General features: G+C 30.7%; 3 protein-coding genes across 10 annotated transcripts; 2 read left to right on the top strand and 1 right to left on the bottom strand.

Moving 5' to 3' along the window:
* The first annotated feature begins 17679 nt into the window (after window positions 1-17679).
* On the top strand, window positions 17680-25904 carry LOC109797331 (RNA-binding KH domain-containing protein RCF3). 4 transcript variants are annotated; one of them, XR_002239691.3, is made up of 10 exons: window positions 17681-17830; window positions 18022-18725; window positions 19275-19697; window positions 19785-20039; window positions 21327-21635; window positions 22571-22650; window positions 22772-22880; window positions 23775-23930; window positions 25446-25583; window positions 25746-25904. XR_002239691.3 is itself a non-coding variant. In XM_020357340.3 (8 exons), exons 2-8 carry the CDS (start codon window positions 18027-18029, stop codon window positions 23916-23918), a joined length of 2019 nt encoding a protein of 672 aa, XP_020212929.1. In that variant the 5' UTR covers window positions 17681-17830; window positions 18022-18026; the 3' UTR covers window positions 23919-24103. The 4 variants fall into 4 exon arrangements, 1 of the variants encoding a protein (XP_020212929.1); XR_002239692.3 differs by having other exon boundaries at window positions 25446-25616; XR_002239693.3 differs by lacking the exon at window positions 21327-21635 and having other exon boundaries at window positions 17680-17830.
* On the bottom strand, window positions 25807-30411 carry LOC109797333 (amino acid permease 6). Its single transcript, XM_020357341.3, has 7 exons — window positions 30048-30411; window positions 29182-29415; window positions 28921-29014; window positions 28609-28823; window positions 28365-28510; window positions 26514-26741; window positions 25807-26426 (listed from the first exon to the last, which is right to left on the bottom strand). The coding sequence occupies exons 1-7, from the start codon at window positions 30151-30153 to the stop codon at window positions 26001-26003; spliced, it is 1449 nt and encodes a 482-aa protein (XP_020212930.1). The 5' UTR covers window positions 30154-30411; the 3' UTR covers window positions 25807-26000.
* A 15395-nt stretch (window positions 30412-45806) lies between these two features.
* Window positions 45807-55418, top strand: LOC109796636 (uncharacterized). 5 transcript variants are annotated; one of them, XM_029270889.2, is made up of 16 exons: window positions 45807-45987; window positions 46518-46867; window positions 46955-47040; window positions 47376-47530; window positions 48320-48384; window positions 48512-48691; window positions 48841-48895; window positions 49935-50180; window positions 50276-50409; window positions 50968-51160; window positions 51293-51352; window positions 51426-51674; window positions 53762-54020; window positions 54091-54296; window positions 54670-54717; window positions 54842-55418. In XM_029270889.2, the coding sequence occupies exons 2-16, from the start codon at window positions 46764-46766 to the stop codon at window positions 55130-55132; spliced, it is 2331 nt and encodes a 776-aa protein (XP_029126722.1). In that variant the 5' UTR covers window positions 45807-45987; window positions 46518-46763; the 3' UTR covers window positions 55133-55418. The 5 variants fall into 5 exon arrangements, with proteins under 5 accessions (XP_029126722.1, XP_020211944.1, XP_020211945.1 ...); XM_020356355.3 differs by having other exon boundaries at window positions 45808-45987; window positions 54667-54717; XM_020356356.3 differs by having other exon boundaries at window positions 45808-46343; window positions 54667-54717.
* Window positions 55419-59550: the final 4132 nt, after the last annotated feature.

Genomic DNA, 59550 nt, shown 5'->3' with positions numbered 1-59550 from the left:
AATACTCATCATTACCACCACCACCATAGTCCCACCACTACTATATTGTCACTATTGTTACTATTATCATTGTCACAATTACTAACACATACACTTGCATTACTACCACCGATATATACATCACTGCTATCATTAATACTACTACCATCTACATCACCTCCATCACATGAACATAGTCTTAAACTAGTTTTAATAAGATAACAAATTTTAAAAGTGAGTTTATTTTTAAACTAAAAAATAAAAGAAAACCAAAATCTAAAAACTTTATTGTAATTTTTTACTCCCATCATCACACAATGATTACAATTTTAATATTTGAAAAATGTTTTAAAATGAATGATGTTACACCAACTACCTCAAGCCAACATCAAGGTATTTAAACATAAACAATTGCATTAGTCTTTACATTTAATAATACTTTTAAAGTTCACAACCTATGTTAAAATGGAAGGATACTTAAAAGGTTTTCGCAACAAAAAAAGTCAAATGTCTAACATTAAGCATAACTTGAAATAACAAGAAAATTTTGTTCCGCTCATTGGTATCACATCCTATCCGAGCATACAAATCACCCCCACAAGGGTCATGCTTTGTCGCTTGCTTTGTCAACATGATAATCATTACTTACAACATACTCAACACAAAATAACAAAAAATATAGGGAAGTGAGAAACGTCTCACTCTAACATAATCAACATATGCTTAAATAAAGCAAGTAACAATTTATAAATCATATTAAAAACAATATTTTATTTTATAAAGTTAATTATCCACTATATTCATATTAACCCACTTGTACATCACATTTCCAAGCCATTAAGTCTCACTCCTCTAATGACACCTAAATAAATTATAAATAGCTCAAAATCTCAATAAACATATTCATGGTTCCATGACATATACTCAATCATATAACCCCCACATTACCCTTCTTACACGTGCAAACATAAGCTTAATAATCACAATATAAGTTCTCATTACTCCCACATCATGTACAACAATTCTCAAGTTCAATACAATTACACACACATAAGTCATTAATTTAATTGTCGCGCTCGACAATACTCATATTGGGTCTGGTGTTGATCTCATAAAGAGAACACTTTGCTCTTAGGAAGGATCACGCCAAGCGTGACTCAACTCACACTCGACAAATTTATCACAGAGGCACCTTTGGAGCTCGCATGTTTGACGTGGCTATAATTTTACCCCTCAGTCAAACCATGAATTTCTCCAAGGATTAGATACACTGATAGGAGGAAAACAAAAACCCCAATCCATGGATTGATAGATTCCTAAAAAAAAAAAAAAAGTCTTCAATCCCTCTTATCTCCACGAGCACTTATAGAAAGATGAAAATAATATAACGGTCAACCCCACTTTAACTCTTTGATTAAATTTTTTTATAACTCTAGTTATAAAACCCTTCCATCATGTGTATAATAAGAAAAAAAATTAACTTGTATGTATAATCCATAAATAAATTACTATCCTATTCCTTCATAAAACATTTTATTTATTTATAAAAATTTCATTAATTATTAAATACTTTATATAAAAAATATATAGAAAACTCAATGTGTTATAAATGTTCTCACTTTTTAATGTAATATTAATTATTTTTTTTCTAATATGCCACTTCATAATTTTATTCAACCACCAAAATTAAAGGCATTGTATTTATTAAGAGGTGAATTATTTTAATATAATTATATCAAAAAATGACATTTATTGATTGATTTATGCACAGAAACCTTAAATTGTAGTCATTATTGTGATGGGGAGAGTTAAATTTTGAAACTTAAAACTAAAAATCACTCGAAACCTAACCAGTTTAATAGGATTTTCTTGACACAAATAAAAGTTATATATAGGATTTTCTTGACACAAATAAAAGTTTTATATATATATATATATATATATATATATATATATATATATACTTTTTATTTAGTATTATCTATTTAGTAATAGCATACGTATGTACAATTCTTAGTATTAATAATCTCGTTCATAAATTAATACTAATATTATCATTATTAGAATATTATATTATAAACAAATAATTTAATAAATATAAATATAAATAAATTAGAATAAATTTAATTTAAAATACATTATATAAATATTGAATATCTAATTTTCATATTTTATTCACTAAAATCTATATTTCTAATTAAAAATTTTCTAATATGTTTATATCATATATAATATATTTATATTTATATAAAAATATATTAATATATTATAATATATATATATATATATATATATATTAAACTATCAATTTATCTAAAAATATATTTATATTATTATTAATGATAACTTATAATAGTATTATTAATACTAATAACATATACAATTTTTTTATCAATAGAAAATAGTATAACAGTGGGAGTGATATCAATCTTAATTAAATCCTTACTTTACAAAAAAAAAATGAATTTTACTAAAAAGAAATTTAAATCCTTGTGTTTCTACCTTTTTATTTCATTTAATATATTTTTAATTTTAATTTTTATATTAAATTTCAATTATTTTTAAATTATCAATAATTAAAATATTCTTATATTATAATATAATTTTTTATTAAATGTAAAATATAATTTTTATGTTAAAAGTATTTTATTCATTATGAAACTTAGTTATAATATATATACACATATTTAAAATTATTTATTTATCATAAATTATAGTTAAATAAAATAAACATAATGTGGGATAGAAAAACTAAAATAGAGTTGATTATAAAATATTTGTAATAAATTTCGCATAAAAAATGGTACAATTACTGTAGAACAATATAATGAAATATACAATAGACAGATTTTTTTAAAGATTGATAGCACACAGTTTGGAGGTAAGTGCATTATAATAAATGGAAGAAATTTTTTTTTGATATTTTTATGCATGTAAGGACACAAAGTTGTAGTGTTTTTCAATGGCCATCGCAGTCATATACAAAATGACCCTGCATCTAATTTTCCGTTGTTTGTTTGCGGTGGACCGTAGATAAGAACTTAAATAAATAATAGTCTTACTTGTTAGAAAAACCACCTCCATTGTTTAATGAATAATTAGAAGAAAAAAAAAATAAAAGCCATTGGGCCATTGCATAAAGAAACCTTAAGAAAAGAAGACCATACTTTTAATTAGTAAATAAAGTCGTTATTTTCTAAGAAGAAGATTCTAAAGCAGCTAGCAGAGCCCCTGCTGAAGGAGTGTGGCCATTTGCAAACGTGAGACTCGACGAACCACAAATCATAAATATTCAAAAGATTTTATATTATATGGATGCTTACACCCAACAGGATAAGCACTTCTCTTTGATAGCTTATAGATCGATTATTATATATATGAGCATTATGCAAGTAGTTAATACTATATATTATCTTCGACATTCTTTTTATATCGTGTTTTGATTTAGTTAATTACAATGTGTCTATCCGAAAACATATTCAGAGGATTTGGTACCCTTCGTACAGTTGGCAGATCCTAGTCAAATATTGTAAGCAACGAACTATACATATAATATATAAATGAAACAAAATTAGAAGCCAAAAGTTCAGACAGAGATATGCAAATATGGGTACAAAGATTTGTTTAGGGAAATTGGCCTTCAGAGTTGTCTTCAAAACGAGCATGAGAACATTGTTGAAAAATATGACACGGGGATGTTTGGTTGAAGCGTTAATTATATTGTGGTCTGCTGGGTTTCGTTAGTTTGGGACCACCAGTGGACGGTGGAACCAGGATTTAACAAATTAAATTATTAATTTAATATGTTGCTAAAAGAATTAAAATGAATAAGTAGTACTAAAGGTGCATTTAATACACATTAATGTATAAGAAAAAAGAACAGCACAAAATAAATGCTTAAATTATTGAACAAATTTTTGTTCATTATATTGTTTGGTGAATAATAAACAATAAAATAAGAGAAAATTGCTTTGAGTTCTTTCAAATCTATTTAAATGACACATATTTCTTCTCTAATTTTTTAAAATCACTTACATATTTTAAAATAATGTCATTAGTTAAAGTGAAAGAAAGATAAAAAAAATACAAAATTATGATTCATACTCTATCAATTATACATGTGTCTATTTTTTGTTTCTAAATTATGTATAATGTTTAGTTTTTTTTAATGAAAATTTTCATCATTTTTCAATTTTGAAAATAATATTTTCTCAACCCAATCTTTGAAATTATTTCTTAACGTTGATATATTTTTTAAATCATAATTACATGCATAATATTTAAGATACAATTAGAGAGTTAAAATTGAGTAAGAGATCAAGTCTCATTTAATTATTTGCATTAATAATTTGTTCTCACTTAAAAGTACACAAATGATGCTATCTAATATAAAGAGTTGTATGTATTACTTAGATAAATAAATAAGAAATGTATGTACATGTCATTTAAAAATATCTTAAGGGAGGTTGATGCAATTTTCTCATAAAATAATATTAAATTTGTTATAATATAATTTGTACTATTAATTCTCATAATAAATTATTATTATTTTAATAGTGATGATGGTGACAAAAATTATGATGAGAATAATAATTTAATGGTGATAATAATAATAGTAATGACAACAATAACAATGATAAAGACAAAATGACAATGATGATAATAATAATGGTGGTGATCAATGAATAATAATAAATAATAATAAATAGTGGTGTTAGACACCAATAATGATTGTGTTCGTATAATCGTTAGTAAACATTACAAAGTACTAGAATGGAGATATGTATTTTGATGGATTGAAAGGAACCAAGGTTTGTTTACTACAAATACAAATAGAAAAACAAACACACACAACATTAGAGTTGAGATGGTACTTGATACAACATCATAATAATGAATATTTTTGAACTCAATGACAAAAAGTCGTTTTATGATTTATTTAATAATAAAAAATACTTTTATTCTACCTTTCTTAATTTTTTTTGTCCTCTGTCATGACGCCAATTGTAAATCAAATGTTGCACAATTATATCCCTCTTATTCAACACTATAAATTTTAGTAAATCAAAAGTACCATAAATTAAAATATATGAAATTACAATTTAGTCTTGGCTTCTATGTTGATGGAATAACATCAAGAAGTATCGCGTTGGGGCATTTGGGATTTTGCAACAATGCCGTCATCATCAACGACGTGTGACAATGGCCACTCGAACAGCAATAACGATGGTGGCTGATGTTATTTGTGACATGAAACTCTCAATGGGGCACTTTCAAAGGGTTTGAAGAAAACCACCTCTCTTGTTGGAACTTCGAAAGTGTTAAACTATCGTTGAAGGCTCATCATAAGAAACAAAGTTTTATAATGAAAAATTGAATGGCAATTTATAAAACTTTCTAAATTTGATTACTCATTATATGTAATAGATCCAATCGTTCATTGAAATAATAAATGCTGCGTGAGATGAAGATGAAATGTGGGTGCTTTTTACCCCACTAACTCAATTTTAATGAGTATGAAACTTGGACGTTTGCTAATATCCTAATAGATGACATACGAAACACTATATAAAATTACTACCTGGTGAACGATTAAAATATTACGTGTTGAAATTAAAATTACCTTCATTAATATAGCATTATTATAATAAAAGTTAAGTTGTGTAGCACTGTATGTTTCTATTAATTATTGTTGATTTTATTAAATTTTGTATTATGTTGATTTGTTAAAGTGTTAATAAATTTTTGGAATTAAAGATTTTTTAAATTTTTAAACAATTGAATGTTTTACTTGATAGAGACCTAATTTGACTTCGAGGAATAATATATAAGGTTTTCTTTAAAATTTTAAGAAAAATTAGAGAGAAGCAAAATAGAAAATTTCTAGATAGAAAATCTTTTACTTCCTCTTTCTTTTATTAAAAATCATTCCTTACTCTTTTTATAGTTAATCCGAGGTGACCAGGTGATAGATTCAAAATTAGAATAATATTATAAATTTATTATGTATTAAGAAATTTTAATTTAACATTTAAAATATTAAATTTTGATGTAAAATGAATTATTGAAAGAATAAATGGATACACCTTCACTCTCACTATATATAAACAAATAATTATTATCTTTCCTTTTTTTATTAATTAGTTTAAGTCAAATAATTTATGTAAGGCTATTGAATTCTTTTCTTACTCGTTATCATTTACATTCACACAACTTAATTATATCCGAAACTTTATTTAAAAGAAACAAACTTTTTTTATTACTAAAATATTGATTTTTTTTTCAAATACAAGTTGAAGAATCGAACATTATATTTTAAAATTTAATAACCATCTCATATCAATTTTTTAAAAATTTATATATTAATTAAAAAATAAAATTACTCTAATTTTGAAACAAAGTCAGTATTAAATTGTACAAAATGCCTTAGGTGGTATAGATGTTTTATTGATTTTAACAAATACATGAAAAACTAATATATATATATATATATAACTAAGTGACATTAATTTATTGCTCGATTATTCTATTAGTGACATTCTCACAATCTAATAACGTGATGATATTTCGATATTCATGGTTCGAGTTTAATTTGATCGTATCAATGTGAATACTTTTAGTGATAAATGATTTGTAATTAAGTATATGAACAAATTTTCTTTGAGCTTTTAAGGTAGTATATCATCTTTAGTTTTACCAAAACTTTGATGTATAAAAAATACATTAAATTATTGTGAAACTTATTTTAAAAAATTAAGTAATGCTTCTTTATCCATATATTTATTCAGCTTTATACGTGGAGAGATGTGGATAAGCACGTTTTGCATAACAGGACACATTGTTAATAATTACTGAGAGACATAGCAAATGAAATGTTGAGAAAGTGGAAAAGTGAGCTAGATGCATGAAAAGTATGAGTTGTTCATGTGAGTAAAGCTTAAATAGAAGTCGTTCCAAATCAACAAAAATCACAAACTCGTGAAAGAAGTTTGTCGTTCTTTATGCAAACATTCATTCATTAAAGAAAAAGAAGTTTGACATTCCAAGATTTGTCGGCTTGTGTTTTCTATGAGCAAATGATCATTAAAAAATTGTATTTGGTAAATTTTGATCATACCTTTTATATGGTGCTTTTTAAAAGTTAGAACGGATAATCAAATACATAATTTAGAGATGTTTACGTCCGGGAGTATAAATTTAAATTCGAACAAATCATATATTACTCTGATTTGAGTTTTGAAATTTCTTTCGTTTTTTTATATAATATTATTAGTGTTGTTTTTCGATCTAAATTTATAATTTTATCTTAACAATGTATGTAAATATATATTATTAAAGTCTATATGAATATAAATGCATAATATCTAGATAAAGTTATAATTTTGATTGAATAACGGTGGATATCATACTTAAGATTCGTTCCTAACTTTTACTTTTAAATTTAATTAACATCTGGTTAATTACTTTAAGTATTTTCTAATTAACTTATACTAACTACCTAAAAGAAGGAATAATAATTACAAGTTGACGTGTTTAGTAAATGCACAATGATAATTATTAAACATGGACCTCTTGACCATGAGCGAATTCTTTAATTGTGATATGGTTAACTGTAACTCTTTTCTATTTTTTTTATTTAATTAAAGTTTTTATTTAATTAATTATTGTTAGTAGGAACTATTACTCATACTACTTTCGCTACATTCACATCCTTACTTGAAATCCTAAATGTTGTGTGTTTTTTTTTTTTGTTTATTCACTTTCAAATAATATTTCTTTTCATTTTTAATTAATAGTAGATTAAATTAATTAGTTGTTAAATAAATCTCTTTAAACTCATTACTTATACTTTGTTCATTCCTGCTCACAATAATTAGTACAAAAATCTAACACACAATATTAGTTCAATTCTGAAAGACATCTTTACTTAAAAAAAAAATGATGTTGTTAGAGCAAAATAAGGTAGCTCGAGAATACTCGAAGCTTAAGGGTACTCGAAACCCGAGACTGTGCGAAATCGTGGGAGATAGGAAAATAGTAAAAGGAAGTTCTAGAAACATGCGAAGTACAAGAAAAATCAGGGAAGTACTCGAATACATCTTTCGTGAAGCACTTGAAATCCTTGAAACTCTGCCACTCATAAAATGCTTCGAAACCTCTCAAAGTGAAGGAATTAGAAGAGACATAATTAGAAACGGCTTCTGAGTTTAAGAAGCACATGCGAAGTACAAGAAGAATCAGGAGACACTCGAATATATCTTTGCGAATCACTTGAAATCCCAGAAACCCGACCATTCATGAGCATGCTTCGCAACCTCTCGAAAGGAAGGAGTTAGAGGAGACACGATTAGAGACAGGTCGAAACAAATCGAAGGGATACGTATAAGAGACTACAGAGCGGTTTGGGGGTTTATAAACGGTTCCGGAAGTTATTAGAAGATGTGCATGAATGACCCATGATATGGAAGTTTAAAACGGTTATACATTCTTGGCACGACAAATACAGTTATTATAATCCCTCAAATCTCTATAAATTAATGAGTCGCGTTCATGGAAAGGGGTCGAAAATTGTGTACTCACGAAACCTCACAAACACTCTCTGTCTGGGCATATGACTCTCCTGTTCGAGACGGCTGAGTATGATTTCTTGACCACCTTTTATTTTTCTTTGTAGTTTAGGTCTAGTGTAGTTTAGTGTAGTTTGTTAATCACTCATTATTATCGTTATACATTGTAGTTCTATCATTGTTGAATGAAGGATATGATTTTTGCAATCAATATACATGTTGTTTATTCGATTCATATTAATGTTCATATGCATGAAATTGGTTGTATGATAAATATTGATGAACACCTAGAGATTCTGGTATGCTAAGAAAATATAATTGTATCCTAAATAACTAACTTTGTATGTTGTGTGTATGAAAATTGTAAGAACTTGTCACGTTATATATGCCTAAATTAAAATTTGCTAGTTCGAATAAAAAAAATCTACAAATAAAAATCACCACAAATAGATGTGATTCCGGACCAAAGTGAGTTGTTGGATGAAGATACTTTTACTATATTTATTTTTACTACGAGACACGTATATCTTCTTAATTAATCACAATTTGCTTTGGAACTAACTATGTCTTAGACTTATTAAAATGGGTTAATCAAAATTTACTGAGATGGCCACATGTTTAATTTAAAGGTAAGCGAATCCAGTTTAACTCAACCCAAACTCTGTAGACCAGCTAATGGGTATACTTATTAACTAAAACAAAGGGAAACTAGGGAGAATTCAAAACAGAAAAAAATAAAATAAAAATTATTGAATTAAAAATTTAGAAAAAGTTGAAATTATGATCAAAGAGTTATTGTGTACCCAAAAAGACACCGTCCAAACGAATATAAACCACTTTTAATTTATTTAATATTTTATAGATATTATGCATATGATATTAACTTTAAATCTATAGTGTTTTAAAATAAAATTATTTAATAAAAAAATTATGAATAAAATATAATTTTAATTTCTCAAAATATTGTGAACTTCACAATTTTAATTCCTATAAAACTTCAGTAAATTTTTGTCTAAAGGAGGGATTAAAACCATATCTTTGATAAATATAGAGATTAAAAATTTATAAAATTTTTATAGACACTGAAATCAAATCTTGAGTGAAGAAAATACCCCAAAATTACTGAATTGTATAGGAAAGAGTTTCTTTCATATTGACATCAACTATATGTATACAGTCACCTGCTTCTGTTGAACAAACGTAGTTAGTACGTCCACATTCATGAAAGCAAAATGCTATTAATTAGCCTAATTAATAAAAAAAATTATTGGCGAATTTGGACTTATTAAAGTCTTGATTCATAATAGTTTCATTGATTCTCAATCTTTTGACTATATATGGCATAGATAGTCAAAGCTATTTCTAATTGGGAATTGGGACATGATCATATGGGTAAGAGGGAATTTAAATCCGAATTTTCACCTAATGGCCTAATGCTCGTTTCCATTAATTTTTTTTATAATTACTTTTAATTATTAATTCATATCTATACTATTAATAAAGAATTATATGTCTTTTTGGGTTGATCATTTTGTCTCTTAAGTTTCAATATATTATTTCTCTTCTATATTCTTTTATTTAGTTTTTATTATCTTTTTCTCTACTTTTTTATAAATTTATTTTTCAAATTCACACCCTTTAAATAGTTATTCAATTTCGTTAACATTCTTTGATTAGTAACCACTTATACATATTTAATTTTAATTATTTTTATAATTTATTTTTTTTATTTTCATTTTTAAAATAAAATACATGAAAATACGAAATATCACTTTTATACTGGTATCAATAATTCTAATAGCACCATGATAGAATGGGATTACATAATTTAATAACCTAAATTTATTTTGTCAGATATTTGACCATTATAGTCTAACCATATCTCTTAATCTTGAGGAGGACAATCAAATATTCAGTTATGCTAGAATATAACTTTTAAGGGATTTTTATATGTTCACAAGCGTTGACTGCACGTGATGAAGAATATGTGCGATCGAATCCATCTTTTACTGTAATTTACAACTTCGATTTAAAATGGTTACGTCATTTTCTTCAAACGGATTGTAGCGTGACAGGAAGAAATGGAGACTTGGAAAGGAAAATTAACGGCTAGTAATGAATTTGTGGAAATTATATGAAACACCCTTTCGTCTCTACAGTTTTGTATTAATCTCCTTGTGTCATTAATGTTATATTGTGTTTGGATGAAAAATTTAAATAAAATAATTTATTTAGTTTGAAGAATTTTAAATTTTTTTGAAGTGAAATACTTTGTTTGCATGAAAAATTTATAAAAAATTTGAAATTCAAATATTTATGAAACTTCTTTAAATAGTAAAATTTTAAATTCTTCCAAAAAAAGTAAGTAAGAGTTTGAAATTTCTCATATTTTTTTTTCTTATTTCACTTATATATTTTTTATCTTATCTCTTATCTTTTCATGTTTTTAATTATTAAATATTTAAATATATTTTTAAAATTATTAAATATTATCTAATATTAATTTTTAAAATTATTAAATATTTAAAAATTAGCTAATATTTATTTTTATAAAATTTAATTTAAAAATCTCAACATATAAATATATTTTTAAAATTAATTTTATGATAGTAAAATCAAATTATCATATCAAACCTAACAATTTAAAATTTAAGAAATTTGAATTAACTTATCCAAATAAATATTTTAAGAATGATAGAAATTGAAATCAAAGTAATTTAAATATCAAGAATTTAAATTTTTTTGAATTTGTAAAATTTTTCATCCAAACACACCATTAAACTATCAGAGAAATGTAACAAGTTTGTTTAGTACTAATCTCCCATGTGGCAAGTGGCAACTACTTGTCACTAACAAAAAAGACGACTAAATACTTAGGCTCTTTGCATTCTCATACTTGAGCCTCTAGGTTCTGTATCGTCTTAGTCTCCTAATGACTAACTAGTTCAATCAATTGATCATCGACATTGGTTACTCATCCATAGCTTGAACTAGATATCATGTCTAGTATGGTGAGGTCAAGTTATATCTAACTTACTTTTCACCCAGTATAAGGAAAGTAGATTTTGTCCCGTCAATCGCAAAATCATGCCAAGAGCCCATCATAAATGAAAAGATTGGGGAGTTATAAATGTTAATAAAAGGGTAAAACGAAATTTAATGGATTATAGCAAGAAACAAATTAAAGGAGAAAGTCTGGAATCAAGGGATTTGTGTCAAAGATACGACATTAGTATATATAAGGACTCACATACCTCGAGAGAGGTAGATTGCACTTATCGAAATTCTGGGGCTGAATAGTAACTAGGGATTTCTAATGGTTGTCTTCCATACCATAACATGATTAAACATCATGTGCACAAATTTAGTGGCTCGTAAGCCATCTAAGGTCAAATTAATTTAATAAAATTAACATCTGGTTTAACATCATATGGGATCTGAATTACACTGACCCATGCTTGAGATATATATTCAACATGAGACATGCATGTAGGGATGACAATGGGACAAAGTGGGTATGGATTTCAATATTTATGTTCTCATCTCTGTCCCTGTTCTCATATCTTATACCTATTCCTATTTTTATATTTGATGAGTATGAAATTTGTGTCTCATTCTCGTTTCTATCGGATATTGAATACACTCGTACCTGTCTCATATTACAAAAAATATATATACAAATAAAAATAAAATATTTATTATAGAGTAACAATTACAAAATTATATTAATTAAATTTCATTTGAAATAAATTTAAAAATTGAGTAAGAATTACATAAATATTAAGTAAATTCTAAAATAAATAAATTAAGTTTTAAAAAATTTAAAGCAGATAAAGGTATGGGTACGAGACAAATATGTATATACTTATTCCCACCTCCATACCTGATTTAATAAACCAGGTATTACTCATACTCGTATCCATATTTAATCAAATAACATATTTTTTGTGAAAGTCAGGACGAATTTAAACATTATTGACATATACAAATTTACTTGCCATTTCTACATGCACGTTATGGTGTTTTTATGGAATGTTCAAGCCAAATGACAATTATAATCACTTATGAATTATAAAATAGGAGTTAAGAAATGAGCTACGTCTACCATTTCTTTTATTATGTGAAACAACATTGACTATTTCGATGTTATATTAATATTTATCTTAAGCTTGTTTTGTTTGATTTTATATTAATTTTTGTATGCTTTTTGTTTGATTTTATATTACATTTTTTAATGCTTCTTGATATATATTTGGCAAGTATACCAATTATTGTAGATAATAAATTATACGGAAGTCTACGTTATTGAATCTATAGGAACTTAAGTTATAATTATTTGATTTAGCTCTAATACTAATTAACAAATGGATTAATGAAATTTAAAATTATTTAACATGAAATACAAGAAATTTATAAAATAGTTTAACATGAAAATTTTGAATTTGGATAATAATAAGAACAATCATAGATTAATTTCACTAATCTTCCTCGTGTAAATCCTCCCAAATTTTATTTCAATATTATAAATTATATAATTACTTCAATATCCATCAAATATATTTAAACCCTAATTTTTTAGGCAAATTTTTTTAGGTTATTTAAGGAAAATATCAATTCTTTGATAATTTTTGTTAAGTGACATGCATTTTAGGTTAAGGACCTAAAATTTGACTAATAAGACTTATTCTTATTCTTAGAAATAATTGTTATCAACATTTTACTTAAATTATAATTTTAAATGAGCTTGCAAACCTCAGTTAAAATTATAAAATTGTGCACCGGCTAAAGCAAGCGTTAAATATAAAGTAAAAATGATTAACCCTAAAAAATAATGTATTGAATGAGAAAAAAAATTACATGAGTATAAACAGTTATACTAATCTCCAATAGTAGAGAATTTAGCTACTCATAACTAAGGATCACATAAAAGAAAGGAACTTTGATCAACCTACAATTACAAAAATGCTCTCACAATAATTATCTTTAATCTCTCTAAAATTGTACTCGGAAAAGTATTGATACAGAGACTCCTAGAGATCCTATTTTATAACATTTTTCTAATGAAATTTCAGGTTAAATTTGCTCACTCAAAGCGCCATGTAACTCGCTTTGAGCGAGTTTGTGTGATCCTTCAAAGGTATTTTATGACGGCACTACTCAAAGCTCTTTTGTGGTAGCTTTGAGCGAATTTTACTCACTTTGAATGAGTATTTTGCTTACTTTAAACAAGTTGATATCATCTTCAGGGGTTGCTTTTGGCTTAGCTCGCTCTAAGAGAATTGTTAGGTGCTTTAAGCAAATTTGCCTTGTTCAGAACATATTCAGTTGGTATTTTGAGCGGTGATTTTCCTTGGAGACTTGTAACTTTCAAATTATTTTCTTCTTGTGTTATATCTCAACAATGAAAAATATTAAAAATATATATCTAATATTTAAATAATTAAATTTTAAAATAAATTTAACTTTTAACTAAATATTTTGTAATAAAAAACAAGATTTAGAAGTATAAGATACATTAATAATTATTTAAGTCGAATAAAAATTGTATGCAATTTTTTTTTTACCATTATCACTTCTCTATATCACCACTTTATTTTTTTTTAATGAACAAAAATTTTAAAGTTAAAACTAAAAATGTGCTTATTGATGCGGTAGTATGTGTCACACTCCTCTAATTTTTTTTATTTAAGTTTTTTATTTTAAAAATATTTATGCAAAATAAAAATATCTATCATTGTGGTGTGATAGTCATTTACATTCAATGCTTTGTATGACTTAAAAACATCTATAATCATGGTGTAATAATTATTTACATAAATTTTTTTAGTAGGCATGTTAATTTTTTTATTCAATTAAATCATTTCACCATAATTATATATATATATATATATATATATATATATATATATATTATTTTATTTTATGTTGTGAGAATTAAATTTCTTTGATTAGATTAATATTTCAATATATTAGCATATGATTCTTTATTCTAAGACATTTTGAGTTAAAAAATGTTAATAATAAATCTTACCATCTCAAATTAACTAGATAATTTTATAATATAATATGTAACTGAAAAATATTTCTCATCTTATAAGTAAATTTTGTAAGATTAAGTTAGACTTAGATATATTTTTTAATATGATATAAAAACATATATGCTAATGATTATTAATGTTGTCAGACCTATTGTACCACTCGTTATGGTCACTATTTGGCTATCCATAAATATTTAATCTTATAAATTTTAAGTTCAAGATGTCAAATAATTAATAAGACGAGTGTATGTTATAGATTAAAAATAAGATTATAATAATATATATGAGTGAAAATAATTTTTTTAATTAATTTTATAAAATTGAATTACATCATAACTCACTTTTTAACACTCGTTTCAAATCGAAAAATTTTGTATTCATAATATATTTAGTTTCCTCACTAGACCAGACTGTTTTTTTTTTTGTTAAACTTGTTTTAGCCGTGTGAGAAGAAATTGCTCAAGTGATAATTTTTTAAAATTCTAAAACTCAAATTTCACTAGTTTTAGGATAAACCAAGGTTTAGATAGATCTCTCGTTTGAATTAAGACTCGTATGGTTGATCTTGTATTATATTCACAGCATTATGCTGAATTATGAGTTTTACATAGGATTAAGAATTACAAAGTTTGGCTTTGGTTAAAAAAAATAAAAAAGTAGAAAGTTCCAAATATTCTGGCGAGTAGCATGTGACCAAAATGGTGGGCTAGGCTGAGTGATATTGCGAGACAAAGTTCCAACTTTTTGGCGTATAATGGCAATGAATGAGAAACGTGCAATGATGTGAATGAGAAAAATTGATTTGATACACATATACTAGTGGACATGACTGCTTTTGGGTCACCTGGTTTGTTCTATCATTCTGATTCGACACTCCTCACAGTAGAAACGAAAGGATTAGGGTAAAGAATATTCATACCAATAAAACCCATAACCAAAGTCAACTGCAAGTACTCTACACAATTGCCTTAGTTTTATGCCTCCATGCTTTTCACTAATTCGATGCAATGCACTTACAACCACCAAGTTTAAGTGGCTTCAGCATCTTAAAATCCTATAATATTTTGACATTCGCGTTTTATATAAAATGTCCTCCCAGACATGCCATTATCTCATCAACAGTGACCAGTTACATGACAAACAACTTTTAATTTGCAGAAAATTGAACTTACGGTTTTGTAGAATTATTAACACTGCCACAAGGTTGTATCCACCTGATGAGATTGAAATGAAATATTAATTGTATACAGCTGTATATATTGGTGGTTTGGTTTCTGATCTAACGCCTGCAAACTAGGCATATGTGTCAATAATGGTGAATTTTAATTAAGAATCTGGACTGAAAGATTGTTTGATATGCTTGAAGCATATCGGGAAAAACCCAAGTCCCACATCGACTAGAGATTAGGCAATTAAATAGTATATAAGTGGAAAGCAACCCTTACCTTACAAGCCGGTTTTGTAGGGTTGAGTTAGGCTTTAATCCACTATTCTAACATGGTATCAAAGCCATTTAGATCCACTTTAAAAATGGGCCACCCACCATTGATGCATGCCTCACAAGCATGAGGGGGTGTGATCATTAAAAAGGGCCACCCACCATTTATTCACGTACCAAGCTTAATAGTGCTGGACGTGAGGGGGTGTATTGGGAAAAACCCAAGTCCCACATCGACTAGAGATTAGGCAATTAAATAGTATATAAGTGGAAAGCAACCCTTACCTTACAAGCCGATTTTGTAGGGTTGAGTTAGGCTTCAATCCACTATTCTAAGAAAGCATCAAACAAAACGATTGTTTGAACATGCCAAATGCAATAAAACAAAAAAGTGGCAAGAAACAAGACACTCTGCCATAATTATTTTTATGGTTTCAAAGATGTTCCCTATGGAACATTTATAAATCACTTTTGTGACAGATGCTTTCGTTGTCATTTGTGGCCAAAAGGTTGTAATAAATATCTACTTGATCTTGTAAGATTTGATATCTCACCTTAATGTTTTCTAGGATAATGAAAGATTTTTAGAAGAATGAAGTCCATTAGTGAGAAGCTGGAGAAAAGAGATGATGAATGAGAAGTGAATATATTTCTAAGAGAGAAAAAAATATTAACAAAGTATATTTAGTTAATAAGAAACACACTCATATCCCAAAAAGATGTAAATTTATTAATGTAAAACTCTTGCTTGTAAATATCTCTTTTAAGTTTTCAAAGAGTTTTAGATCTGCTTTAATCTTGATGGGTTTCAAGACTTAATTCATTTAAACTTTTTAGTTCAGTAAAAAAAAGAAGTAGATTATTGTTAAGAGAGTCATAATTTTTTTTTGGCAAGTTTTACTACAAAATCTCTCGTACGGTTGAGATTTTTATTTTTTAATTATGAGTCGCACAATTTTTTTTCCTTCTCTACTCTCTCGTCCATCATTTTACAACCAAGAAAATTATTCCATCTTATACAATTTTCTTCTTAAAATCATTTAAAACAAACATCGTGTAAGTGTACTATGATTTTATTTGGATATGTTATCAGTTGCAGTCTTGCACTATGTTTTCGAATTGTGAGATGTAAAATAGTGTATTATAATTATAGTTATACATGTGTGTGAATTAACACGAGTCAAGATAGTTGGTATTTGGTAGATTACCTAGTTTTTTAAAGTATGGATAAGAGTATGATTCCTTAATCATTGACTTTTTTTATTAAATTTATTTTAAATTATATATATTATTCAATTAAATTTTAAATTAATATTTTAGTTTATGCACTATACAAGATAATTATTTGTTTTATAAGATATATAATAATAAATATTCATGACTATATGATGCATTAGAATTTGTAATAAATAAATAATTTTGAATATAAATTATATTTTAAATTTATGATAAATATTTTATGTTGTAATACAAAATTATTTTTAATTATAGGTAATATTTTTAAGGAATATTGAAATAAATATGAGAAATTATATATTTGAATAGATAAGAGATTAAAGAATATTAAAATAAATATAAATGATATGTTAGGCTGAATGTATGTAGCAAGTAAAAGTGGGGGCCCAATTAATGATTTTGGGCTGGACGAGTAGAAGTGGCCCGTTGGCACTTCTAACTTCTGTTCTGAGAGCTTACTGCTTAGGTCACACTGCAAGGGTGGAGAAAGAATTCTTCTCCAACGTCTTCCGTCGTTCTCTGCTCTTCATCGTCGAGGCCGTCGCTGTTTTGTCTCCGCGTGAATCTCCAAGGTATGGAACATACGCAGATCTCGACACTAAAACTTTCATTCTTCTTCGTTTATTTCTCTATTTAAATTGTATAACCTCACATACTCGCATGATTGAATAAGGTCACACGATTTGTTACTTCGTAGTTACATTACTTGATTCTATCGATGAGTTGCGTTAAACTGATATATTAGTCTCGTCGTTTGTGCCAGTTGCAATGGCGTCTTCTAAGAGGCCAAATGCGGAGTCGAATGGGAAAGGGAAACGCCAAAAATCTTCAGGCGGTTTTTCGCCGTTGGATGTTTCTCCGGGGAGCGTGGTGTTCCGTTTGCTCTGTCCCGTTTCTAGAATAGGTGGTGTTATTGGCAAAGGTGGTGCTATCATATCGCAAATTCGCCAAGAGACCGGTGTGAAGGTGAAGATTGAGGAAGCTGTGTCTGGGTGCGATGAAAGGGTTATTACTATATCAGGTTCTGATAAAGAGGCTGAAGAAGATACTGCTGGGAAGGGAAGGGAGGTTAATGAGGATGAGGCTGGGAATGAGGGGAAGGATGAGGAGGAGAAGGATGGTGGCAATGGGGATGGTAATGAAGTTAAAGGTTCTGTTCCAGTGGAAGATTCGCAGAGTGACAAGGGTAATTCCGAGAAGGGTAATTCGGCTATTCGGAAGGCTATCTCACTGGTTTTTGAGAGGATAGTCGAGGGAGTAGAGGAGGCAACTGAGGGGGATGAAGAAAACAATAAATCTTCTTGCATTGTTCTTAGGTTACTTGTTCTTACTACTCAAGTTGGTTGCCTCCTAGGAAAGGGTGGCAGTGTGATAAAGAGAATGGCAGCTGAGAGCGGGGCACAGATTCGGATCCTTCCTAAGGACAAACTTCCGGCGTGTGCAACGGCTTCTGATGAGACAGTGCAGGTAAATGTTTGTGACACTGAACCGAAAGGGGACAAGGGGAATACTGTTATCTCTTTTTGGTCCAGTGTGATTTAATCAACTGGCTGGGAGCTCTATTTAGTTAAATTACCGTTGGGACTTTTGTTGGAAGTAGAAAATGTCATGCTGAAATGTTTGCTTTTGACAAATGTTATTTATAGTGTGTTTGGGGTGGCGATAAACAACATTGATTATGTTTTAATTTATTGTGTTTGGGGTGGCCTTACGCTAAAGGATATTGATTATGTTTTCATGTTCTAATTGAAGCAAAATTTTGTTGCTTTATGCATTATGGACACTCCACCACATATCCAAACATGTGGTTAATTAGCTGTTGAAATCCAGGAGTTAATTTCATTGCTACTGTATGTGTGTTTTGCATCTATGCATTTTAGTGACATATAATTCTTGGCTGATGTGCAGAAAAGGGGTTCTATAGCTGCTATGTTGGTGCTTATTAGTTACTCATTTTAAGACCTGTTCATGCTTTTTACCTTTAAACATTAATTACATATGTGTGCTATGATGTAGATCACAGGGGGTGTAGAAGTTGTCAGGAAAGCTCTTCAATCTGTTTCTCAACAGCTCTTGGAAAATCCACCTCGGGATCACGAGTCCATGTCTGCAAATTTTACAGGGCCATCAACTCATTCATTTGGGCAATTCCCATCACACAACCGTTCTTTTCCTGCTGGGCCTCATGATATTTCTTCTTTTCATTCTGCCCCCCCTTTGATTACCAAATTTCATGAAGCTGCCATCCATGGTCGCACAAGGCCTGTACAGGAAATGCTTACTTTTCGTTTATTGTGTCCTGCGGATAGGGTAGGAAATATAATTGGTAAAGGTGGGGCAATCATAAGGTCAGTTCAGCAAGAGACAGCAAGTGAAATCAAGGTTGTAGAAGGCCCTCCAGATTCAGAAGACTGTGTTGTTGTTATATCTGGTCCAGCGGTATGGTGCCAAGTTTTCCATTTTCCCATCTTGCTATTGTTATAGAACCACATTTGTTTTCAATTGATGTTAGATTAATATTTGCAGCACCCAGATGATAGAGTATCCCCGGTGCAAGAGGCTGTATTTCGTGTGCAAACTAGAATAGCCAAGGCTATACCTGATGGCAAAGAGCATACTATATTAGCAAGGTTTCTGGTTTCTTCCAATCAAATAGGTTGTCTCCTTGGCAAGGGTGGTTCCATCATAACTGAAATGAGGAAGAAATCAGGGGCCCATATTCGTATATTAGGAAAGGATAAGGTTCCTAAGTGTGCTTCTGAAGATGAAGAAGTAATTCAGGTGCAGTTTTTATTGACTTTGATATTTTTGTAAATTTAAAATCTTCCGTTTAATCCCATATGGTTATTATTTACATAATAATGCTGATATCATCTAATTATTTAGATCAAATTAAACTCTTCTCCATGGATTCCTAAATTTATGACAGAATAATTTTGTTTTCTCAGGGTTTGTTTAGTTCAAAGAATGGGAAGAGAGGATTACTAAAGGGGCTAGAAGTTTTATTTGGTTTAGAGGAGGGGAGGGGAGGAATGATTGGTCTTTTTTTATTTGGTCCTAATCCTGCAATATTGGAGGGGGAGCTAAAATTAGACGAGGAGGGGTTTTGCTCCCCCCTCCTAAAAGTAGAACTAAACAACAAAAGTTTATAAAAATCTATCCCCTCCCTCTATTTTCCTCCAATCAACCACTATATTATGGAAAACCAGGGATAGATCTACACAAAATTTCACTCTTCTCACCATTATATATACTATTATATTTTCATTGTCCTTAATATATCTAATTTATTATATATTAATATGTATTCGCATTTTATTCTACTGAACTATTGCCCCCTCTTTTTGGCAAAATTGCCTTTATTTATTTTCTTTATGTTTTAATATACTGTATTTTTTTGACTGAAAAATCTATTACTTCTATACTTGTTAAAGATGTCATAACTTATTTTATTAAAATAGGTTGTTTTTAATTTTTATTAATTTTAATTTTTGTTTTTTAACCCTTTTGGTCTTGTATGCTATAGTGTGTGTTGGCATATCCGTTACATTCAACTTCAACTCTTTCTCTCCTTTTACATTTTGCATTGAAATATGAAAAAGGTAATGGGTTTCCAAACATTCTCATAGTCATTCATGCATTTGATTTTATTATTTTACAGAATTGTCAAACTAATTGTTACATAACATGTATTATATTGGTTATAATCTTCATTGGATATAACTTCAAATGTAATAAGTAATGCATATTATAATTAGACCACATAAAAAAATTAATAATTAGAAAACATTAAGAAAAAATAATTGAGAAACCACATGGATCATGCTTCATTGTGTTTAATGTTTTTGAAAGAAGTTTTTTTCTTATGAATATCATATAAAAATTTGATGTTAAACTATATAGGAGATAAATATTTAAATGTTTTTTTGATTACATATATATATACAAAGAAATTTTTTTATTGTATTAAAAATGTAAAAAATTATTTTTAAAATATGAAAACTTGTAAAGAGTAACTGTAATATATGTTTCACATCATTGTTGCTCAACTTGTTTAATTTCTGACAGGTAAATGGAGAAATTGAGGCAGTGCATGATGCTCTTTTGCAAATAACCACTAGATTAAAACATCATTTCTTCCGCGATTCATATCCATCTGCTAATTATCCTTTGAATTCTCCATTTCTGGATCAACTCCCTCCGTTTCCACCATATCTAGGAAGGCGTGGACTTTCACCTCCTGGAATGTATTCTGACCTAGGGCCTCCACCACCACATATGGGTTTTCATCTTGATGACCGCCCTCCTTTTTTGAATAATATACATAGACCCGGCCTTCCTCCTCACATATCTGAAAGGAAGCCTTGGGGTCCTCAGGTTTTGGACTATTATTACTCTGTTTGTACTAATTTTGGCTTAACCTCTGCCTTTGCAGCATATTTACATGTCATTTAAATTACAATCAACTCCTTGCGCTAGATGCTTAAGTTAGTCTTGTTAAAATTAAATTTGAAATGGATAAGAGGGACGGAGGACCGGAAGAGTGATCTAACAAGCTTAATTGGTGTCAAAACTCAAAATAAATGTGTATCTAATAATAATATAATATATTTGATAAAACGGGTTTTTTCAAGTGTAGGTGTTGTATTACTTTTAAACTCTAAACTGTTTAAAGGTTCTTATTATATAAGGGTTTTCTTTCAATTGTGATTTGTGTGATTTCTAAACAGATATCTAACAAGAATTTTATAGAATAGTTACAGTCTTAAAATTTATATTTTATCTGTTTATTTACATATACAGCATAAGAAGTTGCAACATAGATCAATTCTAGGCAGGCACTTACTATTTTTTTTTTATATAGACACACCTTGAGGTTTTATGAGATTGCACACACCCTTTACTTTTTCTACCCCTACACTAATCTCCCTTAATTGTTTGAAGAACATTACACTGTGACCTCCGTAAGGTAGGTTACTGTAAATGTTAAAAAGACAGTGAGAGAAATATAGAAGCTATGGAGGTGTTAATGTAATTTACTCTTTTTAAATCCTGAGGCACTGGGCAGTTGACAGGATTCAGCGATAGGTTGATAGAAGCCTTGTTCTGATAAATATTGGTCAATAGAAGAGGACTGGACTTTGGGCCAATATCCCATTATCCAGGCCATATTAGCCGCTCTGTTTCTGCCAAATGTAAAATTGCAGAAGTAATGACATGTCAATCTTTAGTTATGTGAAACCATAATGTTTTAAGGAAAAGCTCATTTTACACACTGATATGCCTACCTATGTTGGATATCTGGTTTCTAGGGGATACTTGAAGGTGGTGCACCCATTGGCATGCCAGACTTTCCAGGAGGTCCTCCCAGGAGAATTTCAGCATTTGCAGGGTGTGTCTATCACAGTATCACTGTCAATAACTTTATTTTCTTTATTATTTTGTTTTTAGTTTTGAAATTCTATGTTCCCTCTTTCTTTATCTAATACTGTTGATTTTTTTATTCCACGCAGAGGGAGCCAACCAATTATCACAAGTACGACTGTTGAAGTTGTTGTTCCTCGAGCACTGGTGCCTGTAATATATGGGGAAGATGGTGAATGTCTGAAACAAATACTTCAGGTGAGTCCACTGCGTCTGATAATTTATGATGTTAACTTTGTAGATTTTATGTCTGTTAGATTATTTTTTGTGCTTTACACTCTAAATAGTTGCCTGTGCCACTCATACATCCACACCCGCACTAATATTTTCTTGCATATGCTCGTGTGTTTACAAATTCTCAAGGAACCCACAAAAGGGACATCTTTCAACATTGTAGATAAAAGGCATAATTGCATTTTTGTTCCGTTAGTCTGCACCATGTGAAATTTTGGTCCCATTAAGTTTTTATTATTTATTTTCAATTAAGTTTCTTTATTTTTAAACTTAAAGCAAATTTGGTCTTTTTGGCAATTTTCTTTTACCTAATACTCTTAAATTTTTACTTCCTAATAAAAAATTTTCTCAAATTAAATCAATTAAATAGTTTTAAATCTTCTTGTTGTTCAAAACTCAGCAATCAAAACATGAAAATCCATTCAAAATAATATAAAATCTTTAAAGTTTTCTTTGTCAAACCCTAAAATATCTTATCCTACAAAATACGTATTTATTTATTTATTTATCACTAATTTTTGACTTCACATCTCAAATCCATCATAAACTTCAAATATTTTGATAGGACATCAGAATTTTGGGGTATTATATTCTTTGTCATACACTGTGAAATGCTTTGGTGTTGTTGATGTGAGAAACTGTACATGTTTCTTCTGCCTGTTAGTCATTGAAGATAAAGAAACCCCTGGCCCCAATAGACAAGGTAGAAGTGAAAAAAAAAAATGAAAATCTTGTTGCAAATTAGTATGTTACCCCCCTTTTCTATTTTATTTGGAACATAATTTGTTGGATGGTGTGATTATGGATGAAATCATTGTATAATTGATGATTTTGACATTTACTATGTGATCCACACAGATCTCTGATGCAAATATTACTATCACTGATCCAAAGCCTGGAGCTGTGGAAACAAAAATTATAATATCTGGAACCCCAGAGCAAACTCATGCTGCCCAAAGTCTTATTCAGGCATTTGTGATGAGTGAGAGGGAGTCTGGTTGATACTCTATTTGGGTAATACACTAATACATTTTGTTTCTTTAGGCTGACAGTTGTAATTCAGCTTTTCTGCTTAATTTTCTTCATGATGCAATATTTAGTAGGCATGTGGTATAAATTGTAAAATATATCTTGTAGAAATATGACTATACCCCAGCTTTGCCTTTATGGGATTTTATATACCTGTACCTGGTACTCATGGATATTTAAAAAACATTTTTCAAACAAAAAAAATGGGTACTTAATTTGGGTATATATAAGTAGTATTTTGGGTATGTACTGGGTTCGTATCCCAGGTCCGATAAATACTAATATTGGTCAATTTGATTTCTTAAAAGATAGATCGAAATTGATTCCAATTTGATTTCTTAAAAGATAGGTCGAAAGATATACAGTGCTGCAATTTCTGAACTTAAATCCATTGCGATGAAACTCCTTTCACAACCTTCTTTGGTATTTTCATTGCGAGAGAAATTGGAACACATGTTCATATTTATCTATTCTATACGAGGAAATAGGCCCAATCTTAAGAGAGTTAAAGAATTTAAGTTTTTATACACAAAAATCTGTCTCATCTCATGAAAGAATAAGCTACAATGAGGGTAAGAGTAAGATGTGAGATATTGGTGGGGATTAATGATAATCATTTAATTGGACTAATATTCTTGATGTCGCTTCTCTTTCTCTTTATGAATTGGCTTTAGAGACATTTTTTTTACTGGGCAAGGAAACGATGAGACTGAAATTGTTATAAATTATGTATAGTGTTTTTTTTTTTTTTAATATAATTTATACAATCAAGTTATATTTATATTAATTTTATTTATATATGTATATATGTTTTTAAAATTTATATTAACGCACTCGGAACTTAGATTTTTGTATCTTGAACCCGAACCCTTATCAATACAACGTAGCATCCCATGTTTAAAAGATTCTCATCATGTCCAAGATGTATGCCTTTCAATCTCACAGAAAGCTTAGGTGAAGGGAATGAGCTCTATTTTGTGGCTTGTAGAAGTTAAGCAGTCAAAGGGGTTTCCAACGTCTCTTGACATATTTAACTCAAGCAAATTTGTGTATGCTTTACTCCTCTTGGACATGCAAGAATATTTATTTATCTTATTTTACCATGCATTTGTGCTTCTACCATTGAACTTATACGACCCAGTCCAAAAAAAGTTTGGTAGAATGGGCATAAGTGTCATTGCATGATGGGGAAGAACAATATCGATAAAAGAGAAGCATCGTGTTATTCTCCTCCATGACACCCATTGCAGTAAAAACAGAATCACAAAATGATAGCCAAGCCTTGCCTTGCAGCTTTAACATTGGGGATTTGTTTGTTTGTTTGTTTCAACTCTCAAAGGATTTAGAGGGAATGACAAAAGAAAGATTAGAGCATTTGCTCTGCTATTGAAGAAAGAAGATTATCGAAAGAGCATTTGTTACTAAATAAAGAACCGACCATATTAGAATTTGGTTTATTGATTTCTTCCATTTATAATATTTGTGGAAATAAACATGCAGAACAATTGTTGGACATTCCTATTGGACTAGATTGACTTAGAATATAAAGGACAGTTGAGAAATGGAGTTTGTTGGAAGAAGTCTCTGCGTTCTGATTTAAATGCCTGGTTCTTCATGGATTGGTTTTGCCATCTGAAGGTTAGATTGTTTTCCTCTGACTTATGAATCAAGGTTAGAGATATTTGTTGATTGCAACTTCATTATATTTGTTCCATTACAGGATTTCTTGACCAGTTAGTGAATTTGAATAACGTCTCTTTCAAGAATTTTGACTATGCTTTTTACATGCGTTTGATGCAGATACAAGTTTAGTGAATACTTCCCTGAATCGAGTGGATAAATGTTGTAACTGTACCAAAGATGACAATATTAAATGATATTGCAAACTTTCATACATCTTGGAATTATTCTTTTGACATTTATACAATGCAGCTGGGTGTTATGTTCTTTCTTTCATAAGCACTTGATAACAATACATTATCCATGCACATGGTGGAACTTATTAAAACAAAGTGACTTAGAAAAGAAAGCAATGCAGAACTTTGGAACAATTTATTATTGCTGGGCCTTGAAGGGTTGGTATTTCTTGAGATCTTGAGCGAGGCCTTGGATGGAACCAGCAGCTGAGATAATCGAAACGATCAAGCAAGCCCAGCTCAATATTTTGAGCCATGTCCACGTGAAGGAAAACCTTTGCATCTTGGTTTGCTTAATGTACATCTCTATGGGGAAGTAAACGGTTAATGGCCAAAAGGACAGTGAACCAATGAGGCCTAGGAAGTCATTGAAGAATGGAAACATCATAGCTATCAAAGCAGTGATGATGACATATGTTGTTCTCCACACCATCCTGAAGAAGTTCATATAGTAGGTTCCACATAATGGAATGGTCACAGCGTGCTCCCCATTTACAAATTGGCTATTGGACCATCTTTCCTTACTCCAGTTTTCTACAAACCCAAATATGGGCTGGCAGAAGACCTGACAAATACAGCATAAAATTAAAACACGATGCACGCATGCCATAGACCGCAGAAGTAGGAAATATGTATGATTCAAGTTATTTACCTGATATGCCCCAACTAAGTGCACGGCTATGCAGATGTTGGCAAAGTCTATTAGCCAAAAGGGCTCGTAGAATCCGAATCCTGTGAGGAAATTTCCTGGTGCATCGTTTCCAAATGCTGCATAACCTATGCAGCCACATAGCACATAAAACAAGGTTGTAGTCAAGATGCCAATCAAACTTGCTCTTTTCATGACCTTGTTCTCCGGAGGGCTTGATTTCAGGGTATCCTGCAATTGCAAAGACCCCATTATTGTACGTGTTGAAGCAAAATATCATTGCGATCTGCCTGTCGTTGATGATAAAAACTACTTTCCAATGAATAGTGATCCTTCTTGGACATAATGGACAGACACCTCGAAATGTGCCATATTCATAACTTCAAATTTGTTTCGCTTAAGTTAATTTCCAGTGATGTTCACATACGAAATCCTTTTTAAATTAGTATCACTACAATTTTATAGGATTTTATTTTCGCCTTTTTTACATAAACATTTTTGGCCAAACCGGTCAAAACTAGTAAAGAACTAATAAGACCCCCCAAATATGTTTGATTTTTTTATTTTATTTTATAATTCTAATACTATTTTCAAGTCAGATTACTCATGAGAAATAAAGTGAGTTGTTATTATTTAACTATTTTATCCAGCAAAACATGTAATATCCTTTTTATTTTAAATTATTATTTTTTATATATTTATAATGATGTATTATTTAATAAATTAAAAATATATTTAACTTTTATCGATTTGATCTCAATTTAACTACAAATAAATCATTTAATCCTAAATTAGTGTGTTTTACTGTTCAATTACTAGTTTGGTTTTAAAAAGGCAAATTGTATGATAAACACTTTTTAAGGAATTCTAGTGAAGCACTAGCTACATGTCAGTGGTAAAGTGTGCAAATAAATAATGAGCGTCCGTATGACTTGGCATCTTTTCCTTGATAAAAAGGTGTCCTTTATCTTTTCTGCTTTCCACTAAAAAAATTAGATAAGATCAAGAATCATTAGTTTCGATTAGAATAGATTCTAGCACTTTAATGAATAAGAATGACTTGTATTTGACAAAACGTGCCAATATTATATAATATCTAATTCCATTAAAGACATGTTAATTATAAAAAAGTATATAAATTATTTATTATACTTTAGAGTAGATGTAGATCGTTCAAAAAATCTTATAATAGAACAAGTGTATCATCCAACTGTTTACACGAGTATGTAAATAAATTTTGCGCATCTCGTATTTAATTTCTCCAATTAATTCGATAATTTTTAGAATATCTTTCAGTTCACTGACTTAACCCGTAGAATAGAAACATTCCTTACGAATCCATTACCATCAGAACGGGAACGCTAATTTAATTTGGACTAAGCTCTGTGTGTCCCGCATAGAGTAGCAGCAATTTAAATAGAAGTTTTTTAGTCAATAGCAAATAAGAGTTTCGATTCGATGAACTTCGCCAAGTGGCCAATATGCCACCAATTGGCTAGTACCCTACCTACCATACTGCCTCGGCTCTCTTGAATTAAGCATGCATGCAATCATGATCCCTAAGAACAAAGGACCAATAATACCTATATATAGTGCTAGTGCTCACCAGCATGTAAGTATGAAAATTAATGTTTCACATGTACTTATTCACCTAGATATTTAGTAGATCTATCTGTGTTAATGCATGGTGCAGATACAGCAAAGTAGTTTTATAAGATCGTGACATATATTCTGTGTGCAATATAGTTATTCGTAAAGGTTAATTCCATTTGGAAATATATTCCCATATATGCTTTATATTTGTAGGCATGCATGAGGCTTTTGTTATGCAAAGCATAGGCAATATATAGTTACCTGTATCTCGATGAGGACGTTAGAGTAAGCGTAAGCAAAGGCAATGTCACCAATAGCTTGAAACGTCCTCCACACCTTCTCGGATCCTGTAACGTCCACCCCAACTTGCACCCCCGTTAAGGATGTCCGTACATGTTCTCCGCCACCTTCACCATCAACCGCACAACCATATCTTATTGTTATTTTTATAATAAATTCATGTAAAAGTCAAAACCATGATTATATACTTTGACTACTAATTTACCTGCCACTTTAGCTACGGAGAGGCCGAGACCAATGGAGGAATAAGCAAAAGACATGACTGCTGCAACAATGGAGAGCCACCATAGCTTATGGAAATTCGGTATCTGACTTAGGACGATTTGGATGCAGGCAAAGAGGATCATGAAAGGGTTGTTGGACGTATAGCACTTAACATGATGACCATGTTTGTGAAAACAGTTTGACCTTTTCACCGCCCTGATTAATTGGTTTGGAAAACACAATTTATTATTACACCATATATTATACGTACCACCGTTAGTCCAACGTTTAGATAATATATATGGAAACTTACACCATACTAATTGAAGCTGTTATTGTGTAACCGATTGTTACACCGACAAGATTTATATACTGAGCTAATCCACACAGCTGAAATTTCCTCCCCCCTACCACAAATTATTAAAATAAGTCAAAGGTGCTACTTGCATTCAATGACAAGTTTATTTATATTCATGTGTAAAGGTTGAATGCTCAAGTTTCAGTAGTAACTATTAACAAACATATTATCTGACAACTAACGAATTGAATGAAGTCAAATGTTAATTTCTTTTACCTAGGACAGATCTGACAACGTCGGAATAGGTGTAGTTTCTCTTGCCATGAACAGGGTCAGGTGAACGATAACAATCCGCTAGAAGAGTGGAGGTGAAGTATGTGATGAAAGAGAAGGCAAAGAGAACTGCAGGACCAGCCACCCAACCCATTTGTGCAATTGCCCATGCAAGTGACAACACTCCAGATCCTATCACTGCTGTTATGATGTGGGCACTCGCAGTCACCCATGTTCCTTCAATCACAACCATAACACATGTTACAACTAAATAAAAATCATGATAGATATAAAAAAAATACTGATTCACATCGTTATTCAATCATAAATCACTAAATTACTATTTATAGTAATTTTTTTTACTTTAATGATACTTGATCAGTTGTTATGTAAAATTATTTTACGTGATCATTACTTGACCATTGAATATGAATATAATCTTTGAAGTAATTGTATTCAAAATCATCAAATTTATCTTCATAACAATTTATGACTAGATAATATGATAAAAATACTGACGGTTCATGATATGATCATTGTATACCCATATGTATGACTATGAGGTATATCATATATATATATATATATATATATATATATATATATATATATATATAGTTAATCACCTATATATTGTCAGTGTAAAGTTTTTTATACTGACAACTAATCATATCTCTTAATTGTATCATGCCACTATAAACACATTTATTTTTATCAGTGACATGACACAATTAAGAGATATAATTGGTTGCCAGTGTAAAAAAACTTTATACTGATAGTGTATAAGTGATTAACTCGTATATATATATATATATATATGAGTTTTTATTATAGTTAATATACTATTACTAAGGTATATGTATGTGTACCAGTTCTTTTGGCTCGTCCATCATCGTCGAAGTTTTTGCCACCATCAGCAAAAGCTTCAGGGGTTTCTATGAACATGCTACTCTTCTGAAACTGATCAGGATTCATCTCTTCTCAGTATCTGTTGAAGTTGGCGCGTGATGTGCCTACGAAAAAGTAAAAAGAGAAAGAAAAGTGTGTTGTTGTTCTGCTTGTACTTGGTTTGGTTTGGCACTACTTATAAGAGTTTGGGGAATTGAACTAGAGGGAAAAAAAAAAAAAAAGAAACTAAAGGCAAGGAGCCATGATAGTTTGGGAGAAAAATAATAATAATGGGTTAAATAGAGCGAAGTCAAAGTGAGAGTAGTTGAGTGGAAGTGTGGCACATGTAGTTGAACGATAGGTGAGGAATTTATTGAAAAAGAAAAGTGGCATGCTTTAGAGAGAGACAATATAATATTGAAAAGCTTGAATCAATGGTGAGAATTGGGAGTTTAAGTTGATAGGTGGTGAGCAAGGGTGGAATTTTTGACACGCCTTAGAACCATTGAAGGTGGCAAATCTCTGGCATGTGTGTGGGTCCCCACACTAGTCTATTTTTCGTTTTAGTCCATCCATTTGGAGAATTTTTTGATGGCACCCACTTATATCATGGTTTTCTTGAAAGTGGTAGAAATACCTCTGACCAAGGCACCATGCATGGCCGTTCTCTCGCACTTGATTCCCTAACTTTTGGGTTTTCATTTTGCTTTTATGTTTATCACAATTTACATTGCAAACTCAAATTTTGGTTTGCCTATCAAATGTACATGAACCTTGACCTAACTTCTCCATTTTTCTTAATATAATCAAGGGGCTATGATGAAGAATTGAAGATCATATATATATATATATATATATATATATGTCATGCACATGCACCCCTTCAATTCTATGATATAATGCTGAATTGCCGGCTAAGCACTCCATGAATCTTGCATTTGATTGGTTCCAATATCAGAGGCACTTAACTTAATTAATCATGATCAACAAAAACATAATACTTTTTTTTAAAAATAAAATCTTATAATTGCCTAAAATAAACTCAGCTTCACCTTCACTCTAAGTCCACCTTTGTTATCACCTCGAATTAATGAATGGTCTTTATTGTGTACCATGACTTGGCTTCGCTGGCTAACTTTTGCAGTAAATGCTATAGAAGACCTTTTGAAGTGATATTGAAACTTGAAGTGGTCCATGGATATCTATTGTCAGTGTTGGTGACTATCTGCAGCGTATGATCAAAAGATACGCTGAAACTTTGCTTTGTCGGCATTAACTATCTAAAAATTCATAGATCATCTTTTCACACTACATTGAGTAACCACTAACCATTTATATATACACATGTGAAAAACAATTAGAAGCCAAATTTGCGGTTAATATATGATGCAAGTGTTCCTTCTTTTTCTTTTTTTATGCTTGTCCATCGATGGGACCTGGAAACATTTAACCCAGTTTAAGGTTTGAGCAGGACAAATTAACTAATTAAGCCGTAATAAAAATCATTATTTTTTCGCATAATTTTTCATCACATTTTTTTTTTTTGTCTTTTTTTGTCTATTTCTTTTCTTTTACGTCTCTCTCTATGTGTCTGAGGTAATTGACTTGACCTATAATATAAAGGATACTATGAGTGTAAAAATATATATAAATTACGAGAAACACTATTCGTAAGGAAAACATTAACTATATATATAGACTCTAGTTCCAGGCGTACATTCCCGGTGCTGTATTTTTACTGTTTAGTTACTGTTACATTATATTGTTTACATGTACATGATATTAAGTTAGGACTCTGTTAATATTATTATAATTTTGATAGATGATTTTTTTATTATATATTTTTCATTACATTATTTATCTTATTTTTTTTCTTATTCTTCTTTTTGTTGTATACAAATTATAAAATTTATTATAATTTCAATTTTCCTTTATTGCTACATATGCATGGGCAAAATGTTTAGTAAATTTATTTCAATTTTTATAAAAATGTTTTTATAATTTATTTTGCAAATTTTATTGTTTGCTATTTTACTTATTTTGGTAAACTAATAAAGTATCTCTTAACCTAAAATTAAAGATTAATTCTTTAAAATTCGAATATTCATTTAAGGAAATGTTTTTCTATATATAACCAGAAATCTAACATTTGACTACTTATATAAGAGATAAGACTTATTTGAAGCCATGTTGGTGTTTTTAGTACTTTAGTACTTCACAGGAAGGGGTCTTATTTCCCCAAAATTCCCATCTTGACCCCACTACTTCTTGGGTGACGGGATGCTGTGGTCAGCAAATTTCTAGATAGATAGAGAAACAAAAATGAGAGGAATTTGCAATAGGCATATTTCTGACTCAAATAGGTATATATGGGATGTTGTGTTGGATAGGTTGGTGGGAGAAAAGAAACTTCCAGGGTTTCCACCTTACTGGGATTTTGAATAATAGTTATATCAAAAAGGAAGATTGTGTTGTGAGGTTCGTATGGGAGTGGTTTTGATTGATACACAAATGCATCACCATCACTGAATTTGAGAAGTTCTGGATACATGCATGCATTTTCTTATTATATATATGCACAGATCACAGATGTCCTCGTTAATCAACGGGATTGATTTCCTAAAACAAAGTCTCATAATTTAATTTTGGGGATTGATTATTTTAAGTTTTTTTTTTTTAATAAATACTACATGTATCTTTTATAATAAACAATTATGTTTGACCTAGATAATACTTTTATTACGCAAGATGACAAATATGTTACTTCAAATATTTTATCATATTTATATATTTAAGACTTAAATTTAAAACTATTAATTAATTATAACAACCATCTATAATTGACCTACACATTCAATAATATCATTGGTGATACATGTTATTGATGAAATAAAATTGTATATATTGCACATGATACAAATGATTTTGGAAAAAAATTACATTTAGGAAACGTTTGATAGGGATTAGTTTTTTTATATTCATTAATCATAATTTATGATAATTATAAATTCTGAAAATCATAATTTTTAGAAATAATTAAAATATATTTAATTATTTACAATTTTTTTTGATAATATTCACACATTATTCCTAGAAATTAAATATTTTTATATTTAATTATAATAATATATTCCTGAGTATATAAATATTTTTTTTATAAAAACATTCTTTATTAAAATAAATTCATTAGATTTATTTATTTATTCAAATTTTATTATAAATATAATATTAAATTACATGTATCACTGCTTAGTCTGAAGTTTTTTTTTCTTTGCCAGTTATTTAAATAGAATCAAATTCAATTAAAATCTAGGTACATGGGACAAAATAATGTCAAAACTTTTTTTTTTTAAAGATAATCATAAAAATATTTTATATATTAGTTTTAATTAATGAAACAAAACATCAAATAATTTTTAAGTTTTTTTTATAAATTTGTAAATTTGATCTATTTATTAAAAAAATTTAATTCAATGGTCAAATTCTTAAAATTTAATATAAAATACGAGTTATTGAGTGAAGTAAATGTAAGTAGACTTATTTTTGAAATAAATAAATCCCTCCTATATATATACATGGTAGAATAAAAAAATATAAAATAAAACAGAAATTAAATTGTATTTTTTAACATATATTTTAAAATAAATAATATATTTATAAATATAATATCATGTTATAGAAAATATATCTATTAAATAAAAAAGTTTTATTATTAATATATAGACATTAAAAAATTATATATATTTTAAGATAATGCAAGAAACCAAACTAGGTTAAGATGGATGATCATAACCAAAACTCATACTTAAAATATACTAGTCAAATTTCAAAATCCAAATCTCATCAAAATTAATCTAGAGTATATTTGAATTAGTGGGTTAGATTATGTTTAGGATCAGTGTTTAAAAACTTAGATCGGACCGGCTGGTCAGATCGGTTGAACCGGGAACCGGTGGTCCAATCGGTCCGAATCTTAAGTTGAATCGGTTATGCATTCGACCTGTTTCAAACTGGATTGAACCGGTCAATTTTCTGGTTTGACCAGTGAACCGGTAGGTCAAACTGATTCAACCACAATTTTTTTTTAATATTTTTTTTAAAGAACCACAAACCACAAAAATAACAATGAGAATTGAATTTGTTAATGGAAAAGCAAAGAGTCTTATTAAGCATAAAAATAACTACTTATTCTAATATATTTATCTATAATATATGCAACTTAAATAAATTTTATAATATATTATTAATTCTAAATTATGTATTTAATAATATAATATCTATGTAGATATTACATATATTATTTTGTAATATCAATTGTAAGCATATTATATATATACATATTATTTATATTTTTAATTTGTATTAATATACAGTTTAACATGTAATTTTTTATGTATTTCTTTATACAAAATAAAAATAAAGATAATTTTAAATAAGATAAAAACTGAAATTTAAAATAGGATATGAATTTATTGAAATTTATAAATATAAAATATATTTAACATGAATATTTTTTAAAAATATTAATAAAAACCGAGTCATGCGGTTCAATCTTTGACCTACTGACCCAGTACCCTAATCGATTTGATGACCGGTCCAGTTTTTAAAACTATGTTTAAGATTTAGGGTTTATGTCTTTTAGTGCATTTGTCAAATACACATTCATTGATTAATAATTTTTCTTTAAATTTTTTTTTCTCACTTTCAAATATCTTTCGATCTAACTCTTTTAAGAAATATTTTTTAGAAATATATTTTAATTTTAAAAAAATATATTTTCTCTTATGAAAAATACTTCCAAGAAATATATTTTTACTGAAAAGTAATTTTTAAAATATTTTAAGAATTAAAAAACATGAAATATAGAATTTTTTTTTTTGACAATAACAAAATTCATATTATTTCTAATTGATCATTTATCGTCAAATCAACAAATCATATCTTTCAAAATGCTCTTAAAAGAAATTATAATTTTATATAAATATATAATATTAAAAATAGAGTGAAAAATTAAGATTTAAAAAATAATGGAATCAAGAAAGCAAAAGTTGAGGAGTGACGAGTGAGAGAAAAATTAAAAGAAAATAAAGTTAAAAAGAAGAATCAAACTAGGAGTGATTACATAAATATAAAGCACCCTTAAAAAAAACATAAATATAAAACAACGTTACAAAAGAGAAGGAGCGAGAGTAGACAGAGTAAAAAAGAATAGTTTTTTTTTAAATATCTCAAAAATAGAATAAATTAAATATATATTCAGAATCTTTTAAAATATTAATAAAAAAACATATTTATTATAAAAGAGTTATATATATATATAATCGTAATGAGAATTGAATTTAAGCTTTCATATTTCTAATTTTTAATTTTTTTTATTTAATTACTAGACTAATTTAATGGTTAATTATTTTTTATTATTAAATAAAGGTAAAAAAGATAAAATAGAAACTTATTAAAGGAATCTACCAAGAAAATCTTGCCTTGAGTCCTTAAAAGTATAATGGATTGATGTTTGTCTAAAACAATATTTTTAATATTTATATTAGTATTTTTGTGTATATAAAACTCTTTTAGTTGATTCTTATAAATTAAAAAAATTTGATTAATTTAAGTAGCATTGATTTTTTTTAAATTATATTAATTTTCTACAATTATCTTAAAATTATTGATATTTATCAACTCATCTTTCATCAAATTACTTTTTCATTGAATAACTAATGTGTGAAAAGAAAATAGTTATATGTAATTTATCTAGTGGCTAGTCATCTTTCCTAATACTCGCAAGAGAGAAATCATTTATCTTATTAGTTTGCGACATTTTTATAATTTATTGGCTAAAAACAGGGTCAGTGGAGGCCATAATCTCTTAATCAACCGTATCAAATAATGCAAAACATTTATGAAAATTGAAAAGAATGTATTTTAATTTATTCAATATGTACCAAATATGATCATCATATTTATGTGGTTATTTGCTGTGACTGTGACAGTTCTGAGACTTAGCATAGTAGCAACTAGCCAACAACTACTACTCACCCAATAGAATCAAATAATTTCACTTATTTTCACTCACTTTACCTTATTTCTTATGTATTTTTTCTCTATCAAAGAAACCATAGCATAGCATAAATTGAAATGAGTGATAGCATCTGTCAATTTGTTACTTTTTTCCTAAATGAAAGAACATTTTGGATGGTCAAGAGATTTGGACCCTGTAGTTATCACAAGGTTTAAATATTCGGACACATCTCCTCATTATTTTAAGACTTTTATAATATATTTTTTGTCGGCCAAGATCGACATGTGTGTAATATAAAACGACGTGCCTCCATTGAAAACGAATCCACCTTTCTGGAATTTATAATTAACTGCAGAAATGTCTCTGAGATGAAAGGTAGATACTAATTTAAAGTTTAAACGCTTTGAAAAGTACATACCAAAAATTTACGAAAATAAAGTAGTGACTCAAATGAGCTCCAAACTACCCCCATTTGTTTTCCTTCGAACATGGGGCCATCCCAATTTTCTCAACGAATAAAGCTTCCAGTTGGCAGTATATATATATATATATATATATATATATATATATATATATATATATATATATATATACACGAAAAAGTTATAATAATATCGGTGTAATTTTTACTAAATATTACACTGTTTAATAATTTTATATTAAATGTGAATTTTATAAATTTAATCGTTAGATTAAAAGTTCTTTATCCTTATATTATATATATATATAATTTTATAGGAGCACTAGGGTTAGCCTAGTTGTTGAGTGAGGAGGAGTTGGAGTAGTTAAAAACATGAGAACTTAGGTTCAATTCTCATTGTAACCATCTTTATAATTTATCCTATCTTTATAAAAAAAAATATATAAAATTTTATATTAATTCAAGATAATTTGATATTTCATTCTTATAAAATAAAATTGACGTAATATATACATTTCAAAATATGTTAAAATATAAACACTTGATATAAACTTTTAATCTAACAAAATTTGATATAAACATATAAAGTGATATGAACTTTCAGTCTAACGGTTGAATTTACAAATTCACATTTAATATAAAGTTATTAAGTAATATAATACTTATTATTATAATCCTCTTTTTTGGAATAATTAAGCACCGGAAAATATTGGCAATTTGCTCCATATTGGAGCAAATTATTAGTAAGTTATGTAGTATATAATTGATCCTATTTCTTTTATCATTCCTATAAACACTTGATCAATCTATTATGAAAAATTAAACAATCGAAATCATACTAGATTTATAGCAACAAAAGAGAGTGTGCTGCAGAAAGAGAATGACCGTACATAGAGAGCATCAGTTTATATTTCACACCAGTATCAAATTTTTGTACTTAATTATTTTATTTAACTACTTTTTGTACAAAACAAAATTTAACAACTCAGCCATTAAGTCATTTCGTTTTATAAATAAAAGGATTACGTTTTGATACTTTTATTTTATTTTCTATTAGTTTTGTTATCTTAAATATAAGTTATTCACATTTTTACTTTTTTAAGATTTATTATCCTATATTTAAGTTATATAATTTTAGTTATTATATATAGAACAATTCAAGAGTATGAGAATAATTAATAATAATCTTTAAATTAAAATAAATAATTTAAATTAAAAAACTATAAATAATATTACTATGTACCATTATTATTATGATGATTTCTATCATCTACCATTAACAATAATGATACTAATAATAATATCGATTTTGATAGTATCAAAAATGATGTGATAATAGTAACAACGATACTAATGATAATAATAGTAAGAAATAACAAAAAAAGTGACAATTTTGTATCATCGGTGGTTGAAACTGTAACGACCCGCCTGATCAATACACACAACACAGCTAGGGGTGGGTATATGGATCGGTCCGGCCCGTTTAAGGCCCGGTCCGTAAAACCCGCGTTTTATACGGGCCGGATAAGTCCGGTCCGTAAAATAAATGGACTTATTTTTTAAGTCCGTATCTGGCCCGCCAAAATCCGCGGATAACGGACCGGTCCGCGGGCCTAAATAATGATTAAAATAAAAAAAAATTTTAAAAATAAAAATACATAAAATTAGAAGAAAAAAATATTTTTTATTTATAAGCTAAATTTTATCATACTAAAATTTATCAATAGTTAAAATGGTTTAAAATACTAAATATTAAAATATTAAAATAAAAATAATTACAAATACTTAAATAATAGTAGCAAACTTTCAATAATAAAAGCATCAAAATGTCATAAAAATCATTCAAATGACAAATATATACCAACTAAACATAATTTTAATGTCATAATAATTTTAAAAAATTAAATTCACAACTTAATATTAAAATCATAATATTTAAAAATATTAAATGTGAAGTCCGCGGACTAGCCCGTGAGCCCGCGGATTAAATCCGCCAAGTCCGCGGACTTAACGGGCCAGGCTCAAAAATTAGACATAATCATACGTATTTGAAAAAAACGGATCCGTTATCCGCGAAATCCGCGGGCTTATGGACCGGTCCGCGGACCCGGGTCCATCTACCCACCCCTAAACACAGCACACCATAATACTACACAGAAACGAACAAGTATATACATATAAGATCTAGAATATATATATATACAAGGTCCAAATTTGTCTAGAATCAGAGTGTACAAAAATACATCCAGCAAATGCTAACTAAGTAGTTAAATACATCAAAAGAATAAAAATTCCATCTGTTAGCTGCAGACTCTCCTCAGCAAACACCAACCTAACCCTGCCCTGCTCCCATACATAGTATGATCATCGCAGTCCAAACCACATGGAAACAACAAAGGGTAAGCTAGTGAAAAGAAACAACATACATATATAAATATGTGAATAGTAAACAGTTTCAGCTATCAGCACATCAATCAGCTTAACAAAATCAGCTTAAAATACCACAACATTCAACAATAACAACACTGACTTAGCGGCTATAACAGCACCACAATAGTGGCTATAACAGCACCGACATATCAACTATAATAGCACCACAATAGTGGCTATGACAACACACATCTCACTTCATTAGCATACAACTCATCAGCTATACAGCATAAACAGCAATAAAACACAATGCGTCGTCACGCATATCAGCTCGGAGACCTCCTACAATAGCTCAGCCTTACGGCCTACAATAGCTCAGCCTTTTGGCCTACAATAGCTCAGCCTTTTGGCCTACAATAACTCAGCCTTACGGCCTACAACAGCTTAGCCTTTCGGCCTACAATAGCTCAGCCTTTCGGCCTACAACAGCTCAGCCTTACGGCCTACAACAGCTTAGCCTTACGGCCTACAACAGTTTATATCAGCATGCAGCACAACACAACACAACATAGCAACAATAACAGCACCGCATAACGGCAATAACAGCACCGCATAGAGGCAATAATCAACATACAGCTCATCAATACGTAGCACAACCAAACAACTCACAGCCCAGCTAACATAGCTCACAGTACAGCACAACACAGCTAAACAACTTACAGCACAGCACATCACGGCTAAACAACTTACAACACAGCTAAACAACTTACAGCACAACACAACACAGCATATTCATCAATTACAGTTCAACATCATAATTCAGCATTATCAACTATTCAGCACAACATATTCATCAATTTCAGCTCATACGCAGCATAAAACAACATCTAACAGCATATAGTTAAATCTCATCTCCGCGCCCGGCGCACTCATGGTTGCGCCCAGCGCGGTACAACCAGAGAACACTAGGGGGCCAGCGCGCCTGGCGCAAGGGTGCCCGCGTCCAGCGGGACCCAGCCAGAGAGCCCAAGGCTCACACGTGCCTGACGCAATACTAATTGTGCCCAACGCATCCCAGGCAGAGACTCTAAGAAGTCTCACGCGCCCGGCGTGCCTAAACCCGCGCCCAGCGCGGGAAAGGCAGAGACCTTCCCAAGGTCTCACGCCCAGCGCAATTCAAATTGCGCCCAGCGCCCCAAAGGCAGAGACTCCCAAGGAGTCCCCACGCCCAGCGCGACAATGGTCGCGCCCAGCGCCATGCCAGGAACCCAAAAACATGTCACAACTGATATCGCGCCCAGCGCGGTTCAAGTCACCCCTGACGTGGGCCATGCAGAGGCTAACATCCTCAAGTTCGCCCGGCGGGCTTGCCTAGATGCTGTCCTCAGGTGGTCACGTGCAGTGGCAGATCTTCATAGGAACAGGGGAGAGCCACGACTTCCCCAAACTTTTCTAAATTATATATATATATATATATATATATATATATATATATATATTAATATATATATATATATATTAATATATATATATTAATATTATATTTATATATTATTATATCATTAATTATAATAAAACTAAAAAAATTAAGTTAAAAAAAGAAAAACTCTATTATTTTTTAATTAATAAAAAAATTAATTTATAATTTTATATATATATGGAAATAATCTGGCACCCATAAAAATAATCTGGCACCCCTGAAAATATTTTTCAAGTTCCGCCACTGGTCACACGCCCGACGCGATGAACGGCGCTCAGCGTGAAGCTTAGCAGCAACCCACCAAGTTCGAAAATCTTGCCCAAAACCTGCAAAGTTCCACATATCCAGCACATGCAATCCGTTTAAAATACTACATTTTCAACACACAGCTCAAAAACACCACCTTTTCACACATGCAACCATAAATCAAAGAAAACCCAAATTTCTTCAAAAAAAAACCCCTAAAACCCCAAAACTCTATTTTTAGCAATCTCAACTAAAAACCATCAAACATCAACCAACAAATGAGTTTCTAAAACTCATTTACAACCAAAATCAGCAAGACCTAGCTTCCCTTACCTGAAGATTGGATCAGGATAGCCAAGAAGAGGAATTCCCTTTCCGAAGCTCCGCCCGAAACTTCAATCCTTCAAAAGTAAGCTTTCTAGTCCAGAGCCCTTCTCTCTAGAACTTCTCTCTAAAAAAACTCATCTCCTCAACTGCTCAAAACCTCTATTTATAGATATTCCGGAGTGGCCAGAACGGCCTGTACCAAAACTGAAACGGCTCGTTCTGCACCCCTTCATCATGTGCAAAAATCACATGCAGAACGACCCATTCTAAAATCAGAACGGCCCGTTCTGGAACTCATCGAGAACGGCCCGTTCTCCATCCAGAACAGTCCGTACTCTCCTCCAGAACGGCCCGTTCTCCCTCCAGAACGACCCATTCTCCAACCAGAACGGCCCGTTCCAGATTGGGAACGGCCCGTTCTGGGCTACTAAAACACCAACTTGCTACGTCACAAAACCCCTAACAAATAGGAATTTTCGTCCCCGAAAATAGGCTTACTTGGGAAAAGAAACGGATACCGCTCCCTGCACTGCTGCTCTACCTCCCAAGTAGCCTCACTAGTAGCTGCATCCCACAACACCTTCACTAGAGCAATAGACTTGCCCCTCAGCTCCTTCAGCTTATGATCCACCACATCTACCGACAACTTCTCAAGCGTCAGGTTCTCCTTCACCCACACATCATCTAGCTCCACCACATGACCAGGGTCATGAACATACTTCCTCAGCTAGGATACATGAAATACATCGTGTAGGTTTGAAAGCGATGGTGGCAAAGTCAATCGATAAGCAACCGGACCCACACGATGTATTATCTGATAGGGACCAACAAACCTCGGTGTCAACTTCCTTGCCCTCAGCGCTCTACCCACACCAGAGGTCGGGGTCACCTTCAGAAACACATGCTCCCCCTCGGCAAACTCTAAAGGCTTTCGCCTTTTATCAGCATAAGATTTCTGCCTACTCTGAGCAGTCTTCATCCTCTCCTGAATCATCTTCACCTTCTCAATAGTTTGCAAGATCAGCTCCGGTCCCACAACCACTGACTCACCATCTTGATACTAGCACAGAGGAGTCCTACATCTCCTGCCATACAAGGCTTCAAACCGCACCATCCCAATACTAGCATGAAAGCTATTATTGTAAGTAAACTCTACCAGCGGTAGGACCTCCCCCCAGCTTCCCAAGTGATCTAACACACAAGCCCTCAGCAAATCCACCAACACAGCTTTCTTCAGCTCAGCATCATGAGGTAGGCAAATCCTGCCCTTAAACCTCAAGATTCCATCTTTGCCCAGCTCAAAACCAACAGCCTTCTCAGTACCCAACAAACTAAGAAGTTTCACCAGCTCAACATCTTGCAACTGCTTCTGTCCAACCTGCCTCAAGAACTCACTAGTTATGGTAATCATCCCACAACTAATGTGATCCTGAGCTAATTTCGCACAGAGATTCAGATATCTGAATTCTTTAACCAGCTCTAGCTCTTTCACCATCAAACTAGACATGTGGATGAATTTCCTACTCAGTGCATCCGCCACAACATTGGCCTTCTCAGGATGATACATCAACTGGAAGTCATAATCCTTTAGAAACTCCATCCACCGCCTCTGCCTCATGTTTAGCTCCTTCTGATCAAACAGGTACTTCAGACTCTTATGATCACTGAGGACCCTGAACTGAGCACCATAAAGGTAATGTCTCCCTATCTTCAAGGCAAACACAACTGCTGCTAACTTCAAGTCATGAGCAGGATAATTTCTCCCATGGTTCTTCAGTTGCCTTGAAGCATATGCCATCACTTTCCTGTTTTACATCAGCACACACCCAAGACCCTGGTGAGAAGCATCGCAGTACACATCAAAGGACTTACCAGAATCCGGCAACACCAGCACAGGAGAAGTAGTCAACCTCCTCTTCAGCTCATCAAAACTCCGTTCACAGGCATCTGTCCAAATGAATGGCTTCTCCTTCCTCGTCAGCTGGGTTAGAGGCGCTACTATCTTGGAGAATCCCTCAATGAACCTTCGATAGTAACTCGCCAAACCCACAAAGCTCCGAATATCAGTTACAGTTCTTGGATGCTTCCACTGCAACACCGACTCCACCTTAGCCGGATCAACAGCAATCCCCTTAGCTGAGATCACATGGCCCAAGAACTTCACTTCATCCAACCAGAACTCACATTTTGAAAGCTTAGCGTACAGCTGCTTCGCCTTCAAAATCTCCGGCACCATCCTCAAGTGCTCACCATGCTCCTTCGGGGTCCTTGAATAAATCAGGATGTCATCAATAAATACCACCATAAATTTATTCAAGAAGGGCCGTAAGATCCTGTTCATGTAATCCATGAACACTGCCGGGGCGTTGATCACACCAAATGGCATCACAACATACTCGTAGTGACCATACCTAGTCCTGAAAGCAGTCTTCAGTATGTCACCCTCCTTCACCCTGATTTGGTGATAACCTGACCTCAAGTCAATCTTCGAGAAAACCGATGCTCCCTTCAGCTAATCCATTAAGTCATCTATCTAGGGAAATGGATATTTGTTCTTAATGGTCAACTTGTTCAACTGCCGGTAATCCACACAAAGTCGACTACCTCCATCTTTCTTCTTCACCAACAACACGGGAGCACCCCACGGCGATACACTCGGCCGCACCAACTGCTTCTTCAACAGGTCCTCCAACTAACCTTTCAGCTCAACCAGCTTAGTTGGGACCATCCTATAGGGAGCCACCGACACTGGCCCCGCATCTGGAACCAAGTCAATGCTAAACTCCATCTCCCTAATAGAAGGCAACCCAGACACCTCATCCGGGAACACCTCAGCAAAATCCCTCACCACATCAATCTCAACAGTGACCCTCTCGGTCTCCACACTCATAGCAACAAGCAAAAGACAACACTCTGCCCCATCTCTCAACAATGATTCAGCTTGACCAGCTGAATCAACAGCTCCTCCTCTAGCAGTAAGCATATGGTGAGTACCTCTCCACCAATGCTCAGCCTCCCCAACCAGCATGTAGACAGCAGATGCCAGCCTCCTCTCCTAAGAACATCCCAACACAGTGAAGATCTCCTCCAGCTCACAGATCCAGTGGTTAGCTACCTCTGGGTATGCATCTCCCTTGAACTGTGGAGGGCAGCATTTCCGGAACTCAGCTAGATCCTGGCTCTCCTGTGACCCCGTGGGCCTTGCTGCACCAGCTGCAGCTCTATCAGCATCCATCATAGCAAAATAAGCATTTTACTGTTACATAGCCATAGCCATCATCTCCATGGCACGGACTATCTGCTCATTGGTTCTAGTCATTGTCTACAGAAGTAACAACATCTTCAGTATACAATAACTAAACCAAACAACCATCAACAACACAATAATCAATGAAGAAATCAGCACAACAAAACAACACAGCAAAGCAACACAACACAGAGCTCAGCACAACAAAAGCCTAAAGGAACCACCCTCACGGAGTGTCCACTAGACTCGAACTGCTCTGATACCACTAAAGTGTAAAGACCCGCCTGGTCAATACACACAGCACAACACACCAGAATACTACACAGAAACAAACAAGTATATATATATAGGATCTAGAATATATATATATATATATATATATATATATATATATATACAAGGTCCAAATCCGTCTAGAATCAGAGTGTACAAAAATACATCCAGCAAATGCTAACTAAGTAGCTAAATAAATCAAAAGAATAAAAACTCCATCTGTTAGCTACAGACTCTCCTCAGCAAACACCAACCAGAACGGCCCGTACTCCCCTCCAGAACGGTCTGTTCTCAATAATGATATACATGTCATTTTAATAGCTTGGAACGGCCCGTTCCAGATTGGGAACGACCTGTTCTGGGCTACTAAAATACCAACTTGCTACGTCACAGAAACAATAATAATGATGACAATGACAATATATCAATGATAAAAACAATTATAATTTTGAATGTATGTGATATTCTTTTATATTTTTTTTAATTTAAATAATTTATTTTAATTCAAAGGTGATTATTAGTTGTTTTGATGTATAAGTTTCATCATTTAATTTGCCTACATTATTTAAGTTCGCTACTTTTTTTTGTTATAAATTTATTTTAAATTATATTATTATAAATTATTATTTAAATTAAGAATATTCATATAATGTGTCGCATACTTGATAGGAAATCATGAGTCTTAAATCTCGATGATTGTGTAGAGAGATGCTAGTTATATCTTATTAGATATAATAATCTTCGGTGAGAGATTTTGGATGCTTATACGAAACTTTACGTTCAAATATATATATAAAAAAATCATATTATGCGAAATATGTGACTCTTATTCACAATTCACAAACTAGTCACACTCGCACGATTCGTCAAATCATGTCCATTTGATACACTAACAAAATCTACACATCTTTTATACTTATATAACATATATAAAAGTCCTGATTTGGTACACAAAATTTTTAGAAAATTTTATTTTTAAAATTTTAAAACTCAAACTTCGAATCTTGAAATTTGAAGAGAAACACAATATTAATTAATCTAATAAATATTAATAATATTTAAATATTTTATTAAATAAAATATAAAATAATTTTATTTTATTAGTATAAATAAAGAGGATATAAGAATATATAATTATTTTTGTCTCTATTCTTTTTAGATAATCAAGCACAATTATTTAATATATCTTATAAATGTAATAGTTAGAGATGTCTGATTTTATACGAGCTTTGATTATGGTAAGAATTTCATGCATATTAAAAAGATTGTTAAGAAATTTAATATTAATTACTCATGTTGTATATAAGTGACCTTGTCAATGAATTAAAAAAAGGGAAGTTTAATTAGACCGTTTTATTTATCGCATGTTGGGATTAAACATGAAAAGCCTCACGAAAAAAAGAAAAAAAGAAAAATGCAATGTGGTTTTTGGGGGATGACAATGGCGAAGGATTCACATTTCATTTCACAGTTTAAAAACATCAATTTCAGGGTCGTATCGATACACAAATCCACACAAGATGAGCAATTGGAGATAGGTTCAATCCACCATACATTCATTGCAATTTCATTACAATAATCCTTGTTAATAATTTGATACACCCACTTCCAATTGATGCAAACCCTATAATACGATTCCTTTCCTTTTCAAATCTTCGTTTTCTCCCTCTTTCCTTTTTTCTTGATTATTTTGTCATTGTGACACATGATTAATATTTTCACTCTTATGCATTTTTGCGCTGCCATTAGTTGTTTATCATTTTACCAGCTTCACGTGATAATCTCGAGATTTCTTTTCCCTTCTACTGTATCAATATTCACTGTATATTAATGATAATGATCAAATCCCAGGACAACAAAGAAACCCATTTTCGTCCTTTTCATTAACATCAATGTGAGTCTGGGAAGAGATAGGTTAATCATGAGAAATATTTTTCTTTAAAATTTTTTCATTAAGTTATAAAATAAAATGTTTCTCTAAAATTACACTAATCTAAAATCATATTACAGTATTAAGTTATAACATTGTTAATCTCATTTCTACTTGTTCTATTATTCATATTTGCAGGTTTAGTTTCACTAGCCTGCTCCTGCTTCTTCCATGTAATGTCTATATCAAAGAATGGGTTTAAATATGTCAAGGTTGTTTGAAGGGGGCAGCAAAATTTGCTGCTAATCACAATTGATAATATTACCTAAAAGGGAGATATGTGTGTGCTGGTTATTATGATATATGAATGTCGTAGCTGCTTGGGGAGGATGTTTTCTTGGTTTGAAACATTGAAGCTGGAAGGTAGAGAGTTAGCCTGATGTAATGCCACGCTCTAAGAATGTCAAGTCGGAGGCTATGTTGGAAACTGTACAGGAGATTGGCATTTATATTCATAGGTTTCACAATCTTGACCTTTTTAAGCAGGGGTATATACATTCTTTTTTAACTTTTTTATTTTTTACTTCCTTTTTTTTTGTTAATTTCTAAATTGATTTATGTGTTGTTTTGAACAGATGGTATCAAATTAAGATTACTGTGAGATGGGAGGACAGTGAAAATATAGCATTTGGAATTCCAGCTAGAATTGTTCAATATGAAGGTATTTTTATCAAAATTATGCTCTGGTGGGTTTGTGCAAAAGTAAATTGGGTTATATTTTATACTTGAAAAAGAAATGAGAACAAGAGGCTATAGAAAGTTAGAAATATTCAGTATGCCATAAATTGGGATAGCATTTGTTCTTTCCCAAGTATGTTTTATAGCCATGCTTGAGAGATTGTGAGTCTCTTATTTTGTTATCATTAACACGACTTTCTGTAAAAAAAATCTCCTATCTCTATGTGGATATACAATTTTCTTAAAAATGAAATCTATAAAGAGGCTTTTTCTTATATGCATAAGTGATACTGAGGTAGGAAATATTTGGTTTTGCAGCTCCTGATTTGGATCCTAGCAATACATATGGTGCATGGAAGATCGATGATACAGATAATAGTTTCTCAACACAATCTTTTCGGATAAAATACGCTAGGCAGGATGTTCATTTATATTTGATGACCGTATTCAACTTATCCCGTAGTAAATTTGTGGTAATGATCACTGTCATTTCTTCTATTTCAACAGGTAACAAATGGAAATGACACCTTATAGGCATCAAATTGTATCCTGGGTGCCAAATACTTGTTGTTAAGTTTCCCTAGACCATACCATGTTGGTTGGCATAACAATTGTGTATAAATGTAGACATACACATGTATGTATTATTGTAGACAGCATTCGAGCCATAAAAAACCCAAGACGTATTATTATGAATGAGTTCATTTATGGATTAATTATAATATTAGCTAGGTTTAATCAGGTTAAGATATTAGGGTTATTAGGCTTAGCGTATTGGATGTTTTTTAAAGTTTATGTTAATATATTAAAATTATTAGGTTATTAGCTATATTGCTTGTGAGTTTGAGCTTGTATCAGTAATACTACTATACTATACTAGTATCTGACCTATCAGTATGCATAGAAGCATTTTGATAGGACATTGCAACATATTACTGCTGAATTTTGTGTTTTTTATTGAAACTAATTGTTAGGGAAATGCTTATGGAAATAATTGGTTGAGTCTTGTTTGTCAGATTGATGTTTTCATGATCTTATTTTTCACGTGTGTGTACTGAAGGTTAAATGAAGTATTGAAAGAAAAATAAATACAAAACTAGATTTCATCTGTCACTAAAGGGGAGGTGGAATACCCAAAATTAAAGATTACCCAATCTTTTATGACAAACTAAGTAACATAGCACTACATTGTTTGCTATTCCTTGTCCCGGAATTCAATATCCTCAACAAATTAACCTGTTTTATGTGGCCCATATTTGCAGGATTTAGCTACAACTGCTGTTATTTTAAAGTTTGAGCTTTTATATACTCCCACAACTGAGAATGAGTGAGTCACAAAAATAGTGTACTCATGGCCTATTGTATAATCCAAACACATGTTCGTTTCATTTTTGATTGATATCTACTAGGTGAAATTGATATGTTGATTGCTGACTGGAGCATATCATCCACAGTGCTGACGAAGAAGCTTCTACGGAGGATTCTCCTGCTGCTATCCATGAATTTCGAATTCCTCCTAAAGCTCTTATAGGATTGCATTCGTATTGTCCTGTCCATTTTGATTCTTTACATACAGTGCTTGTTGATGTGAGTGTACATGTCAGTCTACTAAAAGCCATCCCAAAGTTGCCCAGGTTCGTTAGATGTTCTTGTTTTTCAGTTTGAATATACTAGACTTTCATTTTATCATTATTTGTCCATTCAAAATTTATTTCAAAGCAATTTTGATCGCGAATTTGTTTTTAATCATCCTTGATTAACCTATTCACTTGATTTATTTCAGCAATTCTGCCAACACCGAAGTCATTATTGATAAAAGTAATGACACAACGAATAAAGTATGCTCTAAAACATTATATGTCTCTTTTTGATAAACATCTTTCAAGTGTTGATCAAGTTGACTTTATGTAAAATATTTATTACAAACATCCTTGCATTTTTTCATGTCTGTGATCTTTCTTTGCTTTATGTCTATTTAGGAGGAAGCATATGGATATTTCATTGCACATGAACTGCATTTTTGTTTTGTACTTAATTCTATATTCTCCTGGTCATACCTCAAAGTGTACCATGCATTGATAACATCTTAACAATATTTTTCTTTTAAATATAATCTATTATGCTTGGTATTTTGGTTTAAAGGAAAATAAATTTCATATAAACTAAATTTTATGCCCAAAAAACAGGATTGGAGAATGGAGACTAGCTCCTCACACTAAAACCAAATTCTAAAGTTGTTTAAAAAAGAACAAATTAAAATGGAAATCACATGATAGAGAGACTCCAACCTTAGGAATGCCCATCCCTACCTACCCAATCTCTCCACGCAATTCTTCCCCCTTTCCCTATATCCTTTTATTTGCATTTAACATTTTCTCTAACTGAACCTTCCTCACACCTTTCCCCCCTGCCACATGTCTAGGCATCCACCAAAGTTTCTCCCATGAAAATTATTCCATCACATCTTTCTTACTCAAACAACATATTATTCATATGTCTTTTCCTTTATTTATTTTCCCATAGACCGTAGTCAAATGAAAGTGTCTATCAAAGTAACTTGTAAGTTTTTCTTAGAAGGCATGATGTATTGGATAGCACAAACTATGGTATGCATTTACTTCTTTATACCATCAATGGACAAAAAAATATTTTCATGTTAATTTCACCCCTTCAAACACTTGGTAAAAAGCTTTGCACCAGCTTTGGAAATGAGGAGAAAATTATTTAACTACATTAAGTATGGTAACTTCAAAGTTTGCATTTGGTAATATGGGATGATGCATATTCTCATTCCTTTTTAAGACTATATTCTATTATGTAATAATCTTTAGACATACTTTTTCAAGCATTAACAGAACGTTTTGTGTGGCTGAACAGGGCATTGACGAAGTTGCTTCTCTAGATATGAAAAATGTCATGCTTGTTAAAGCATTACAAATTGCTCGTGATATATTGCTTGAAGAACTACAAAAAATTAGCAATGCAATTAATGAAGCTTTAGATATTTCAGGGTTTGTGTCAATAATGAGTAATGCGAAGTTACTAAATTCTGTGCAGCAAGCAAATCCATTTCCTTTAGATGTTGATGTTGTAGGACAAGGGAAGCCTTCAAATGATCTCAAGGTCTTTGCTTTTATTTCATACTACATAACAATATTTTTTTGTTTCACTTTTATTTTGTTTTCCTGATTCTTCTTTTTTAATTCTTTGTTCTACAGGGAGGAAATGAAACTTCAGATTTCTTGAATGATGAAAAACTCCATTCACTGTCTCAAAATGAACTGCTGGACTGTTTTCATTCATTGGGAGATCAATTATTCTATTTATGGAAAATATTTTTAAAGTTTCATAGGTATTATTCTTATCCTCAATTAAGAGATTCGTTACAAATCAATAAGATGTGTGATTTTTTAAATTTAGCATTTGAATCTGATTCATGTTTTAACTTCATTTTTCCTTTCTTATTATTTCAACGGTTTCAATACAATTTTAATCAATAGTTTGATTAATAAGCGTTTTTTTTCTTCTTTTCTAATTGCCTTTTAACAAGCATGAGTTAATTTGGTCAGAGACTATCAAGTAGATGAAACTATTTTAGGGGGTTGTTATATCATGAACCTTTGTTTCCTTCAATTTCTCCTCATCATCCCATATAATTTGGGTTGTTATATCATGAACCTTTGTTAAAATTTAGAAGATAATTCAACATGAATACACGGAAAATTTAGTATGCATTCATTATTGCACATGTTGAAATGCATATAACATGATATTGATCCAGTTTACTACGTCTACATGGGAATTACAAGTTGTGGTCTTTGCATGGCTTATACTTATACTCAAACATATACAATGATTCATGAAACCTTATCTTACCTTGTTTAATAAGTTGATAATTACATCTTCTTAGGGATAACAGAACAAAGATTCTAGGATTTTTACGTGATGCGTGGGTTAAGGATCGAAAAGTTGAATGGTCAATATGGATGTTGTATTCAAAGGTAGAGATGCCTCATCAGTATATAAACAATAACAATAAGAGTGATGAGTCTTCCAATCGTGTACACAGACGAGTTTCCACTTTATGGAAGTTACCTGATGAAGTAAGTGCTTGTATGTTTCCTTTGCATTCTCAGTATCATGCTAGTTGCTTTGAGAAAAGGAACATGTGGAAAATAAATACTTTTTGACGCAATGCACTTAAAAGCATAAATTTTGTCTCATAAATCATACAGCCTCTTCAGACTGCAGCTACACGTGCCGAACTTCATCGGAAGAGCATCGAACAAATGCGGGTAAACTATCGAAAGTTGAATATGTGACAGTTACATATGGTCTATTAATGAAATATTGATAATTATTTTGTAGTTTAACAACCGCTCGATTCAAGACATGCAAATATTTGGAGATCCCTTGCGTACACCAATTGTGATTGTTGAACATGTGATGAATGTACCTCGACGTTGTCCAAGTGACAATTCTTTACTGAGAAATATTGGGGATATAGATTCAGATGGCTTACCAATTGGCCTCAACTCTGATAATATAAGCAAGAAATTAGCACCACAAAGTAATGCTCGTGTGTTGAAGATTGTTGTCTTTGTGCATGGGTTTCAGGCATGTCTTGTGGATTTTAATTGCAAAACCATACCTTCTATTTATGTAGAATTTAAGCTTGTTAGTCTTTTTTCTTTTCTTTATTTTTTTGGTGGGAGGAGTCAAAAGCTTTTAGGTTTATCCACCTATTTTAGAGAATTTGCAAGTCATAAACTGATGAACTCTTTGTCACATTCTCAAAATAGACTATCCTGTCCTAAATCGTCAAACCAGGTAAGGTCTGCGTAACTTTTAATCTAGTTGGCAAACCAAAAGCCAGTATGGTTTAAACTAGTCGGTCGGTTAACCAGTTAATAAATAATAATCAAAAAAATATCCTTGAGTCAATTTAGACCTCAGGTTAAACAATGTGAAAATTCTAATTCACTAAAAACATGAAGTTAAATAGCTTTTCCTATTATTTTTCGTATTCTCTGATTGGATGTTGTTTCATCATTTCTTCTCTTTACTTAATCCACTACTTTGCTTTGTGTTCTGTTATCGCCATTTGTTCTTCTAGTTGTGATTATTAGTGGGAGGAAATGGATTTGTTCATCTTATTATGCCTGAGATGGGAGAAATGGTATAATCATCTAAAAGAACAAGTAGAGAGTTGCCTCCAAAGATAATAGATGAAAGTGTTGTCATATTAGATAAAGTTGCTCCTAAATAGTTCAATAGATGTCCTATCTTTGCAGAAAAGGGCTATTACTGAGTTAAAGTTGTCTTAAATTGGTGTTTTACCATGTAAGGTGTGACTATTGTTGCAAGTCTGAACAAAAGTTATCCCCACACATTGTGCTTTTGGTCGCTTACTAGAAAAGTAGAGATGGTAAAATGAGTTAAATGGCTCATTGCGGGGGCTAGCTAAAATCTTTTAAATCGATGTTCAAGTTCAGTCCTATGCAGGTTTTTTGAACTAGTTTGGTATTTTTAACTTTTTTGGTAGTTATTTTTTATACATTTATGAAATTTGACCTAAGTAGTTATTTTGATATTTTTATTGAAATATTTGTTTTAATGTAATGAATAAAATATAAATAATTAATTTATTCTATTATTACATTTAAGAAAAATATTGGAAATTGACAATGTGACAATTGTTGCAATTATTTTTAATATAAAAGTACTTATAAATATGTTATTCTTATTTATTGGTTTATAAAGTTGGAGCAAAAAAAATACCTATATTATATATAATATTTAACTATTTTTCATAAATTTATAAAAATTATAATTTTATTAAGTCTATGTTTTTTAATTATTAAACTTTTATTCATCACTTAGTAAAATTAAATAAATATGCGGCTAGTCCATGGTATAACCAGCCTAGTCTAGCCAGATCCCGTTTTTGACACGGAATTGATCGGAGTGAACTAAAAAGACAATCATTTGAATTGGGTTTGAAATTTAAAGTCAAAGCCTATAACTTATTGTGCGAGTTCTGACAAACTCGACCCATTTTGCTAGCTCAGCAGAAAAAAAGTTAGAGGTTTGGAAGTAAGAGTTTCCCAATTTGTTTGTCTTCTTCCCGGACACGAGATCCAATGTTGCTTCTTTGTCCTTTTTCTGTATGTTAAACATAAACAGTTCATGATCTATTATTTTGTTGACTTTCTCTTTTCTTCTTGGTGACAACTTCATGTAATAATGGTTTAGTTTCTTCTGTTATTTTCTGTTTGGATGTTTGGATCTGTCATAATTTCAGATGAAGGTTGTAGAGCTCTACACTGAATTTGTAGGTTTTGGGATTCAGGCTGCCCATGTTCATTGGCTAGATAAGCCATGCTCTTTGTCTTGTGTTTATATGAGTGTTGGTTGTTGGAAAACATTTTAAGATGTACGTTATCTTAGAATTTCTTTCTTCATCTGTTTTCTGGTTTTAATAAGTTTTATTTTATTGTTTAGTGGGCTCGCGTTTGGGCTTGTAGTACTTGACCTAATTAGTATAGTTAAGATAGTCAAAGTATTAACTGATAAAGTAAACTTAACAATGGTCAAGTATATCACTAGTACTTGATGGACTAAATGTCTAAAACCATGTTTTTGTTCAGTATTTGGTTAAAAAATGATTCAATACTTATTCTTCACCGTTTAAAATGTTTTAGGGGCATCATCTAGATCTACGACTTGTCCGAAATCAATGGGTTTTGATAGATCCCAAAGTAGAATTTTTGATGTCAGAGGCAAATGAAGATAAAACATTTGGAGACTTCGGAGAGATGGGACATAGGCTAGCTAAGGAAGTTATTTCTTTTCTTAAAAGCAAATTGGACAAAGCATCAAAATTTGGGAATTTGCGAGATATTAGACTTAGTTTTGTTGGACATTCTATTGGTAACCTCATTATACGATCCGCGATAGCAGGTAGGTCACAATTGTAAAAGCAATGTTCGTCAGTTTGACATTAGTACTGATTTTTGTCCTGTGTATGCAGATAGCATAATGGAGCCATTTCTAAGACACCTACATACATATGTTTCGGTATCTGGTCCACACTTGGGGTATCTTTATAGTTCAAACTCATTGTTTAACTCTGGATTGTGGTTTTTGAAGAAGCTAAAAGGAACACAGTGCATTCATCAACTCACTTTCACGGATGATCCAGATCTCCAAAATACATTTCTCTATAAATTGAGTAAGGTAAGGATTGTGTCCTACATTTCTTGAAAATTTCTTTGTTTTCGAAAATAATAATTCCTAAGTCTGTTATTTTTGAACTCTCTGATAAATGTTTCAATGTTTACATTGTGTTAATGAATATTGACTATTTTTGGCATCTATAGTTCAACTAAAAGTTTATGGTGAGGAAATATAAGGGGCAAGGATGGTAGTGAAGATGAATTGGATAATAAAAAATAAAAGGAAGCAAGCAGCTAATAATTTTTTACCAAGTTACATAAAATTAATTCCTGAAATTGAACACTGCATGGATCATTTATATATACTACATTGAATTATTTATTTTGATGAGGTTCTAATAGAGTTCTTTCCATGTCCCCTCTTTTTTCAGCAGAAGACCTTAGAACATTTTAAGAATATTATCCTGCTATCTTCCCCTCAGGTATTGCTTTCTCTTCTTTATTCTTAAAATCATTTTTAGGAATGTTATCTACTATCACTCTTATACACATTTGCTTTTAATTAAAATTTATTTGTTTAGTGTTAAGTTTTACAATATTTTTCAGGATGGTTATGTTCCTTACCATTCTGCTAGAATTGAATCATGCCAAGCTGCTTCACGTGACACTTCAAAGAAGGGTAAAATATTCTCGGAGATGTTGGATGATTGTTTGGACCAAATTCGTGCCAACTCCACGGAACATCGAGTTTTCATGCGTTGTGATGTCAACTTTGATGCATCTACTCAAGGCAAAAATTTGGACTCCATAATTGGTCGGGCTGCACATATTGAATTTTTGGATTCTGACATATTCGCGAGGTTCATAATGTGGTCATTCCCAAATCTTTTTCGATAGCAGTTGCAATGATTTCCCTTCTCTGCATTGAATTCTAAAGCCTTTAACTTTAAGGCATAACCTGCCACTGACCAAGAGTACTCGAATTTTAGTGACAGGGTGTTGGAAGAATGGGTTAACAGGTGCATGTATGTCTGAGTTGTATATTTTATTTTATTTTTTTGCCTTGAAGATGTTCACAGTTGTTTCCTTTATGCATAGTTTTAGGAAGGGGCAACCACTATATTCCCTCTTTTTTGCAAGAGTTATAGTTCGAACTTCAACTAATATAAGATTATTTTAATTATATGATATTTTTTTTAAAATATATTAAAATTTAATTTAAAGATATTAATAAAAGATAGTACCTCAATCTAAGTTTTAATAATTAGGTCTTTCAAATTTTAGAGTAAAACTAGTACAGTGTCCATACTCATGTTATTATGTATATTTTAAATTTATTGAGATGATTTGTATTAAAAATATTGTTGTTTATATAAGTAATTTGTTGATTATAAAATACAAAGTTGTAAAAGGAAATTTTGAAACAAGTAACTTTTAAATGCATTTGTAATAGCTAGAGTGAAGATCAATTGTAGAGTAAAATTTTGAATAAAATCATGGTATTTCATACTTGAGGAGCATGATAATTTAAGTTTAATAAATAAAGTTTAGAACCACAACAAAATATATCTAAGAGATATGTAAATTGGGGTCATGTAACTACACATTAAAAAGCTACATGAGATATTTGACAAAAAAAAAAAAAAATCAAATGAAATCCAATTGAACAATACACTCAAGACAATATGAAATGAAAAGGAAAGTATGATTCATAACATGAGCTATATTGGTGTAAAAAAAATATGAGTTATATACAATGTAGGTAAATTTATTACATACTACATTTGGTTTAATTTAGCATAATGAATTTAATAACCTAAATTAGTTGTTAATAACTTCATTAATTCTAATTTATTTGGTCTTCATCATTTATTCAATTAACTATAAGATTGTAATGTGTTTCAAATATGACAGCTTGAAAAGTAATATTTGTCAACCAAGATTTAAAACAAATCATTATTTGGCTAAGGACATATATCAGGAACATTCCTTTATCAACAACCAAGGTTAGTTTTGTTATGTGTAGACAAAAATATGAGATTAAAGTTACATTTTCATGATACCTTAAATTTTAATATTTGGCGAGTTTGTATTTTGTCATTAAAATGGATTGAAGGGATGACACTCATGGTTCCATGACTATCGAACATGAAGCCAATGACATATTGAAGATCCTTAGATTAAGTATCATTGTCCATTAAGTTATAGCGCAAAACTCAATAGTGTTTAATTTAATTCAAGACTTTACTTATAGAATTGAAGGTTAGTAGAGGAATCATATATGGTACTAAAAAATCTCTTTAAATAGGTATATCTACCAAAGTAATAATGATTAATCGAAGAGTGATAAACTTCATATTTGGTAAGTTGGATATATAAAAGATTGATAAAATTAATTGAAGGTGGAATGATTAACTACATAGCCATTAAAATTTATAAAACAATATGCACAAATTTTCCTGAGACTCAATTCACCTAAACTTTATTGAATAAAAAAAATGACTATAAATATTTTGATAGAAGTCCTAACATGTTACCTTTAGTGTGTAACTATCATAGTTATTCTTGAACAAAATTCAATCATTTGAAATGCATAATTTAGATATAGTTCAACATGCATAAGATACACATATACACCACAAACATTCCTTATTTATGCCACATGTATACACACTAAAGATATATACACAGCTAAACATATTTTTATCATATCAAATTAATAGTTTAATACAATTGTACCAAGTTGACAACAAAAGAAAAACATGTTGACATCTATGTATTATAATGTTGCACTTAACTAATCGTATTTTGTTTGGTATAACATGTACAATTAAAAATGACATATATATAAACAGTCAAACATGTAAGTTTATGACACCAAATCTTGAGATCCATGATAAGTTGAATTTAGCTTCACCTAATATAATCGAAGTATGTCTCACATGTCATATTAAATGTTGAAATGGCAATGCATCTACTAGCACATTGAGAGATTAGTAATGCACCTTATTAATTTATTAGCTGAATCGCATGATTGAAAACTTTTGAATATGATCGTTATGTAAACAACTTGTGATCAAAACATAACACTAAGGCCATTTTCATTTATCACCAACCTACAATTTTTTTTTAATGAAATATCAAATATCAATGACATACACATAATTTAAATCACATTGACTTCTTGGATAGAAAGTCATAAACTTGAATGTAATGTAAATTTTGTTTATCATAGTTTAAAAATAACTAAATTAAAAGATAAAATGTAGAATGATGAATCAAATTTGTTTTGTAATTTTAGCAACATTACTTATGTATAATTCTTACTAAAATATTGAAAGTGTTGGTCAAAAATGAAAAAAAAAACAAATATTGATGTGGTCAAAAAGTTTGCAACATGTCATTCATATACATTACCTATTAACGTGAATTGAATTTTATAATTTATTATGAGTCAATTTATTTAAACAAACGTGAATTGAATTTTATAATAAATTATGTTAGACAATTTTTAACATCAACAAAGGTAGTGACAAAATCAAAGTCTCCTTATTAAACATGACATCCTTTACTCATCTTCTTCCAAAATCATAAAAGATCAAACATAATTAATCAGCATAAACAAAATTTAACAGTGACAAAACTAATAAAGAGTAACATAAAATAAAGTTGATAACTTTAAACAAACAAAAGAGATATAAAAAAAAATGTACACACAAGACACAATGTTTATTATTTGAGAAGAAAAAAATGAATCTGAAAAATGAGAAGACATTTTTAATATAAATAGAATGTAAAATATGAGGCAATATTTATCTAAACAATAGGTATCTTTATTCCCTAGCATATCATCTTTACTTTATCTTTTTCTAAAATCATGAAAAACTAAACATAATAAACTATGTAAGATGATTTTTATCATCAACAAAGTAAAAAATCAGAATCTCCTTATTAAACAAAACCATAAAAAAAAACATAATTCATCAAGGTGGATAAAATTTAGAGTAATAAAGCTAATAAAGAGTGATATAAAACACACATTTGTATATACATACAATGATGAAATGTATAAAAATTCAAATTGAAAATTGAGGAAGGATATAACTTATTCATACCACCCTATTATTTTTGAAACATTGAAAATGAAGATGCCCTCTCTCTCTCTCTCTCTTTCTCTCTCTATATATATAAATAAAGTTCTCAAAAAAGTATATTATAAACTTATCTATAAATTTGAGGGAGAAAAAAGAAACTCCAAATCTAGTTCCTATAACATAATACAATAAGTGATCTAATACGATATTAATTTCATTAAGTGAGCTAATATATTTCAATATGGATTCCAACAAGTAAATTAATAATATATAATAATTTTATTATTGATATCATAGTGCCTCTAGTGTGATGTATTAGTCTAATTAGTTTTAAAACAATATATGTAGAATTAAATATTGTAACTCTTGATCATAAATAGTTTTCTATGATTTCAAAATCAATCATTTCAAAGTACATTTAATTTTGTTAAAAAATTATATATGTGGTGTTGAAGAAAGAAGGATACCTACCTATATCAGATGGTTCTAAGTTTTGAAATAGGTTTTAAGTTTAACAAAGAAAATGAACCTCATTTTAATACACAATATGAAAAACAAAACATCAAAATGAAATTTTCATGTTATTGGAAGGTCGTTGGTACCTTTGATCTCCTAATGCACAACCATTTGGTCCTCATTAGAATTTATTATTCCTCCTATGTGAAATTTGTATGCTGTGTTTGTGGAATATTTTCCTTCCACACTATGTTGCCACACCATGTTGCCACACCCACACATTCGACAGACCATCTATAAAACAAGGAACTATCTCAATAATACGTTCACAATTTAGGGAGAAAGTGTCGTATACAGCAAACTCAACTTCCAGTTCCCATTTGACCAAAGATCTTTCACGACTAGCCTTGAGTTGTGAATATCAATTATCAACCCACGAAACACTTAACTCAAGCAACTCTTTCAATAGCCAAGGGCTATGCCAAAACACAGAGTGGTCATTCGTCGACTTTATCTAAAATCCCTCCTCCAGCATTGCTCATGCATTCACAATTGCCATCCATGTGACAAAGCCTATTTTTGGATACTTTCTAGTAGGTGTCCTTCATGCATGTAACGAGCTTTTAGAAGTGTGATCCATTACTAGTTAGAAGGATTTAACAAATCCCACACCAACTTCCCTAACAATGCAGTATTTTGTTGCCTTGCTACACATAGACCCAAACCACCTTAGCTTTTTCGGTTGTGTCATCACGTCCCATCTCA

Source organism: Cajanus cajan, chromosome 6 (assembly GCF_000230855.2).
Source record: "Cajanus cajan strain Asha chromosome 6, NIPB_CcT2T_4, whole genome shotgun sequence".
Taxonomy (NCBI): domain Eukaryota; kingdom Viridiplantae; phylum Streptophyta; class Magnoliopsida; order Fabales; family Fabaceae; genus Cajanus; species Cajanus cajan.
The sequence above is the reverse complement of the archived record's forward strand: the minus strand, read 5'-3'. Positions and strand labels throughout refer to the sequence as shown.

Bases quoted from the DNA above. Each gene is read 5' to 3' on its own strand.
- LOC109796636 (XM_020356355.3), top strand. From the start codon at position 46,764: ATGCCACGCTCTAAGAATGTCAAGTCGGAGGCTATGTTGGAAACTGTA. The intron at 47,531-48,319 runs GTAATGATCACT...CCATATTTGCAG, and splicing joins TATCCCGTAGTAAATTTGTG to GATTTAGCTACAACTGCTGT. The intron at 48,385-48,511 runs GTGAGTCACAAA...TATCATCCACAG, and splicing joins ACTCCCACAACTGAGAATGA to TGCTGACGAAGAAGCTTCTA.
- LOC109797331 (XM_020357340.3), top strand. From the start codon at position 18,027: ATGGCGTCTTCTAAGAGGCCAAATGCGGAGTCGAATGGGAAAGGGAAA. The intron at 18,726-19,274 runs GTAAATGTTTGT...GCTATGATGTAG, and splicing joins CTTCTGATGAGACAGTGCAG to ATCACAGGGGGTGTAGAAGT. The intron at 22,881-23,774 runs GTGAGTCCACTG...TGATCCACACAG, and splicing joins GTCTGAAACAAATACTTCAG to ATCTCTGATGCAAATATTAC.
- LOC109797333 (XM_020357341.3), bottom strand. From the start codon at position 30,153: ATGAATCCTGATCAGTTTCAGAAGAGTAGCATGTTCATAGAAACCCCT. The intron at 29,416-30,047 runs GTACACATACAT...TTGTGATTGAAG, and splicing joins TGGACGAGCCAAAAGAACTG to GAACATGGGTGACTGCGAGT. The intron at 28,824-28,920 runs GTAAGTTTCCAT...CCAATTAATCAG, and splicing joins ACAGCTTCAATTAGTATGGT to GGCGGTGAAAAGGTCAAACT.